The sequence below is a fragment of the Nycticebus coucang genome, chromosome 2 (genome assembly GCF_027406575.1).
Source record: "Nycticebus coucang isolate mNycCou1 chromosome 2, mNycCou1.pri, whole genome shotgun sequence".
NCBI classification, from domain to species: Eukaryota; Metazoa; Chordata; class Mammalia; order Primates; family Lorisidae; genus Nycticebus; species Nycticebus coucang.
In genome coordinates, this window is record NC_069781.1 from 154,360,160 (window position 1) to 154,431,408 (window position 71,249).

The 71,249-nt window shown below is 47.8% G+C and overlaps 1 protein-coding gene and 1 pseudogene across 1 annotated transcript; one reads left to right on the forward strand and one right to left on the reverse strand.

The window, feature by feature from the left end:
- Positions 1 to 3,106: 3,106 nt before the first annotated feature.
- On the forward strand, positions 3,107 to 53,421 carry SLC6A2 (solute carrier family 6 member 2). Its single transcript, XM_053554052.1, has 14 exons — positions 3,107 to 3,595; positions 15,798 to 15,929; positions 17,769 to 18,006; positions 28,398 to 28,536; positions 43,381 to 43,515; positions 45,197 to 45,300; positions 46,436 to 46,560; positions 47,320 to 47,432; positions 48,670 to 48,798; positions 49,277 to 49,376; positions 50,305 to 50,405; positions 50,793 to 50,960; positions 52,548 to 52,622; positions 53,185 to 53,421. Exons 1-14 carry the CDS (start codon positions 3,322 to 3,324, stop codon positions 53,419 to 53,421), a joined length of 2,070 nt encoding a protein of 689 aa, XP_053410027.1. The 5' UTR covers positions 3,107 to 3,321.
- On the reverse strand, positions 51,235 to 51,317 carry LOC128579936 (uncharacterized; annotated as a pseudogene).
- Positions 53,422 to 71,249: the final 17,828 nt, after the last annotated feature.

Here is a 71,249-nt window from a genome sequence, read left to right on the forward strand (position 1 = left end):
CAAGCAAGAGGGAGACCCTGTCTCTACAACCCCTCCCCAAAATTAGTGACCTGGTGGCAGGCACTTGTAGTCTCAGCTATTTTGGAGGCTGAGGCAGGAGGATCACTAGAGTCCAGGAATTTGAGTTCACAGTAAGCTGTTATCTCACCACTGCACTGTAGCTTGGTCAATAAAGACCATATCTCAAAAAAAAAAAAAAATTGTGAGTTAACTTTTTCTGGTTGTGTAAGTATTAAATATGCTCACTGAAGAAAAGTTGGCAGACATGGAGAAGTATAAACAAGAAAAGAAAATTATCTCTTATCTCTTATCCAGGGTTAAGTTGCATTGATGTGTTCACATATCTCAGAGGAGTTTTAGGCAGAAGGGGTCAGTCTTGAGTTTTAGAAAGAGCTCTGGCAGCTGGTTACCATAATAAGGCTAGAAAGAAAGACCATGGCATGGGATGACAGCTAGGAGGCTGCTGCAATTGAAAAGGTGATGGGGACCTCCTACGGGGCTGCTGTGGAAGCAGGATGGTGGGGCTTCTCTGGGTGTTTAGGAGGAGGGATGCTGAGAGCTTGATAACCAGTTGGATGGATGTGGATAGCAGACAGGACGGGAACACAATGCTAGAGAGATTCTGAGTCTCCATCCAAAAGTTGGTGGAGGGGGCAGAGGCAGAGAGCCAGGAGACCTGGGTTCTCATTTCATTTCTATCACTTCCAATCCATAGAAAGGCCACTTGAACCCTCAGAGCCATAGTTTTCTGATTTGCTAAGGAAAGTAGATTTTGTCCCTGCTTTCTTCAAAGGCTTGTCATGATGGCCCATAGCTCAAAGGGGACAAACACTCCCAATGTGTGGGCACCTGCAGTTCCAGGCTCTTCTGAAACCTCTGCTTAGTCCTTTCTCTGACCTTCTGCCTCCTGTCCTCAGCATCCCAAGGGCCAGGGATAAGACACCACTCCTCCAGTTTCTCTTTTCCCTCTGCGTCCTTCTCAGAGGATATTTGTCATGCTGTTTTCTCTGGTGCAAATGCTCTGATCACATCCACGCACCACCCCCAATTCATTTGCTCCACTTGCCAATTGCCCTAGTTGTACAGGACAGATAAGATCCCTGCCCTGATGGAGCTCATGGGCCACCCAAGGGGAGACATAAAACAAACACATAAATAGGATAAACTCAAATAGTAATGTAATGAAGGGAATAAATCAGGTGATATGATGGAGAGTGAGAGTATATTTTAGATTTGAGTGGCTGGGAAAGGACTTTTGGACTAAGTCCTGAACAGCTCTGGCAGAGGAAACAGCATGTGTAAAAGTCCTGGGGTGGGTTAGGGCCTGGAAGTTTTAAAGAATGGGAAGGCCAGTGTGGGTGGGCTGATCCAAATTCCCACCCATCCTACTTAAGTGTGGTAGCCTCTCTGAGGCTTCCTTGCCTCAACACCCATCCCTTTTTTGAAGATTCAGCTCCACCCAACTTCCACACCTTCATGGTGACTCCCAGTCCTACCACATTGGATCGTGATCAACTATTTATACGCTGGACTGGGAGCTTTGGGAAGACGAGTCTCCTCCCTAGCCAGCACTGCTCAGGCAGGCAGCAGGTGGTGAGCAATGAGTGTTGTTTGATGAATAAATAAATTAATCTAAAGATGAATGAATGAGGGAGAGAATGAATGACTCTAAGGTCCAAATGGCTCTGTGCTTTACTTAACTGTCACAGTCCCCTTATTTTAAACTGCACCCCATAACCCCATTGCCTTATTTAGGGTATGTCACTGTTTCGCCTACCACACAGCAGGCTTATTTATTATGTTTCCTGTTTCCCCCTAGCTCCCAGGGCAGAACATAATTCCATGGTGTCAGGAATCTCTGAGTGGGTGTCCACTAAGGTACCCCAAGCGCCCAGATCAGTGCCCGGCACACAGCAGGTACAGGTAAGAATGACTGAGTGAGGGGATGAATGGGTAACTAAATGAGTGAACAGCACTTCGGGGTCACAAATCTCAAATGCCCCGCTACGCTGCCCACAACCAACCGAGATGTTGGAGTAAGTGCTGGGCTGTGACTTGTCAAAAGTCTAAACCGGCCCGACAAAACCGCCCAATAGCCGGTACCAGTTTGCAGTCCCGGGTACTGAGCAGAAGGTTCCCATTTTGTTGATGGAGAAACTGTCCAGGTAGTTTAAGTGGCCTGCTGCAGATGACAGAGCTGGTGCTGTATCCGTGCTTGTCTGCTCCACGCCCTCCTCCCCAGTCCCTTCCCGGTCGGTCCCCACTCGGAGGTAACTCAGACCCCAGTGCTGGGAGTCTGTCCTTCTCCTCCCGCGGTGGGAGGGCAGAACCTAGTGTACTTGGGAGTAGCGTGCCCTGCCCTGTCGCGGGATGCAAAGGGAGTGCGCTCCTGGGTCCCCGAGTCCCCGGGAGCCCGGCTCCCGCCGCCCCTGGGCCCGCGCCGCGCTCCCGCCCCTGCCCCCCACAGCCGCGCTGTCAGTCTCCATTAGCGCTAACAGGCTCCAGGCCGAGCGGGCCGGGCGCTGGGTTAATGCAATCGGCGCGTTACCTGGGGCGCAGGCTACATTACCAGTCCGGCCCCCGCTCGGCGAGGCCAGAACCAGCCAGCCCGCGCCCCGCCGGCCGTCCTGCGCCTCCAGCGCTTCCCCAGCCGCGCCCGAGCGCCACGCGGCGGAGCCCAACCCCAGGCCGCGCCCCAGAGCCCGCCGAGGCGCGGCGGGTCGGGGGCAGGCAGGGCGCGCGGCACCCGGGACCCCCCTCCTCCGGACATGTGAGTGCACCCTGCGCGTGGGACCAGGCTAAGTGTGACCGGGCGAGGGAGGCCCGGGCCGGGACACGCGAGCGGGAGTGCCCGCGAGTTTGTAGTGCACAGGTGTAAGTGTCCGGGAAAGCTCCGGGGTTGTTGAAGTGGCCAAGTCCCGAGCGGGGATGCGGGCGGCCTGTCACTCGACCCGGGGATACCTCTGCCTCGGTGTGTCCAAACTCGGCCGTTTGGGGGAGCGAGAGAGCTGCGGGGAGACTGCTGCGGGGTCTTCGGCGGGACCCATAGGGCCGTCAAAGGTGGTTGGTCTCCAACTCTGAGTTCGGTCTCAGCCGGGTGCACAACCTGTGTTTCCAAACATTTTTCCATAAATGCGCGCCCTTTTCTGGGAACCTTGTGTCCACTCAGCGCATGCTGGTCCTATAGTCTTTAGCGTTCCTGGGGATCCCAGGAGGCGCAAGCAGAGAGGAACAGTCGGGTGACCACCTCCTTGTCGTTTATTCCAGCAGAGGCTCGGTGTGCCCTCGGGACCACTGAAGTCGCTCTAGCCAGCCGCACCCATGCTCCTGGCGCGGATGAACCCGCAGGTGCAGCCGGAGAACAGCGGGGAGGACCCGGGGCCGGAGCAGCCCCTGCGGGCGCGCAAAGCCGCGGAGCTGCTGGTGGTGAAGGAGCGCAACGGCGTCCAGTGCCTCTTGGCGCCCCGCGGCGGCGACGCGCCGCCCAGGGAGACCTGGGGCAAGAAGATCGACTTCCTGCTGTCCGTGGTCGGCTTCGCGGTGGACCTGGCCAACGTGTGGCGCTTCCCTTACCTCTGCTACAAGAATGGTGGCGGTGAGCGCCCGGAGGGGCTGGGGGCTCTGAACTGTGGGGGCTTGGATAGGAGCTGGGATGCACATAGGCGACAAGGAGACACGGGGCGAGTCTGGGGTGTGGGAAGGGACTGGACACGGCTTGCAGAAAAGGAAGACTGGGGTCCCCAGTGGAAGAGTGAAATCAAGGCATGACCGTGGACAGTGATAGACCCAGGGGTGGACAGACAAAATCGGGGGCACCAGGTTGGGGGAGAAACCTTGACCTTCTGATGGCCCTGAGGAAGGGAATGGAGATTTAGGGAGCTGTTGAAGGAGCACTGTGAGTCTGGAGGATGTGCCAAGGAGGAAGGACAGGGTGACCCTGTATCCAGCACTCTGAACCTTGAGACAGGAACTTCTGGGCCAGGAAGGGATAGAAGACCTGGGTTCCCTGAAGGCACCTGGGGAGGCCCTGCACTCCACTCCTGGGGATAGAGACTCTGAGAAGCCAGTATCAGGAAGAATGCCACTCTCAGCTTGATGGTGGTTTTGCTGGAGGGGTCAGATGACAAGAACTGGTCTGGCCCTTGAAGCAGGAGGCCTGGGCCATTGGGATGAAGCCTCCGCCTCCTCAGGTCCTGGCCACATTGCAGGGTGTAGGGGGAGCAGCCAGGCTGCTGGTCAGATTGTCCACCTGCCCTGGAGTGGGCACCTGGTGATCTGATCACCTGAGGTCAGTCAGGAGGTGGACAAGGAGGAGCCCTGGGGGAGCAGCTTTGTTCCCCTTTATTCCCAGAGTGTCCAAACCACCCTGGTCCTGCCACTTTGGCTGAGATGAGCTCAAAGGTGCTCTGCAGAAAGTCTGGGGAAATGACCTTCTGGAGGAAGAAACTGTGGAGAAGGGGCTGGAGCTCTGGAAACCCCTCTCCTTCCACTGGACCACTCTGTCAGTGGCTGTGACTTGGGACTTGAGGGAGGTCAGAGAAAGCGGGGATGAGAATTTGGAGCAAGGTAAAGCGAAAGCGTATGACTTTGTTCCACAGGGTCTGGGACTCAGCTCTTTGACTGTGTATTCTGGACACTTGCTTTGGGTTAGTCAAAGAAGTTGTGGGGGTTACCATAGGGAGCAGAGGATGCTGCCTAAGCAGGCATTTGCCTCTTCCCATGAGGATGTTAACTCAAGGTTGCAACAGATGAGGGTGATTTTCTTGGGCCCCTCCTGAGACGAGTCTATCAATGTCAGATACTCTGGGGACAAGATAGCCAGGACGGCAGTCCTGAGCTTCAGGAGTATCTGAGGTCTGGGGCTTGATCCCTGGGCACACTTGCTACTCTGCAGGGTCAGTGCTTGGTTCTGGCCCCAGGATGGTACCAGGCAGAGAAAGGATGAGCAAGGGGAAACTTCTCCACGTCTGCCCGCTGCAGCTTCTCAAATGTTTCTGGATAGGTTTCAGCATTCTGGCCTTTTGGACCTAAGAAGAACAAAAATGCAGATTTTATATATTTTTAGCAGCCAGCGAGATGATGAATGACAGACAGATTGAGAGACCTTAGGACACCCTATCCCACATGTCCTCAGTGACCATCGGAGACTGCTTGTCCCTAGACAACAAAGGCTCTATCATTAATCAGCGTGATCTGGCTGGTTCCTCTCACTGTGAGGGACAGTGCTGGGCCCTTCAGGGGCCACCTAGGTGCATTGAACACTCTCCTGCCTGCCAGGAGCTGTCACCACCTCTGGTCTTACTGCCACACTGCTACAAGGTCTTTCCATTGTCAAAAGGCACCCCATATGGCCAATGTGGCAGGTCAGCTAGGTGGATATCCTAGGGCTTTCATTGACACTGCATACTTTCTTGGTCATGACCACCAACTCAGTTAAAGAGCACTTGTTGTATGCAAGGTGATATACCAGATTCCTAGGGTACAAGATGGAGCAAATCTGTCACTGGTCCCAATCTTTAGGTGGAGTTGGCTGGAAGCTCCTCTTGGGCTTGCCAGGCCTACACATGGCCCATCTCAAGTTGTTGGGTAATTTGTGTCTTTGTGGGTCTACCTCCCAAATAGACTGGGGAACGTGGAGGGCAGAGACTGTGGCTTATTTTATACTTGTGTTTCTAATTCCCATGATAAGGCCTAGACCCTAGGAATGTGGTAGAAGGTACCCAACAAACCTCCAAGCCCCCAGAGACCTGCTGCCACATCCAGAAACAATAACAGAAACATATAGTGATGACTGTAACAGCCTACACATCAGGAAGGAGTCTTAGCTGTGGAGTCCTGGGTTCCAGTTCCTACCTGTGTGGCTTTGGCAACTCATAAAGCCTCAGTTTCCCCATGTGTCAAATGCTCATAATGCTGTGCAGCTCAGAGCATTATTGTGAGGACTAATTGCAATAACACCCATGGAGAGCCCAGCCTGAAGTCCAGCCTTAGGAAAGGGGGCTGTTGCTGCCACACATTGTGATGATATAGACATCGGTGAAGAGGTGACAAGCATTCCAAATGCCCAAAGAGGGGCTGCATGGGAACACTCAGAGGGGGTGAGTTGTGGTTGGAAGCCAGTTGCTCTGGAGGGGGTGGGGAACAGCCAAGCCGTGGAGAGGGAGGAGGTATTCCAGCTGTGCCCCCGGGGCGGGAACATCAGTGGAATCATTTCTGAGCAAAGGAGAGATAAGGGTGGAGAGGCAAGTTAGGGCTGGGCTGCGGGGGCCTTGAATGCCAGGCTAAGGGGCGGGGATGTCATACTAGTGAATTTCCATTACTGGTTAGGATGTCCACGGTTGGTGTCGGGGAGCAGTGCAGCCCCCCAATGCAGAATATGAGGCAGATCCTTTTTCACCTACCCCTCACCCCTCCAGATCTACTCACCTATTCCACTCTGGCTTTTATCTCCTGAGACCTTGTGGCTGTTCCTTGTGGGTCACTTCTCATCCAGTAATTCTGAAGTTAGCCTCAGAGACAGGCAAGCAGGCAGGAAGGTGGGTCTCCTTCAATTGTAGAAGCAGCCAGAAGACCCACATTTGAACCCCACCCCTGCTACTCACTGTGTGGCCTCAGCCATGACACAGCCACTCTTTGAGTCTCCATTTTGCTGTTATAGCAGGACATGAGCTTAGATGCCCCCTTAGTCCACCCCTTTAACACATACACATGTACACACGCACACACACAAAAGATTCATCCCTTACCAATGCCCTGGCCCAGGGCTAAACCAAAGTCAGGACTCACTTACCCTATTATTTAATAGCCGTCAGTCTGTGAGCAATTCTGGTGTCAGTATTAACACAGTAACCTCTGCAATTCTGACTATTCATTCTGACTATTCATGCTGCCCAGATTGGAGGATGTTTTGAAATGATGAGGGTGCCAATAGTTTAAGCCCCTGGCTAATATTTTCTGAATGAATTACTGGGGAAGATCAGCCTGTCTGAACATCTTCCCAAAGGCCGGCTGCTGGGAAGCATGGCGCACCAAGAGTTTTCCGGAGGGGAAAGCTGCTTTTGTTCAGAACCTTCTCAAACAGCAGGTTGGAAGAAGGCAGTCTTCTCTGTGTCTAGGGCTGTGTCTAGGGTTCTAGATTTTTCCCTCCACACCTGTGATCTTGGTGCATCATGATCCCTAGAGAGGCCCAGGGAGATTGACTGGGTGCCCAGGTCTGCCCCCCTTCCGGGGAAGAGGCCACGGTGAATGAATTACCCTTGGAACGTGGCTGTTTCATTTGAGACGTGTCCCGAGGACAGCTCTGAGCTCTGCATTGTAGAGCAACTACGACCTTCAGGTTCAAACAGGTTTGGGTTTGAATCTGAGTCTAACATTTGCTAGAAATGTAGCCTTGGTCAAGTCACTCATCTTCTCTAATCTGAGTCCCAGTTTCCTTATGTAGAAAAGGAGAAGAATCACAGCACTTTCTCAGAGTGGGGGAGTAGGATGACATCAGAGATAATGTGTGTAAGCCACTTGAAAGGGTGCCGTGTAATAGAAGCTCAATAAATGTAATTGTTAACACTTTTGTTATTGGGCAATGATATTGACTGCACGCTAGCCACAGAAAGGCCCCCAGGATCCTGATTTTGGAGGGAGCAGAATTCATCCTAAGAGGAAAGTGATAGAGGGAAAGAAAACTGCAAAGTAGTCCCACCTGGGCGTGGGGTCCTACAAGGAAAACAGACTTAGGGGACAGCCTGATCTTATCTCACCATAGACCCCTTACCTGGGGAGTGGGGATTAACATTCCTGCATGGGGTCTTTCAAGGGTTCCATGAGATACTGCAATTCTGAGTCTTCTGCCGACTTCCCTTCCTTCCCCAAATAAGCTCAGTGTGTCAGGGACCCACAGCCCTTTTGGGAACCCTCTTGGCCAAAATATCTGGGATTCTTGAAACCAGCTAGGAGGTAAAGGCTGGTACAGAGGCCAGGGGGGTCCAAAGTCAGGACACTTACATCTGGCCTGGCTGCAGAGGGGCTGGCTCCACCCTGAGCTTTCTGAGCCAGAAACTGACTATTCAGCTTGGGTGCACAATGAGCCAGCCAGCTGGTGTGGCGCTCCAGCTGACAAGTACACACACCCTTTGGCAGGAATGAGGGGCTCATCTGGGACCTTGATCTGGGGTCACCAGCGAGATTTGGCCCATTACTCCAAGCTTGCCAAAAGTATCTGCAGAGACTGTTTCCAACAAGATGTGCTTTAATAAGGATAAATGTTACATCCTGCCCTGTAGTCCCCAACCCTACTGCCTAAGTAAGGATTAGATCACAGCACAAGTAGAGAAAGGCCCCCAGGCTTTCTTTCATTAGCTGCATGTGAGTCACTGCTGAGATCCATTTATTTAACAAAAAAATAATTTACTAAATGCCCACCATATGCCAGGAATATAGGGACAAGCAAAAGATAACCCCTGCCTTTAGGGAGCTCATAGTCTTGTCCTGATAGCCTAATCATTAATGCCATTTTGGATTATATTATTGAAGGTATTATTTCCCAAATGAGGGAGGTGAGGTCCTACTCTGTTCTTTGTGGGCCATATTTCCCTCTGCAATGTGTTCAGAGCATCCCAAACACTCTCTAATTTGTTTCTTTTAAAGAGATCTGGTTGGAGGACATAGGAGACCAGAATCTTCACAGAGCTTTTAATAGAACCACAGCTTTCTTAGTAAAAATAAAATCCAGATTCTTCAAAATTAACAGCAGATTACCACATATGGAGGGGCAGCCTAGGTCTCAAGGTCTGTAGAAAAAATACAAGCTGTGTTTTTACTATTGTCTCACTCAACCACAGCAATCAACACAGAAAACTTCTGTGACCAAAATGTGTGAGTTTTGGTGTGTGAGTTTCTCCCCAGCAGCAAGCGAGCAATCAGCTCTGTAGGGAACACCAGCTGGGTGTCCTCCAATTCACTTCTGACACTGTCTGTCTGGAGATGGCGTCAGGTCCCACAGGTGGGGGGCCCAGTCCCCAAGACTGCCCCCACTTCAGATGCCAATCACAATCCCTAAACTGCTTCCCCTGTGCTTCTGGCTTTAACGTGTTCCCATGACTCCCTTTCGGTGTGATCAATTTGCCAGAGTGGCTCACAGAACTTGGAGAAACATGTTTTTTGGTTTATTCTAAAGGATATTACAAAGCATATGGACAAAGAAATACATAGGGCGAGGTATGTGCTCTCCCTGGGCACATCACCCTCCAGGAACCCCCTCATGTTTTTGGCTTTCTGAAAGCTCCCCGTACTCTATCCTCTTGGGCCTTCTGTAGACCTTCATTGGCTAGGCATGATTGGCAGCTGCAGAGAAATGTGATTGGACAAAAAGGGTGTGAGCTAATGCCAACAGGCTGAATGAAATGTGATTGGACAAAAAGGGTGTGAGCTAATGCCAACAGGCTGAATGAAATGTGATTGGACATCCCCCCTTTCTCTGACCTTGCTCTCAAGTCCTAGTGCCAACAGGCTGAGGGGGAAAACCCAACAAGGCCCTGCCAGAACCTTCTTGGCCTCTCTGTGTGGCAGGCCTTTCTCTAGGGCATGGGGTACAGGATCCCTTTTGAAATGGAGGTCTTCTGACCCACAATCAGAAAAGTGGGCCAGAGAATTTCTTTACGGTCCCAAGATAGAAAGGCTGGGGAAAAAAGAGCAGGTGAGGAGGGCAGGAGAAGGTTAGGAAGGGCGTCTGTTTTCTGAGGTCTCCTTCTGAGGCCTGAAGTGTCTCAATACTATGACAAGTGCATCTGGAGTGATGAACCCGGAGCCACACACGAACACTCATCTAGTGTCACACAGGGCGATGGCAGGAGGTCAGCGCAGGGAGCAGAGGTGAAGGTGAGGGAGGGTCTTAGTCCATTTAGTGTTGCTAAACAGAATTCCTGAGATTAGTAAATGTTTTTTATATCCTTGCTTATTTTTTATTTTTATTTCTTGGCTTTGTGGTGGTGGTTGTTGTTGAGACAGAGTCCCACCCTATGCCCTGAGCAGGGTGCAGTGGCGTCATAGCTCACTACAACCTCAGACTCAGGCTGTGGGCATCCCGCTGCCTCGGCCTCCGGAAGCCACTAGGATTACAGGTGCTCGCCTCGGTGCCTGGCTGGGTTTTTCATTTTCAGGGTTTCACTCGCACTCAGGCAAGTCTTGAACTCCTGAGCTCAAGCAATTCTCCCTCCTCAGCCTCCCACAGTGCTGGACAGCTGCGTGAGGCGAGGGTCCCAGGCTGGTTCCACTCATGGTGGAAAGCAGAATGGGAGCTGGGGTGTGGGAAGTCATGGGAGGAAACAAGAGAGTGGAGCAAGAAGCCACCTTCCAAGGAGGGCATCAATCTATTCGTGAGGGATTTCTCCCCTATGCCTCAATCACTTGCCACTGGGCCCCACCCCCAACACCACCACACTGGGTATCAAATTTCAACATGAGTTTTGGTGGGGACAGACAAACCACATCCAAACCCTAGTGGGAAGTAACTCCTTTGGGAGCCACAAAAGGCCAATTCTCATCGTTTTACATAGAATTCCCTCTTACAACACCAGGAACTTATTGAGCAAAGGCTTATGTAGGTGGTCCTGGCAGGTCTCAGTGAAGTGCTGGGAAAGGAACTAAAGGTGCAAGACCCACCTGCGCTGAGGTCACAGTACCCCGCGGCCCGGCAGGGGTGTGAGGGCCCCCTGGAGATCAGGCTTGGAGAGGAGGAGGCACGAGTTGGCCGCCCCGGCTCTGCCACTGTCCAACCAGCAGACGGTCTCTGTGTATTGCCATCTAGAATGATCTGGACTTGGTTGATTATAGGAATGGAGTGTTTTCCTACAGAAATGGCCAAGGAAGCCAGCTGCTTGACTGGAAAAGACTGAGGGGGATCATCCGTCTGATACTAAATGCACAAAGAATTGCTTCAGGGTCTTCAGGCGCCAGAGGGGTGTGAAGGGTGGTATGAGGCAGTGGATAGGGGCCACTGGGTGGGTGGGTGGGGTGTTAATTAAGGAAAGAAAACAGCACTGGCTAGAAAGGGTGGGCTACTGCTAGGGCATCTCAGCAATGTCTCAGTTGACCCCAGTGGATGGCCCCTTAGACCTGTCCCGAGATAGCCCCATAGCGAGGGTGCTGGGACTCCAGGCCCCAGGATTGATCGGTCATTGGCCTTGAGCAAGGCAGCTTTCTTCAGCGGAGGCCCTTCCCAAAGGACTGGCAGCGGAGGGCTGGGGAACAGGATTTTCATTCCTTGGGGTGGGGGCCGATATGGGAGTCATTTTGGGTAATGGAGTGGGTGGTGGCCTACAGACATCATTGGTCCTGGATTTGCTCATGGTCACTTTTGGATACAAGGGGAAGTAGGCAGCCCCTCCTGGGACAGGGCCACGAGAAGCAGGGGAGCGTCAGAGTCCTGTCTGGTGAGCCTCAGCTGGCATTTGTGCTGCTCCCGGAGGCCCTGGCCACCCTCCAGCACACGGGTGAGCCTGTACTTGTGGCTTCCAGTTGACAAGGGTGCTTTCCATCTGTTCTCCAGTGCAATGATGGGCCATGATTCCCATTTACTGAGTACCCACTGAGTGCCCAGCACTTCATCTTGTGGTCACCACACCAAACCAGTGACGCAGGTATCATCATCCACACTTATGAGGGGGAGCTGAGGTTCAGAAAAGGTACATTTACCCAGGGTCCCAATAGCAGTGCTGAGGGGCCAGGATTATCCTCAGAGGCAGGCAAGGGGGCTGTCCTGGGTCCACGTGCCCCTTTCTGTGCCTGCGTGGGTCTCTTTCTGGGCTCCTGCTCCTGTGTTATGGGCTGTGTTGCAGGACCACAGCCCCAGGCCCAGGGGAGGCTGTGACCGTGATCTGCAGGGTCTATGGACAGAGCTCACACATGTGGGTGGGAGAGTCCGTCCACATGTGTGTGCAAACTGTCACGTGGCTGAATGGAACAGAAGGGGGACAGGAGGGGTGGGGCAAGAAGATCACCCTGTGCCTCCCGCTGCCCACCCAGGGCCCCCGGAACTGAGGATTCCAAGCTTAAACTTGATAATAAAACCCTTGGAAAGGTCTGTTTGTCCAAGAAGGTTTCATGTAACAGTTGTGACTTGATTTGTCATCTTTAACTATGTAGACAGGGTGAGAGCAGGCTGTCTCTTGACTGAAGTTCTCACCCTTTTTTGTACCCCGCTGTCAATTCAGCTATCAGGGTGCCCTTGGAGTGTTGGGCATGGAGGGACAAACCTGGCCTCCTTAGGCATGACCAGGATTTTCTTGGGACTCTGGTGAAAGCTGCAGAGAGTCACAACCTGTATCTGCTCTGCAGACACTAAGGGAATAATTCTGTGGCTTTTCCCTTCTTAGATATTTCAGGATGTGGCCAGAATTCCCAGTTTGAGGAATCCTGCCCTCCACAGAACTGGGCAGCTGGTCCTGCTAATTGTCGGGGGACCCTACAGCACATTCTTAGGTCTCCTCCCTGCCGTCCCCTCTGTGACCACGCTCCCCTCCCAAGTTCCCCAGCTGGCCGGGGACAGCCCACCCCTCACTGAGCCCCCTACTGTGGTCCTCCTCACTGCCAGGGGGCTGCGCCCCAGCCCATCCCCCTCTGAACTTAATGAGCCCTGAGCTTCTCTTTCTGAGGACCTGGCGTTTGCACAGAGGATTCCAGACTCCCTCTGTGACCCGCAGAGTTTCTCCCTGGTGGTAGGATGGCAGGCAACGTGAGCTGGGCTAGAGGTGATGGGACAAACCCTTTCCTTGCTAAATTCACCCAAAGGCCACTAGTCATTGTCTTTTTCACAGTGTGGTTGTGTGAGTGTGTCAGAGTGCACAAGTATGTGTGTACCTTTGCACGAGTATGTACCGGCGTGCCTTTGAGCACATGCATATGTGTTTGGAGACCTCCAGCTGCTGAGACGCTCACAAGGTATGTCCTGCCTGTGTTTTTCCGGGTCATCTGGGCGTCTGCACAGCCAGAGCATTGCGAGCCAAAATAGGATTCTGGGCGCATGGGCCCCGAGACCCTCAGGCCCTGTGTGAGGAGGCTGGCTGTACCTGGTACCACGACACAGGGAGGTGTAGCAGGACCCTAAGAATGTGGCACTTACAAGCCTTGCAGGGCAGTAACTTCTAAGAGGTTTGCAACCAGCCTCAGTTTCCAAGGAGCTACTGCAGGGCTGTTTATAACAGAGCCATCCACAGCTGACTTCGTCACCGCTTAAGCCCCTTTCTGACCCTTCACCCCTGCCCTGGTTTCCCTCTGCAAGTGGCCTTGCTCGAGCTGGCTATCCTATTACAGCATAGGGCCCGTGCCACCAGGCAGCTGGCTGTTCTTCATTCACATGCAGCCATTTCCCCAGCCCTGAGTCTTCTTGATCTGTTTTCGCCCAAGTGAATTGGCTGGCCCACATCTCACACACGCATAGACAAGCGCCTGGACGCCTTTCCTTCCTTGCCCTGCTTGCTGTGACACCCAGCCAGCAGCAGAGATGAAAGCCAAGTGGGCAGTTCACCCCCCGCACTGGCAGTCCCACCCAGAGGTTCTGCGGTGAGGAAACTGGCCAAAGTGAGATGCTGGGTGGATCGGCTGATGTGGCTCTCTCCCTTCCTTGGCTGTGCAGAAATGAAAGTTGAGTCACCAGCGGCCTCCATGGGGTCCAGACCTGAGCTGCGACTCCCTGCTATTCTTTTGACATGTTCCCTTGCGCCACTGACTTCAGACATCTTCCAGCCCCTCCCCACCCAAGTCCCCAAGGGGAATAGCAGTTGGCCCCAGGCAGAGTGGGGCTCCCACAGATGCAGGTTTGAAGCCAAGCTGCTTACTTACAAGTTTAGACAAGCAACTCGACCTTTTGAAGCCTTAGTTTCCTGATCTGTAAAGTGGAATTAGTGGTAATTCTCTTTCAGGGGTGGTATTAGTGAATATTTGTGTAGACACTTATGTATGGCTTGGTATTCAACAGGTGCTCAATGAACCGTATACTTGTCACTCCCACCACTCTCCCCTGCACCGACAGCCACAGCACCATTCCTGTTGGTGGCGTGGACAGGTGTGAGTTCCCGTGCCAGGTCAGTCCTCTTTATGTGGGAGGAGAGAAGAGCAGAGAATGAGATGAGGAACCAGAGGAACTGAGGCCTGGGGGGAAATGGCACGTGGTCGCTTCTAGACGTCCATCCTGGAGCATGAGATGGGGCCTTGAACCAGTCTGTGAGAACAGACTGGGTGGCTTACCTGGTCCCAGATCTCCAGTCTCAGAACAACCATCCACTGATCCTATTCAGACTCATGTTCTTCATGTAGACTAGAATGTTCCAGGATCTACAGGGTGTGCTGGGAATAGCTCTGAAACTCAGGAGCCAGGAAGCCCTGGGCCCAAATCCACTGGCCCATCTTGTGCTCTGAAGGGTCCGAGTCTCCCAACATTGGGACCAACACTTCATTCTTTATCCTCAAGAGCCCTAAGTTTCCTGAGAAGTCCTGAGAAGAAGGTAGAGACTGATATCTGAGTAGCTGAGTGACTTTGCCATGGTTCTTTGAGTTCCAGAAGAACGTGGAGCCCCAGTTTCCACATCAATAAAATGGAGACAGCAATAATCTTTGTAATTTAGGGTTATGAAGATTGAATGAGATGTTGCGTGAAAAGTGTCTGATGTGTGAGCTGGTGGTACCTGTTGTGAACATGGCTAATGTTACCATTGTTCAATAATTCCCACTTTCTTAGTATGGCTCAGAGAGTATTTGGTTTCCAAAGTGACAGCATCTCAGCCAAAAACTGATGCCAGGAGGAGTCTGGCTCTGGCCTGGCCACCTCCAGCTGCATCTAGAAGGAAGCTAGCACTTTGCATTGGTCTCACTTGCAGTCTGGGTTGACATAGCAGGTGTCCCAGTGAGTCAACTCTTGGTGTCAGAATTGGAGGGCACCCTTAGAATGGTCTCTGGAACTCAGATGCATCTAGTTCTGGCAGGAATTGTCCCCAGGATCAGTTGCTGCCTGTGGTCCCGGAGCCCCCTCAAGTTCCTGCGATCTCTGGGTAGACATCTTCCCTGGTCAGAGTCCTGAGCGTCCAGCCTCTTTGTTTGTTTATCTTCAGCCATGTGGGTGAAGAGACCTGGGTGCCAATCCTGCTTCTGTCATCTATCAGCAGCGCACACAGGGACAGTTGAACTCCCTTTCCACCCCTCTTCTTCCCCCCAACTTCTTATTGTGAGACTCTAAGAAGAATCTAGTGAGATCATGTTTGGGAAAGCCACACGTGACCTCAAAATGATATCAATATGAGCAAAATTAGAAACTCAGTCATATGTAACTTTAGGCACTGTCTCTCCCTCTCTGCTTTCAATTTTCTTGCCTGTAAAAGGAAGGGTTGGGGTTAGATTGGCATCCCCAGAGTGATGACTCACGGAAGGAAAGGTTCTGTGTTTAAATAAATTTCATGAAAGTTACACTGTTATCCTCCTTTTGGTGTGTCATAGCGTGCACTTGTGGATCTAAGGCTAGAGAAGGCTGCAAGACTTAAACCTGTTCAGCTTTGCTCAACCCAGATGCTACTGTGCTGTGAATTTGACCACAGACCAATATTAATAGTCATTATTATGACTATTACTATTAGTAGTACTATTGCAAGGACTATTTCTGTTACTTGCAATAATTGCTCTGTGTAACTATGTTCACTTGACACAAAATACTCCTTGGGTAATGGCCAGGTGGACAAATGAGTCAGAGTGGACACAGAGCCGAGTGCTCTGAGGGGCAGGGGGTCACACAGGTCACACTCTCCCTCTGTGTCCTCCAGGTGCCTTCCTGATCCCCTACACCCTGTTCCTCATCATCGCAGGGATGCCCCTGTTCTACATGGAGCTGGCTCTGGGACAGTACAACCGGGAAGGGGCAGCCACTGTGTGGAAGATCTGCCCCTTCTTCAAAGGTAAACAAGGGACCAGGGGAAGTCAATGGTTGTTCCAAAAGGCTTCCTTGTTGCTCCTGGGGAATCAGCTCCAAAGGTGAGGACCAAGGTAGACCTCCTCTCTATGAGATTGACAGGTCTCAACAAGGTCAAGAGTGTTCACCATTCAAGGTTACATGGAGAACATTTGGTGTGCCAGGAATAGTGTAAGCATAAAATGCCTGGGGACCTGGATTTCAGTCCAGGCTACGTGTACCAGCTTAATGACCAAAGAGTCTGTTCGGGAAATTCTTAGAGAAGTATCAGAAGTACCCAGCACATAGGCCACTATTCTACCTTCTTGCTTTTGTGACAGACACGATAAATTGATTATGGATCTTTTTGGCCTTAGCCAGAAAAAAGCCTCACAATCCTTATTACATCAGCCGCAACTCATCAATTGCAGCTGGGATATAAGGTGAAGGCTACTTGTATTCTGGGCTAAAAGCACATCTGCAGAGAATAGCCATAACAAATACCATTTCTTGGCCCTTACAGAGCTGGGAGAAGGGTATGCAGTAAAAGGTAGTCTGTCTCTGGCATTGGTGAGACAACCGGGCCTAGATGGCAATGAGGGTCAGTGTGACTCTCCTGAGCCTCTCCTCAGCTGGTATGAGTATCCTGAGTACCTCCTGTGTACTCAGTCCTGTGGGAGAGGCAGGCTGGTATAAAAGCCTTAGAAGACATCTTAGTTAAGATTTTCTTTTGTTTAATTGCCAAAACTCAATTCAAAATGGTAAGGGGATTCATTGGGTTACATTATGGTAAAGTTCAGGGACTTTAGCTTCAGGTATAGCTAGATTCAGATGCCAAAATAGTGTGGTCTGGAATCTATCGCTCTGCGTCTCAAGTCTGTGTTAGTGTCATTCTGTGGTAGTTACATTCTTCTCAATTGCTTGCAAAGATGGCCATCGACAACTGTAGCTTAAATTCTACCAAGTTTAACAGTGACCAAAAGCAAAAGTGAAACTGAATAGACAAACAAATAATAGCAAAAGTGAAATAAATAAATATATTTATTGCTTCGTTAAAGACTCTTAATGGTTTGGCTTGAGTCATATATCCCTTTATTAACCAATCACCGTGGCTATGGGGAACCAGTGCTCTGATTGGCCAGGCCTGCATCATGTGCTCAAGGAAGAGGGGGGTGTGAGCCTCACCCAAACCTCACAGACTAAGAATTGCTTAAGGTTAATTCCTTAAAGCAATACTTGGCAAGCAAAACAAAAAAAAAATATATATATACACGTGTGTGTATGTATCTGTGTCTGCTCTAGGCTAAAACCATAGATTAGCCCTAAAGGAGCTTCAGCAGCATCCATGAACATGACATTGACACAGGTGGATGAGAGCAGGGCCCAGCAAACGCATTGGGCTGAATCTGATAGGAAAGTGCCCAGTTGGGGTTCTCTGGGAACCAGGTACTGGTACGAGAATTTGAGTGCCAGGAATTTTGGGGTAGGTGATCCCAGAAAGTGATAGGGAGGAGGAGGCAGCCAAGAGAAGGTAGGTTATAAAGTCAGTTCCACCAGGGACAAGGAGCTCAATCGCACTGGCTGAGAGGGTGAAACACCAGCAGGGTTATCCTGCTGGAAGGAGGAGGGAGCTGCAATATTTACACCCTGACTCCCCAACATAGCTGCCCCCCTGGGAACACTAGGTCACCTTCCTAATGAGTGGGCAGAGGGGCCTCCAATGAGAAGAGAGAGCCCTCAGGCAAGGAGTGGCGGGTGCCTAGGGAATGGGTGTGGGGTTCTGACAATCTGCCCAAGAAAAAGAGAGGCTGAGGGGAAGCCCTGCTGACCTGTCTCTCCTGCCCAGGAGTCGGCTATGCGGTGATCCTGATTGCCCTCTATGTGGGCTTCTACTACAACGTCATCATCGCATGGTCACTCTACTACCTCTTCTCCTCGTTCACCCTCAACCTGCCCTGGACTAACTGTGGCCACGCCTGGAACAGCCCCAATTGCACCGACCCCAAGCTCCTCAACGCCTCAGTGCTGGGCAACCACACCAAGTACTCCAAGTACAAGTTCACACCTGCGGCAGAGTTTTACGAGTAAGTCATGGACCCCACCGCCTGGACCGGTTGGGACCTGGGCTGGGTGTGACCTGAGCTAACCACTAAGGAAAGCCACAAGGGAGGGAGGGGACAAATGCCAGTCAGCATGCTAATGTTTGCTGAGCATGGAGCTGGGAGCTGAGGACACAGCCCTGGACAGGGTGGTTGGAGCAACCCGTGTTTGGGGCAGGAGAGGAGAGGCTGGGGAGATAACACACAAGGAAAACAAGTACAGAAGCCAGAAGATTTCAGAGTGTGTGTTCCCTGCAGGAAACACAATGCATTCGGGAGAGTGTAACTGCTCATAAGGAACTAAAATCAGGTATGCAGGGGAAATTGTGAAGGGAAAGGAACTTGGTCTCAGTGGTTAGGGGAGGCCTCACTGAGGAGGTGACATAGGAGCTAATGAAGTTGGTGAAGGGGACATCTTGAGGGTCTGCAGCAATTGAATAGCTGCAGTTTGAACCAAATCAATCTGATCCTGAAGTTGTACCCTGGGCCACTGTGTCTCTGGGGTTTCCCAGGGAGAAAGTAGGCAGAGCTTATGAGCGAACTTCAACAGGTGGGCCAGCTACATGCAGCTCTGGGAAACGAGTTGGGCCACGTGTGCTTGAGAGGCACGGACTGGTGGTAGAAGGTAGGTATTAAAGAAAAAAAAGAAAAAAGAAATTTTTATGTAGAAATAATTTTATACATAGAGTTGTAAAAATATTACATATACCTGTCACCCAACTTCACCTTCTGTAACCATGGCAGAACTGTGAAACCAGAAAATTAGCACTGATGTGCGACTAGTAGCTGATTTCCTAACCTCCTGCAGATCTTACCTGAATTTCTCCAGGTTTCTCACTGATGTTTTTCTCTTATATTTAGCTGTGTCTCTCCCTTGTCTTTGCCAATCTATGAGAAGTCTCTGGGCTTTCTGTGAGTTTCTTTGGCATTTCCTTGACAACTTTGGAGATGATTATTGGCCAGTTTTTCTGTGAAACATCTCCTCCTTGGGGTTTGTTTGTTGTTTTCTCACGATTAAATTGAGGTTCTGCATTTTTGGTAAGAATATCACAGAAATGATGCTCTCGGGGCCACAATCTCAATCTGACTTAATACTTTTAATGTTAACTTTGAACAGTTGGCTAAGGTGGAGTCTGCAACCTTCCTCCAGTTCAGAGAAAGTATTTTTTCTTTTGCAACAAATAATCTTTGGGGGAGACATTTTGAAGTTGTATACATGTCTTGATTCTTATTATACTTTTGCCCACATGCCTTAACACCCGTTGATGCGTCCTGCAAATATTATTAGTACAGTGTTTGCCTAATTGTAACTTTCTATTTTCAACATTTCTTCTAAATTAATTGATCAAACTTCTTCCATAAGAAAGTTGTCCCTTCCCGCATTTATTTATTCAATTATTTATTTATATCAGGATGGGCTCATGGATATAATATTTTATCCCCTGTTCTTCATCCATAACCATTGTTATTTAATTTGTTGCTCCCCTGAATCTTCTCATCCTTTTATGCCCTTGATCAGTTGGTGGCAGACTTGTTTTTAGCCTTCTGATTTAAAATGTTTGTATGATACTGTCTTTACCCCTCAGGCATGGGTGAGTTCCATTGTAGTGATTCCCTACACAAGTATTAGCAGTTAACACACAGTACTTGTGACAAGCTGCGGGGCAAGACAGCTGATCCCACCTGAACCCTACCCTCAAGATACACAGGATCTAGGGCAGAGACCCCCATGTTTCTCTATAAAAGATCAGACGGGAAATATTTTGGGCCTTGCAGGCCACATATGTCCCTATTGCCTATTCTTCTTTGTTTTATTTTACCCACGAAAAGGCAAAAATGATTTTTAGTCCACCGTCATTCCTAAATAGGCCATAGCTCAGAATTGTCCCAGGAGCCATGATTCACTAATTTCTGGTCTAGAGCAAAAGATTCCCAGTGAAACTTCCTGCAATGGGCAGCACTCGTAGCTCAGTGGGTAGGGCACCGGCCACATACACCGAAGCTGGTGGGTTGGAACCCGGCCAGGGCCTGCTAAAACAATGACAAATGCAACAACAAAAAAATAGCCGGGCATTGTGGCGGGTTCCTGTAGTCCCAGCTACTTGGAAGGCTGAGGCAAGAGAATTGCTTAAGCCTAAGAGTTGGAGGTTGCTGTGAGCCGTGATGCCACAGCACTCTACCGAGCACAACATAGTGAAGAGTTTAAGGTTGAGGTTGCTGTGAGCTGTGACGCCACAGCACTCTGTCGAGGGCAACATAGTGAGACTCTGTCTCAAAAAAAAAAAAAAGCAAACAAATAAACAAATTTCCTGCGATGGTAAAAATGTTCTACATCTGTGTGGTCCAGCACAGTAACCACTCCCCATGTGTGGCTAACCAAGCAGTTGACAAATGACCAGTGTGATAGAGAATGTAAAGGTTTAATTTTATTTAATTTAAATTTATTTACCTTTAAATAGCTACACATGGTCAGTGCACATCTAGGGTGTGAGAAAAGACAAACTCACAAACAGCAAAACTTTAGGGTTACTCTCCTTCAGTCCTCTGGATTCCCTGAGCTAAGGATCTGGAAATGAGCCCTGACTATCCGGAGATGCAGGTTAGGAGACCATTTCCATCCCTGCCATCTTGGTATAGTGGGGTCAAGGAGATTTGAGTTTGGTTAAAAATGACCTTTGGAAAGTCTGTCCCTCCTGGGGCTTAGAGGAGTCAGTGTTCTCAAGGCCCAGAAACTAACCTCAATAGACCAGCACAGAACACGTGTGCAGAGTCCTGTAGCTGCATCCACCTGCCTGCGTACGTGATCCCATGCACTTCCAGCAGGCATGGGCCAAATCACGTGTTTGAGAAATTTTCTGGGAGAAGGTTCATAGTTGTCATCAATTCTCAACTACCTCTGCAGACCCTCACAGTATCTGAGACATTGCTATTTAAAGCGAGCACCTGCTGTAAGTAGCAGCGCCGTCCCTGTCTTCACTGTCACATGAACAGCTACCTGCTTACTGTGGGTATGCGGCTTTCTGCTAACTTCCTCGTACATATTATCTCAGGCTAAGCCTCGCACCAAACTAATGAGATTTCTGTAACTCTTTCTGTAACTCTTATCCTCATCGCACACGTGAGGAGGCTTCATTTCACAGATGAGAGAGCAAAACCCACAACTAGGCAACTAGTACTATGTAGATCCAGGCACCTTTCTGTCAGTGGCTGTCCACTGTCCCATCTGGTTCTCCACTTGTCGGGCTGGGACTGGCCAGGTCTCTGGCCCGGCTTATCTATTGTCCAGAACGCTATGCTATCTTGCTCAGAAACAATTACTCTTTAGGTGCCTGAGGGCTATTCGCCTTAGCAGAAGGGAGAGAGAGAGAAACAGTCTTAGTAAGAAAGTATATCTTACAGTCTTCTTAGAAGGCCTTGGGCAGAGGCCCTGTGAGCAGGAGAAGCGAAAGAGTCAGAGTGATGGAGTCTGTGAAAGAATAGCATGCACATGGGTGGTGCCTGTGGCTCGAAGGAGTGGAGCGCCGGCCCCATATACCGGAGGTGGCGGGTTCAAACCCAGCCTCAGCCAAAAAAAAAAAAAAAAACTGCAAAAAAAGAATAGCATGCCTGCTCCCTGACTGCCTTCTCCTGCAGCTTCTTATAGATGTGATCCTGTGACTGCTTGCACCAGAGTTGTAGAGACTACCAATCTCCAGTGTTCTTGTCTCGCACACCCTTGTGTTATGGAGAGCTGAATCCCTTCCCCATGCCCTTATCCCCAAGGTATTATATTACCGAGATATTACCAGTGTTTCTTATAATTACAGAGTGTTCCGAGCTTAACTCTCGCTTCTCCTTCCCATGAGCTGTATGGTCTGCTACACCTTTCACTTGCAAGACCCTGAGAGTAAGCCCCTCTGTACATTTTGCATCCCAGGAGCATAACTGTCCTCACTCTGACCCCAGCCTTGCCTGGTAGGGACACCACAGAGCCTGCACCATAAAACTTTGTGTTCTATTGGACACTAGCCATTCTTCGTGACTATTGTCCTTCAAAAATATCATTATAGGCACGACTCACATTTGCCCAGCTTAGATTGTGTCCCTGCCATTGTGCGAAATGCCTTTTCAATACTGTCTTTTAATCCTCTCCCTGGTGGTCTAAAATTATTGTTTTATGAGTAAGAAAATAGGCCCCAAGCATTAAGTGACTTGTCCAAGGTCATCAAAAGAAGTGGCATTTAAAGAAGGTTTGGACACAGGCCGTCTGGCTCTAAGATCCAAGCTCCTAGCTCAGTGGCTCTAAACCTTGGCTACACATTAGAATCTCCTGGAAAGATTTCACACCACTGATGCCTAGATCCCACGACCAGGAATTCTTACGTTGTTTGTCTAGGTGCAGCCAGAGTGCAGAGATTTTCCTTAACAGGACTTTCTGCAATTCTAATATCCAGGCAATTTTGAGAGCTCCTGTTTTAGCCACTGCACTTTCCTGTCTCAGAACAAGATTGCTGCCAAGGTCAGACTGACATCTTTATAGTCTCGTGCCATGAAAATCTAGGGCCGCCTTCACTCTCCTCCCTAGGAGCATGGCCTGAATGAATCCGAGAGCTGGTAGAGACCCCGAAGCCAGAGGTTTTAGGCCTTCCTATCTGGGGGGTGTGGTTTGGAGGGGACAGAGGGCTTATTCCCGAGCAAGATAGCACAGCGGTCCATGTCCAGACATGTAATTGGGTGCCTGTACTTTCTTATCCTCTCATGGAGAAAAATCCTAATTTTTCTTTTGCTCTTGGCAACCCTTGTTCTTATAAACTAAGATGGAAAAGAACAACTTCATCTCCAATCTCGTTAGTATTTGATTTCTCTTCTGACATCTTAATGACCAACACGTCTGCTCCAGCAGGAGTGAGAGGTGAGATGGGTTTGGAGACCCTGTTTACCTTAATTACAGCCCCAAACTTCTTCCAGGCCCAGCTGTGAACAGAATTTGCTAGAAGATGACATTCTTGTGCATGAGACTGAGGGGGTCTGGGGATGGAACAGAATGAAGGCCTAATTCCAGCAGTCCCCTCTCCACCCCTCCCTGCAAACCTTCATGGCTACCATGAGCCAAGCACTGAGTATCTCTTCACTTCTAAATCTCGTTTAATCTTCTCAGGTTGTGGAGTAGAAATGCTGCTCATTTTACAGAGAGGAAAGTGGAGGCTTCTTAGGTTGTAAGTAATTGGCAGAGCTGGGATCTGAACCCAGGTTACCTGATTCAAGACTTTCCTCCTGTGTCCTGTTGCAGTCTCCAGTGGGGGTGTTTTCAGGGGTCTCTGCAGACAGATAGGGGTCCTTCTCCTGTATGCACTTCTCACCTTGCAGCATTAAGTCATGGGCTGCCTTTGGATTCTTTTTTTTATGATATGTAGCCCTTTTGTCTAAAATGTGTCTGCTTTAAAACGGTTACCCCAACTCAGTCTGGGGACCCAGTAGATGACACTTTCAGTGCCAGCCCTAAGGAGATTAGATAATTTTTTCTTTTTCTTCCAAACCTCCAGGCCAAATTTGTTACCATCTTGTACTCATTAAAGCTGATGGACTGAGCATATTGTTTAAGGGAACAAACGTGCTATTCTCCCCAGGCCTGAAGCCAAGCAGCCTCACAGCCTAAGAAACTCTGAAGCCCTTGTGACTTTGTCTGTAAAAGGGCACCTCTGGTGGACATGTGCCTGGCAAGAGAAGACGTCCGCCCCCTGCCAGTTTCTGGTGAGGAGCAGAACTCCCCCTCCACCCGATACCAACCGTCTGTGTTTAAATGTCAAGTGAGAAACTGAGCCTTTTTGGCCCGTAGACTTTTGAAAGCCTGGACAGTAGACTTCACAATGATTCATTTTTATTAAACTGCTGGAAAACTCAAACAAACCCAAGTTACTTGTTCTAACCCCCAAGGCGTGGGCCTGCTGGGGAGAAGGGGATGAATTCTCATTCCTTTTCTTGGGACTAAGCACAGCAGTCCAGCTCTTCTCACTGAGGAAAAGACAGCCCTGCAACCCTGAACGTGGGGTCAGCTGAGCCCGTTAGGGGACCTGTTGGCCATCTGATCGGGCACTAGAGGCATTTCAGCAACTTTCAGGGCAAGCACAGTTGGTTCAGTGCCTTTTAAAAAAATGACTTTAATAGTCAAATCAGCCAATTCACCATTCAATACTTAGCTCATAAATCTATGGGAAGAAGTAGAATTAAGCATCAGGTGGGGTTGGTACCTGACCTTTTATCTATCTTTTGAGATGTACCAGGCCCTGCCGCCCTCTCCTCCCTTCCCTTCCCTTCCTTCTCTCTCTTTCTCTCTCTTTCTTTCTCTCTCCCTCTCTCTCTGCCTCTCTCTCCTTCCCCTTCAGCATAGGAGACGGGTATAAGTCAGGGGATCATTTTTGAGTTGGGATTAGCAGGATGAAGAGAAGCTTTCTAAGAAAATGAATGGGGCTGGAAAATGTTTTCTTGGCTGAAGGAACAAAAGGTCCCAAAGCCCATGCAGCCAGCCTGTGACTGGGGAATGAGACTCCTTGCTGTAGCCCAGAGCAAGATGCAAGGGTTCTGGAGGCAAGGGCTGAACTTGGCATGGGATGGACTGCGGAAGGTCTTGGATTTTGAAAGTCTTGTGTTTCTACCCTCTGGGCAGGATTTTAGCTTGGATGCTTCTGGCATTCTGGGTTGGCTAATTCTGTGCTGAGGGGTGAGGAGTGGGCACTGTCTGGGGCATTTGGGATATTTAGTGGCAGCCCTGGCCTCTACCCTCTAGATACCAGCAGCATCCCTCCTCCCCTCCAGTTATGGGGGGGGAGGAAAAGCAGAAAGAGGGATGAAGGGAAGGGGGTGGGGCCTTGGTGTGTGTCACACTTTATGGGGGCAAGACATGATTGCAAGAGGGACTTTACCTAACAATTGCAATCAGTGTAACCTGGCTTATTGTACCCTCAATGAATCCCCAACAATAAAAAAAAAAAAAAAAAAGAAATACATCTTTGCAATTTCCACCCCCCCCAAAAAAAAGATCTAAAAATGCCTCCAGATACTGCCAAATGTATCAAGAGGCAGGTGCAAAATTGCCTCTGGTGAGAACAATGGCTCCAGGTGGTGAGGAACCTCTGAGGACGCAGAGGCCAGAATCCGGCAAGGTCAGAACAGAGGTTTAGGTAGATGGTTGTGCAGAAGCACAGAAATGGATAAAGGTAGTCACCAGGAGACAGAAAGGCCAGGGTTGGGGTGCACCCCCAATAGTCCTGGAGGGAGGGAAGTGTGTCTTGTCTGAGACAGGGCCAGTGAGGGTGGGGGTCTAGGGAGCAGACCAAGAGTAGAATTAGGAGGGGCCACATATGGCCCCTGATTCCCTGGGGAAGACGAGGCAAGGTTATAGTTTAAGGCCTCGATAGCTGGCCTGGGAGCTGCAGGGATGGGGCTGCCTGGAGAAGGAGCATGGGTCTCTGTGGGCCTTGATCCCACACGGCTCTGCTCATCCATTCACACAGGCCCACATCCCCTCTCCCCAGCTTCCCTCTACCACACCTGTGCATGTTCTGTCTCCCACCCCCTGGACAGCTGAGAAAGCACTTAGCTCCTCAGGGGAGCCCGCCCAGCTGACTCCCTCTGCTGAGTTTTCCAGGCACTTCCTTGCCGACATCTGCTGCTCTTGGAGACTCGATCATATTGAGCTTGATTGCCATTTGCTGAGTGTTTCCCAGGTTCAGGGTCTCACATTCTATAACTTAATCCTCATAAGAGAGATTTTATTGAAGAGGAAAAAAGCTCAGCGATGAGGAATGCTTACACTAATAATTATCCTCTTGCTTGTGAGCTCCTGTGAGCTGGAGCCATCACTGGCATGGCCACAGCCATGTCACCAGCCTCTGACACACTGTCTGGCTCAGAGCAGAGGTTCAGAAGAAGTTTGTAGAATCAGTGAAAACATTCAGGTCATGCAAGATCTGGAGGCAGGTTGGGAGCCCAATTATGTCTTACCCCAGAACCTGGGCAATTTCTGTGCCACATTTTTTCCTTTATATTTTTTTCCTTCCTTTATGTTCTTTTTTTTTTTTTTCAGCTGTAAGAGAATATATTCTCTAATTTTTTTTATTGTTATTCTTAAATCATAGCTGTGTACATTAATGCGATCATGGGGCACCATACACTGGTTTTATAGACCGTTTGACACATTTTCATCACACTGGTGAATATAGCCTTCTTGGCATTTTCTTAGTTATTGTGTTAAGACATTTATATTCTACATTTTCTAAGTTTCACATGTACCCTTGCAAGATGCACCGCAGGTGTAATCCCACCAATCACCCTCCCTCGGCCCATCCTTCCCCCTCCCTCCCCTCCCTCTTCCCCTTCCCCATATTCTTAGGTTATAACTGGGTTATAGCTTTCATGTGAAAGCTATAAATTAGTTTCATGGTAGGGCTGAGTACACTGGATACTTTTCCTTCCTTTATATTCTTGTCAATAATAGATATGTATTTTCAATGAATAGATGGATGAAACAGCATCAGTGGTATCTTCCAGTCTTTCTTTCATCTGCCCAGAAACAATTTTTGATTTCTACCCAGAGAGAAGCTCAATGAGTTTTCAGACTTGGAGCAAACCTGCAAGCCTGGACTCTTACCCTGTCTTTCTCATGACTTTCACCTCAGGCTGTTTCTGGCCTCTGGCAGACAGGTGATCAACTATCTTATCCATTGCAGGAATATGTATAAAATTTTGTCAACAATATGTGCTTTGGGATTAAAGTCACTCCACAGGGAAGGACAATATATTAAGCTACTGTTTGCCTATAACACTTTAGTATGAATTTATTAATCAGCTGACTTCTGAATGGATTCCCTACTGAGAGCAACTGTCCTAGCATGAGACACAGGCAAGTTGGGGAAAGGTGTGGCTGTTCTGGCAGTGCGAAAGAAAAGGAGGAAATGGTTAGGAATTTGCTGCAAGTAGTGGAAGGAGAAGTGGGAGTGTGTGGGAGAATAGGCCACTTTCCTTTCTAGTTCTCCTTGGGGTGGTCCTAGGATCTCATTTTCTACGGAAAATGGATCATCATATTTAGCAAAAAAGGCTGGTTCCTATTCCAATAATCTAGGAGCTAATAGGACCAGCTGCTGGTCCTGAGCCTGGCACTGGGGACCCAGGAATGGTCGATCCATCTCATTCCCGGGAAGCCTTATATACCATCAGGCCTGATGTCACAGGAGCAGCATCTGCTGGCTAATGAGCCAGGAGTCACAGGAACTGAAAGGATTGAAGGATTCCTACTGGGGGTGATCAGTGGGCCCTCCCAGGGGAAGTGGAATTGGAACTGGGATTCTAAGGATGTTGGGCAATTTGCTACCACCTATTAAGTGTATTTTGCAGTTTCAGGTTATTGTGGGTAGTTATGCCACGAACATTCTAGAACATGCATACAAATTTCTATGGGCAAATACCCAGGAAATGTCCAGCTTAGTAGATATACTCCAGTAGGAGAACTGTTTACTTATGTTTCAGACTCTAGACCAGGGATTCTCTACTTCAGCAAAACGAATGTTGCAGACAGGATAACTTTTTTTATGATTAGAGACTGTCCTGTGCATTGTAGGGTGGTTATCAGCACATGGTCTCTATCCTCTAGACACTGGTAGAGGATATATCCCCACAAGTCATGACAATAAAAAAAAATTTCAGACATTGCCAAATAACTTCTGGGGAGCAAAATTACCACCCCCTAGAATGTGAGCTCTATAAGGCAGGGACCTTCCCTATTTATACCTGGGGCCAGATGTGCGGTAGATGCTTAAAAGATGTTTTTTCCTTTCTTTTCTTTTCCTTTTTTTTTGAGACAATTATCTCACTCTGTTGTCTAGGTTGGAGTGCAGTTGTGCAAACTAAGTTCACTGCAATCTTGAACTCCTGGCCTCAAATGATCTTCTCACTTTAACCTCCCTTGGCTGGGACTAGACTACAGGCATGAACCACCATGCCGGGCTAATATTTAAATTCTTTGTAGAGACAGGATCTAGCTGTGTTGCCCAGGCTAGTCTCGAACTCTTGGCCTCAAGCAATCCTCCTGCCTCAGCCTTTCAAAGTGCTGAGATTAGAGGTGTGAGCCACCCAGCCTGGCCTAATTTTTGTCTTTTAAAAGTAGCTTTGAGCTTGAAATCTCCTCAGAAGATTTGCCTTACCGCCAGAGCAGTCCTGGGCACAGGCCCAGGCTGGGCAGGGCAGGCCCACGTGATGCACAGCAGTGGTCAGAACTCCAGCATTGCGGGAGAGTCCAAGTCTTGTCTCCATCAGTGCACTTGTGGGGACCAGCCAGAGACCATGACCTTGGCCATCCTCCCTGACGCTGTCTTCCCTGGTCCCCGCCCCTCTCCTCTGGGCAGGCGTGGTGTCTTGCATCTCCATGAGAGCAATGGGATTCACGACATTGGCCTGCCCCAGTGGCAGCTCCTGCTATGTCTGATGGTCGTCATCATCGTCTTGTACTTCAGCCTCTGGAAAGGAGTGAAGACATCAGGAAAGGTAACTGCTCTTTGTTTCTCTTTCAGTTGGGAGGCTGGCCTTGACCAAAAGGTATTTTTCTAGTATTTTTCATGTAGTTGGTAAAAAGAAAAGGTGGAACTACAGGTGCAAAGCTTGCATTCAAGCCCCAGTTCTGTCACTGACTTGGACAAATCCTTTCTCCTTCCCAAGCCACTGGAGGGTGAGGGCACACAGTAGATCAGAGTTCCCTGTATGCCCCTGCTAGAACGTCCCCTAGTAGCAGAGGCCAGGAACTGGGAACACCCCACCCCCCAAGCCTTTTTTTAAAAATTAATTAATTAATATTTTTATTGATAAATCATAGCTGTGTACATTAGTGCAATCAAGGGGTACAATGTGCTCGTTTCATATACAATCTGAAATATTCTCATCAAACTGTTCAACGTAGCCTTCATGGCATTTTCTTAGTTATTGTATGCAGACATTTGTATTCTGCCTTTGGTAAGTTTCGCCTGTACCCATTCTAAGATGCACCATAAGTGTGGCCCCACCCATTACCCCCCCTCCAGTCTAACCTCCTCCCTCCCTTCCCCTTCCTTGGCCCTTTCCTCATAGTCTTGTGCTATAGTTGGGTTATAGTCTTCATGTGAAAGCTATAATTTAGCTTCATAGTAGGGCTGAGTACATTGGATACTTTTTCTTCCATTCCTGAGATACTTTGCTAAGAAGACTATGTTCCAGCTCCATCCATGTAAACATGAAAGAGGTAAAGTCTCCATCTTTCTGTAAAGCTGCATAATATTCCATGGTATACATGTACCACAATTTGCTAGTCCATTCGTGGGTCGATGGTCATTTGGGCTTCTTCCATGACTTAGCAATTATGAATTGGGCTGCAATAAACATTCTGGTACAGACGTCTTTGTTATATTGTGATTTTTGGTCTTCTGGGTGTAAACCTAGTAAAGGAATTATAGGATCGAATGGCAGGTCTATTTTTAGGTCTCTAAGTATTCTCCAAACATCCTTCCAGAAGGAATGTATTAGTGTGCATTCCTACCAGCAGTGTAGAAGTGTTCCCTTTTCTCCACATCCATGCCAACATCTCTGGTTTGGGGATTTTGTTATGTGGGCTACTCTTACTGGGGTTAGATGATATCTCAAAGTAGTTTTGATTTGCATTCCTCTGATGATTAAGGATGATGAGCTGTTTTTCATGTGTCTGTAGATCGTGCATCTATCTTCTTTAGAGAAGTTTCTCTTCAAATCCCTTGCCCACCCTGAGCTGGGATCAGGTGTTCTTTTCTTGCTAATACGTTTGAGTTCTCTGTGGATTCTGGTTATTAGACCTTTATTGGAGGTATAACCTACAAATATTTTCTCCCATTCTGAGGGCTGTCTGCTTGCTTTACTTACTATGTTCTTGGCTGTACAGAAGCTTTTTAGTTTAATCAGGTCCCAGTAGGGTGTTTTTGATACTGCTTCAATTGCCTGGGGAGTCCTCCTCATAAAATATTCACCCAGGCCGATTCCTTCAAGAGTTTTCCCTACACTTTCTTCAAGTATTTTTATAGTTTCACGTCTTAAGTTTAAATCTTTTATCCAGTGAGAGTCTACCTTAGTTAATGGTGAAAGGTGTGGGTCCAGTTTCAATCTTCTACAGGTTGCCAGCCAGTTGACCCAGCACTATTTGTTAAATAGGGAATCTTTTCCTCACTGAATGTTTTTAATTGGCTTGTCAAAGATCAAATAATGGTAGGTAGCTGGATTCATCTCTTGGTTCTCTATTCTGTTCCAGACATCTACTTCTCGTTTTTGTACCAATACCATGCTGTTTTGATCACTATCGATTTATAGTACAGTCTCAGGTCTGGTAGCGTGATTCCTCCTGCTGTGTTTTTATTGCTGAGTAATGTTTTGGCTATTTGAGGTTTTTTCTTATTCCATATAAAACGAAGTATTGTTTTTTCAAGATCTTTAAAATATAACAATGGAGCTTTAATAGAAATTGCAGGGGCGGCGCCTGTGGCTCAGTCGGTAAGGCGCCGGCCCCATATACCGAGGGTGGCAGGTTCAAACCCGGCCCAGGCCAAATTGCAACCAAAAAATAGCAGGGCATTGTGGCGGGTGCCTGTAGTCCCAGCTGCTCAGGAGGCTGAGGCAAGAGAATCGCTTAAGCCCCAAGAGTTGGACGTTGCTGTGAGCTGTGTGAGGCCACAGCACTCTACCAAGGGTCATAAAGTGAGACTCTGTCTCTACAAAAAAAAAAAAAAGAAATTGCATTAAAATTATATATTTCTTTGGGTAGTATAGACATTTTAACAATGTTGATTCTTCCCAGCCATGAGCATGGTATGTTTTTACATTTGTTAACATCTTCAGCTATTTCTTTTCTTAAAGTTTCATAGTTCTCTTTGTAGAGATCTTTCATGTCCTTTGTTAGATATACTCCCAAATATTTCATCTTCTTTGGCACTATTGTGAAAGGAATAGAGTCCTTGACTGTTTTTCAGCTTAGTTATTGTTGGTATACATAAAGGCTACAGATTTATGGGTGTTGATTTTGTAGCCTGAGACACTGCTGTGTTCCTTGATCACTTCTAAAAGTTTTGTAGTAGAATCTCTCGTGTTTTCCAGATATACGATCATGTCATCTCTGAAGAGTGAAAGTTTGATCTCTTCTGACCCTATGTGGATACCCTTGATCGCCTTTTCTTCTCTAATTGCAATGGCTAAAACTTCCATTACAATGTTAAAGAGCAATGGAGACAATGGGCAACCTTGCCTGATTCCTGATCTAAGTGGAAATGATTTCAATTTAACTCCATTCAGTATGATATTGGCTGTGGGTTTGCTGTAGATGGTCTCTATTAGTTTAATAAATGTCCCTTCTATACCAATTTTCTTAAGTGTTCTGATCATGAAGGGATGCTGGATATTATCAAAAGCTTTTTCTACATCAATTGAAAGAATCATATGGTCCTTATTTTTTAGTTTGTTTATGTGCTGAATTACATTTATAGATTTACGTATATTGAACCAGCCTTGAGACCCTGGGATAAATCCCACTTGGTCATGATGTATAATTTTTTTGATGTGTTGTTGGATTCTGTTTGTTAGGATCTTATTGAGTATTTTAGCATCAATATTCATTAGTGATATTGGTCTATAATTTTCTTTTCTTGTGGGGTCTTTCCCTGGTTTGGGGATCAAGGTGATGTTTGCTTCATAGTATGTCTTGGGTAATTTTCCTTCTTTTTCTATATTTTGGAAGAAGTTTAGTAGTATAGGTACTAGTTCTTCTTTAAAGGTTTGGTAGAATTCTGATGTAAAGCCATCTGGTCCTGGGCTTTTCTTTTTAGGGAGATTTTGTATAGTTGATGTTATTTCAGAACTTGATATAGGCCTGTTCAACATTTCCACTTCACTCTGGCTAAGTCTTGGTAGGTGGCGTACTTCCAGGTATTGGTCAATTTCTTTCATATTTTCATATTTCTGAGATTAGAGTTTCTTGTAGTATTCGTTACGGATTTTTTGAATTTCTGAGGGGTCTGTTGTTATTTCATCTTTACCATTTCTGATCGATAAAATTAGAGATTTTACTCTTTTTTTCCTGGTTAGATTGGCCAAAGGTTTATCTATTTTATTGATCTTTTCAACAAACCAACTTTTGGATTTATTGATCTGTTGTATAATTCTTTGTTTTCAATTTCATTTAATTCTGCTCTGATTTTGGTTATTTCTTTTCTTCTGCTGGATTTGGGGTTGGAATGTTCTTCCTTCTCCAGTTGCTTGAGATGTCCCATTAAGTTGTTAACTTCCTCTCTTTCTGTTTTCTTCAGGAAGGCTTGCAGTGCTATAAATTTCCCTCTTAGGACTGCCTTTGCAGTATCCCAGAGGTTCTGGTAATTCGTGTCTTGATTGTTGTTTTGTTCCAAAAATTTGGTGATTTCCTTCTTAATCTCGTCTATAACCCATCTATCCTTCAGCATAAGGTTGTTTAGCTTCCATGTTTTTGTATGAGTATGCAGGTTCCTGTTGTTATTGAGTTCAACTTTTATTCCATGATGGTCTGAGAAGATGCAAAGAATAATTTCTATTTTTTTAAATTTGCTGAGGTTAGATTTGTGGCCTAGGATGTGGTCTATTTTGGAGTATGTTCCATGGGCTGATGAGAAGAATGTGTATTCAGTTTTGTTGGGATGAAATGTTCTGTAGATGTCTATTAAGACCAGATGTTGAGTGGTTAAGTTTACAACTAAAATTTCTTTGCTTAGCTTCTTTTTGGAGGATCTATCCAGCACTGCTAAAGGGGTGTTAAAATCTCCAACTACTATGGAAGTGGAGGAAATCAAGTTGCTCATGTCTGTTAGAGTCTCTCTTATAAATTGAGGTGTGTTCTGGTTGAATGCATAAATATTAATAATTGAAATCTCATCATATTGAGTATTACCTATAACAAATATGAAGTGTCCATCCTTATCCTTCCTTATTTCGGTTGGTTAAAGCCTATTGCATCTGTGAATAGGATTGCAACACCTGCTTTTTTTTGCTTTCCATTTACCTAGAGTATAGATGACCATCCCTTCACCTTGAGTCTATATTTGTCTTTAAATGTAAGATGTGATTCTTGTATGCAGCAGATATCTGACTTGAGTTTTTGTATCCAGTCAGCCAACCTGTGCCTCTTTAGAGGACAATTTAAACCATTCACATTAATTGAGCATATTGATAAGCCTTTTGAGAGTCCAGTGGACATTTTTAATCCTTTTGTGGAAGTTGGAATTTGATCAAAATTTTCTGGGTGGGTTTACTTTTGTGGTGGAGGGTTATGCTGGTCTTTATGGAGGATAGGTCTGAGAATATCCTGGAGAGCTGGTTTAGTTATGGCACATTTCTTCAACATGTGAATGTCATTGAAGTATTTAATTTCTCCGTCATAAATGAAACTGAGTTTAGCTGGGTACAGGATCCTGGGTTGAAAGTTATTTTGTTTTTGGAGATTAAAAGTAAATGACCATCCTCTTCTAGCTTGAAAGGTTTCAGCAGAGAGATCTGCAGTTATTCTAATATTCTTGCCCTTGTAGGTGATGGTTTTCTTTCATCTGGCTGCTTTCAGAATTTTCTCCTTCATATCAACTTTAGTAAAATTGATTATGATGTGTCTGGGGGATGTCTTATTCAGGTTGAGTCATGCTGGAGTTCTGAAACTGTCTGCTATGTGAATTTCAGAATCTCTTGGCATGTCTGGAAAGTTCTCTTTCATAATCTCATGGAGAAGAGACTCTGTGCCTTGTGAAGCCACTTCATCACTTTCCGGGATCCCTATAAGACGAACATTGGTTTTCTTCGAATTATCCCAGAGCTCTCTGAGAGAGTGATCTGTTTTTGCCCTCCATTTCTCTTCCTCTTTGAGAGTTTGGGAGCGTTTGAGAGCTTTGTCTTCAATGTCAGAAATCCTTTGTTCTGCTTGCTCCATTCTGTTACTGAGGGACTCTACTGTGTTTCTGACATCTTTGAGGGCTGCAACTTCTTGTCTCAATGTGTCAAAATCTTTGGTCATTTGGTCTTTGAATTCGTTGAATTCTTGAGATATCTTTTGGGTTACTATTTGGAATTCTAATTCGATCTTATTTGCTATCCAGATTCTGAATTCAATTTCTGATATCTCAGCTATTTGTTTGTGCATGGGATCTTGTGCTGTGTCTGCCCCATTGATCCTTGGGGGAGTTGATCTACTCTGATTATTCATACTGCCAGAGTTTTTCTGTTGATTTTGCCTCACGATGGTTTTTCACCATTGTCTCTGGCCATCCTCAGCGTTGGGAAAGTGTCTGTCCAAGATTAGACCCCAATGGGATCACTCTACTGTTGCTGGATCTTTGTGGGGAGTGACCCTGTGTAGTTCCTCTGGGGCTGCCCCAGCCAGGGAGTTCTGGTTGTGGAAGCAGCTCTGGAGTGTGACACACCCCAATCCAGCAACAGGGCGGGAGGTGGTGCGCATTTTTCTGGGAGTGCCTGGTGCCTAATGACTTTGGCACAGAGAGCCCAAGGCGCCAGCAGTCTCTGGCCAGGAGAAGGGCTCTGCACAGAGGCAGGGAGGGCTCCGGAGGGCATGCGGCTACCAGAGTCCCTGGCCAGATGAGTGGGCCCGTGTTGAGGGAGGGAGTGTACAGGAGGGAGGATGCAGGGTTGTGCGGCTCCTGCATTTCCCGGTCAGGGCATGTGGAGGCCCAGCGGACGCAGGTCGCGGGTCAGGGGTCGTGGCACAGCTCTTATGGAGGTCCAGATGGCACCAAGCCCAGGAGTTTGAGGTTGGTATGAGCTATGACGCCACGGCACTCTACCCAGGGCAATAGCCCGAGGCTCCAGCGTGCCAAAACCAGTCTCACTCTGCCCCTGAGGGTTAAGGCTGTAAGGCAGCTCAGTCCCCGCCTTTAGCCTGTTCAGTCACTAGGTTACTAGCTCCCACCCGATCCTTGCTCTGTGACCCTGAGGGTGGAGCTTGCCTGGGCAGTTCTCTCACAATGGCTCCCTGTGGCCCACAGCCGAATACTATTAGCTCGGCCTGTCTCAGTGTCTCAGTCTGGGGCCCTAGACAAGGCCCAAAGTTCTCTGCACTCCTGCTCAAGCTCTCCCCAAGGCAGTTCAACTGAGTGCCAAGTCCAAAAACAGCAAAACAGTTCACAGGTAGGGCATTTCCAGTTTGTAGTCTCACTGCTGCTTGTACTTACGGCTGCCGGCGGGATTAGGTCGATCAAGCACACACAACCACTTGCCAGTTTTCCACTGTTTTTGTCCTCCTCTTGGGGTCCAGAAGTCCCTTGCTGACTCCCTGTATCCTCAAAGGGATGATTATAGGCAGATCCCACCAGCCAGAGATGCCTGGAGTCTTATCTCCCCAGACTCACCGTGCCCTGTTGCAGGGAGGCCCTGTTTGCAGATGGCCACCATCTTGGATTGTTCCACCAGCAAAAGGCTTATTAGCAAAGTGGGGCAACTCCCCTAGAGGGTGGGCTCCCCCCAAAGCCTTTTGACAAAGCCGAAAGCAACCACTGAATTCCAACCTAAAATTTCTTTCAAATATTAAATTTGCTTTATTATAAAATCAATTATAAATCAAATTTGCTTCACTATAAATCAACACCCCCCCGGAGTTTTTGAGTAGTAAAAGCATACTTGAATCTAGAAGATATCCAGATGTATGCTGGGCTTTGGGTTTCCTCTCACTCTGTGCTGAGGGCCCCAAGGGTCTAGGTGTTTTGAAGAGAAGAGCACAGAATTAGGTAACCAATGAGGGCAGTTTGGAGTTGGTATTCTGAATGTGGGTGACACTGTAGTCAGCCTCTTAGGGGTGGGGTATACTCAGGAAATGGCTCATGTTCATTTTTCGCCTGAGGAACGTAATAGGAGTAACAATTTGAGGATCCTTAATAGTCTGAGGACCCTACGGATGTAGCAGAGGTGTCCAGCCTGTGGCCCATGGGACACTTCCTGCTTTTGGGAGGGCTTTTTTTGCTTATCTGTTGTATAAGACATCACAAAAAATATGCATTTTTTTTGCTAATCAGCTTTTTTAGTGTTTGTGTATTTAATGTGTGGCCTAAGAAAACTCTATTCTTCCAATGTGCAGCAGAGGAAAAAAAAAAAAAAAGGCTGGATACCCGTGAATTGTAGAGCATCACTATTAAAGAAGATGTAGCTGGGAAATGCCCTTTCTAGTGTTTTAGTTAGCATGGCTATGCAACAAACTGCCCCCCTATTTAGTGACTTAAAATAGCAACCTTTTTTTTTTTTTTGTAGAGACCGAGTTTCACTTTATGGCCCTAGGTAGAGTGCTATGGCATCACACAGCTCACAGCAACCTCCAGCTCCTGGGCTTAAGTGATTCTCTTGCCTCAGCCTCCCGAGTAGCTGGGACTACAGGCACCCGCCACAACGCCCAGCTATTTTTTGGTTGCAGTTCAGCCGGGGCCGGGTTTGAACCTGCCACCCTCAGTATATGGGGCCGGCGCCTTACCGACTGAGCCACAGGCGCCGCCCAAAATAGCAACCATTTTATTTTTTTTTTTTTTTAATTTGGCCGGGGCTGGGTTTGAACCCGCCACCTCTGGCATATGGGACCGGCGCCCTACCCGCTGAGCCACAGGCGCCGCCCGCAACCATTTTATTATCTCTCAAGATTCTATGGATTGACTGGGATCAGCAGAGTGGTTCTTCTGTTCCGTGTGATATTCTCTGGGCTACATATTTGGGTCTCGACTGGGCTGGAACATCCTTAATGGTGCATTCACTTCTCTGGCAGTTGGTGCTGGCTGGGATATAAACTGGAGCTGTCCACCAGAACACCTTGGTACATTTCTATGTTGCTTGGGCTTCTCACAGAATGGTGATTGAGTTCAAAGAGTAGGTTCCAAGTAGACAAGCCTCAATGTGCAAGTTGCTCTTCCAGTCTCTGCTTGCATCATGCTCGCTATTGTCCCAAAGCCCCTAACAAGACTTGTAGTAAATCCCAGAGTCCATGTGGGAGGGAAGTACACACAGGTCTGAGTTCACTGGGTCACAAGACAATAGTTTACCATAATCAGGCAGTCATGAATCTGTGAGAAGCTTCATTATGCAGCTGAGTTTGGAAAGAGGGGTGCAACAGGGTTCTTTCTGATACTACTAGAGTTCTTGGTAATGCCATCAAGAGAAAAGATGGTGGCAAGGGACAAGCAACCAATGGAGCTAAAGTTTGTCAAGAACTAGAAATGGAACTTCCCATCTTCCTACTGGGGACACGGTGTCTTCCCTAGGACTCAAAATATGCAGATGAGGGCTGGGAGGAATTCTGGGGTTGAGCAAAACAGACTAGGACCACTATCATCTGGATGCCTAGCACATAATAGGTCTTTGGTAAATATTTATTGAAGGATTGAAGGGTGGGCAAGTAAATAAGTTTAGGAAGCTTCACTAAGGGTTTTTTTTAATTCAGTAAAAAATTATTAAGTATTTTTGGACATCTACTAGATACCAGACTTGATGATAGTATTAGTGTTGCAAGAATAAATAAGGCAGATTCCTTCTTTAATTGCTTATGTGTATTACAGATAGGTGGTAGGACAATGAATGTCACTAGTTATTTGGGTCTCTATCCAGAAACATGTATGTCTGTCTTCCTTTAAATAAACACCAGTGGTCATGAACTTCACAAGCTTTTATATATTTTACTTTTTTGTTAACTTAACTTTACACAGTAGATAATTTCACAACCAGTAGTCAGGTTATATACTTTAGTAGAAATACAAACTGTGGGTTTTTTAAACTGTCATTAAATCAATTTAGTGTGTCATCACAATTTTAAAAAATGAAATAGGCCATCTAATGAGTACATGACACATAGAAAAATAAGCTGTCTCTTGCAGCACTCTTTATGTTTATGAATAGTTTGTCTTGATAAAGAAGAAAGTTCTTACCATGGGTCATGGTCAGAAAGTTTGAGATGCTACATTAGTGGAGGCAACAAGTTCTTTAAACAGCAAGGATCAGAAAAGACCCTGGGGAAGGTGACATTTGAGTTGTAAAGGCAGGACGGGTAGGGCGGGGAAAGGGTAAGGTGGAAGGAACTGTATGAGCAAAGCCATAGAGGTGTTGATGGCCTGGGCCACCTGTGTCTAGCACTCTTTGTGCCTTTTCCTGGTACCAGGAGCAGGGCTCTCCTGGCCTCAAGCCCACCTCTGTGAACCTTAGAAGATGTATTAACTTTACTACCACTACTGTCCTGTGGGGGTGGGAGACAGGCACCACAGGCTTCTATCACTGCATGTTAAGATTAAGTTCCCCACAGCCATCGCCAAAGGGGTAGAGCCTACCCTACCTAGCTGACCACCTGGCCAGAGCAGAGCTTACACTGTCTGCAGGCAGAGCTGATGCTCGAGGAAGACCAAGACCAGTGGAGCTGAGTATGCCCAGTTCCTTTGTTTGTTTTTTTGTTTTTGTCCAGGGCTGGGTTTGAACCTGCCACCTCTTGCATATGGGGCCAGCATCCTACCCCCTTGAGCCACAGGCGCCACCACTCCCCGTTCCTCTTTTTAAGTGCACCTGCAGAAGAGTAGTATAATGAAGGATGGGACAGGAGTGTTACACTAAAAGTCACCCACATGGAAACATGATGAGTGAGGAATATGAGTCACCCTTGTGTGTTAACTGAAGCCACAGCCCACGTTTAGTGTAAGCCTCTCTGTGTTCTGGCTGAGCATACAAGTGCCCTGGGTAATCCATTGGGAGGGGATTTCTAGAATGGAGAGCTTCTCTCAAGATATTCCCAGGCCCCACCTTTAATTGTGTTTATAAACTGGCTCACGAAAAAACCAAGAGTGTTGCTTATTTCTTCCCCAACTGCATCTGGAATGGAACACCAGGCTTTCCTTAGAAGCTTTCTGTAAGCCACAGAGCCAGCCTGAAACAAATCACAGATGTTCATACTTCCTGTCTTGTCAAGTGAAGGCTGTGCTTGGGAAGATGTATGACTCTAACGCCACTGGGATGGTGGGAGACCGGGCACTGTCTGAACCAGGGCAAAGTGTTACCCCAGACTATACACTATGTGACAACTCTGTTGGCCCATAGACCACCTCTAGGTAGAGGGTGGAGGTTTGAGTGAGGCATTAGCTCCCAGAGATCCTGGCAAGTGTGTGCACACTGCTGCTTGCCATTCTGGAGTCCAATCTGCCTCTTCAATCTCATGAGTTCTTGGCCAAAGTGGCATTTAGCAACTACAAGCCCAGTAACCCAACCTGTCAATGCTGAAAGATACTTCAAGGCTAGCTATTTGAACCTCCTTGTATGAATGAGGAAATAAGGGCCTAGAGAGGGAAAAGGTTTCACAGCAATCTTTAGTACAGCTGGAACTTGAAACCTGGTGTCCACTATAGAGTATAGTGAGTGATTAAGAACATGGGCTTTGTGGCCAGACCACCTGTGACCTCAGGGTTAATGATCCTCCATAAGCTTCAGTTCTCTCACCTGTAAATTGAGGGTGATGAGAGAATGTGACTCCCTCCAAGGCTACTGGGAGGATGAAGTGGGAGGTCTTCCATGCAGGGCTGGCAGGTGGGAATTGCTCAATAAATGATCCCTGTCTGTGTCCCTGTCATCAGCACTCCCACCCTGCTCTGCCCCCACCTCAGTGACTTTCACATACTGCATTGCTAAGTCACTGTGGGGCTGGAAAGAAGCCTGGGCCCAGGCCCCCACCAGCCCTGTTTACATATTGGACTAAACTTTTGGAAACTTCATATTCTTCTTTAGTTGGAGATAGATAAGCCAGGGTCAATCACCAACCACTCCGCCTTCCTACCTACCAGCCTTTGGGTTGTTTGGGGGCATGGGAACAGGTGAAGAATCTCCTGAGTTCTGGTAAAGGTGGTGGGACTGTGGAGAGAGAAAGCCAGACCAATTCAAACAAAACTTGAGTCTGAAAATATTTAAATAGAAAGGGAGTTCTGTTACTTTCACATTCAAGTCATAATTCTACCCAAGTCTTCTCATGAATGTGTCAATATAGACTGGTCCTGGCTTGCTTCAGTGACTTGATGGGATCCAATTACAATGAACAGCATTATTTGGCATATTAGCAATGCATATGCTGAAATATTTTAGCTTGGTGTTTTCTTAAGTAACATCAGTACTTAATCCATACCCTACAAAAGTGTTTTTGTTTTTGTTTTTGTTTTTTTTGATGTAGTGAAAATGTCCCTAAAACTCAGTTCAGGGGATCACAAATTCTAAATCAGTAAAGGTTAAATCAATGGCTGATTTCTATTGATAAAACTCAGACATTTATGGCCTCTATGTTATTATGACCTTACAGCAGATCCCAGGCAGTGCTTCCCAAACTAATGCATGTAAGAATCACCCAAAGAGCATGTTAAAACTCATATTCCTGGGTCCCTACTTGGAAGAGAGTCTGATTTAGAGGCAGAGGTGGGGTGGTGGCTGCAGTGGTGAGACTTTGCATTTCTGAAAGCTTCTAGATGGTTCTGATGCTAATCTAGGCAATCCTTTGCCTGAGGCCTGACTTATAGCCAGGCTTAATGACAGCGACCTCACACCTCCCTGGCCAGCTCATTCCCTTTAGAGAGCTTTCTCCATTTGAAGGCTCTTCCTTATACGGAGTCAAGATCTTCTTCATTTTGATTGTCAGCCATTGGATTGAGTTTGGTACCCTGGGACCATACAAATTGTTCACAGAAACACCAGGCAGGTAAGAATTTGAGCTTAAGTTGTTAAAAAGCAGTGACCTTCCTTGGGGACTGAGGGTACTTGCCAAAACCAATGGGCTGTTCATTGCTTCCCCGATCCTGTGCTCAAAGTTGGACTAAGTCTGGCTTCTCATGGCCAGAGATGCATTAGACATTGAGAGTTTAGAGGCCTGGGGTGGAGATGACAAAGCCCATGTGTCCCTTCTCTTTTCCCAGTGTGCATACAGAGCATAAGTGAACATGAGTGAGTGGTTGGCCAAGGATCCAGGAGCCTCTCATTTGACACAAGGTCTCAGACAGTTGAACTCAAATTTGCCATCAATTCTGAAACTTTCAACAAGACTCAGATGGTTTAGTGTTGAACACATGTGCATGGACAAAACAAGCCCTCCCTGTCTCGATGCTAGACTGTAGTCAGACTCAGCTCACTCATGTCCTGATGTATTCCTTGGGGAAACTGAATCTACATTGGGACCTCAGGCATGGCCAACGCAGGCCACCTCCAGGCTCCATGGCAGATTCCCTGGAGTAAGAACTCAGGACGTTGGTTTTTGGATCAGGAAGTGTAGACTTGCTTATTCTGATGCGCTGGGACAACTATTGATACAAGTTGTAGAAGACTATGGCAATTAGGATGCACCACAACATCACAATAATGTGTGAGGGCTCTTCCTTGTACCTGGAGCCAAGAACTTAGACTCATTCTGGGAGAATGAATACAAAATCAGTGTAAGGCCATCCAGATGCAACAGCTTCAGTTTCCTGGGCATGCTTCTCTCTTCATTTATTATGTAATTTGTTCCTGTCCCCCCAAAGAAAACAGAAGTCAAAAGCCCACATTCACAAAACCTTGACAGAATAAGCGAGTGAAGGAGAAACAACCAAATGGCATGAACAGAGGAGCTTTCTCTGATTGCCTCTGATCCCAGAAGACACGACCACCACTGATGTGTTTACTCCCATTTGACTCATTTGTTCATTCATTGACTTGCTTGTGCTTTCATGCATTCTTTGACTAACTCAGTCATCCACTAGCCCTCTGATTTATCACTCGCCCACTCATCCACTTATCCATTTATCCATTCATCCACTCAACCATCCACACACCTAATCATCCATCCATCCATTTAACCATTTGCCCAACTATACATCCAACTATCCATCTACCTAATAATCTGGGCACTCATCTATGCAACTGTCAGATCATTATCCAATAAGCATTTTTTTAAGTACCAATGTATGCCAGGTACTCAGGATACAAGCTTGAAAAATACAGGATTTTGCTTCTAAGGGGCTCATGGTCTAGGAGGAAAAACAAGCAAAAAAGAAAGGTAAATCCCAGTCCTTAGACATAGGTATGAAAAATATGACTTTATTTTCTATATCTCCATTTTTGTTTTGAGTGCATGTCTTTTTAGACTGGCAAAGAACTTTCCCCTCAGTCATGATTCAAGGATTCCATTTTCTTCCTTGAATCATGGGCATATGTGAAGATTCTTGGGGCTGTGTAGTGCCAGGGCTTTGCAGTGAGGATCGATGTGGCACTTACATTATATTTCTGCTCGTGTTTCAGCTGAACCTTTCTTGGGTCTGACCACCCTGACCTGATTTTCTGTGTGGGGCATGGTCTTCTCTCTGCAAGACTGCCCAAGGTTGCCCATGGCTGCATCTCCCTGAAGCAGTGATTTCTCATCTTGGCTCCCTAAGGCCTCTTAAAAAACACGGAAGTGTAAGACCCACCCCAGACCAATTAAATTAGAAATGATAAGAACAGGATCTGAGCTTCCACATTTTTATCTATGCAGTATAACTTGCCCACAATGTCCTAACATGTAGCCGAGGGCGAGAAGGAAGCACAAGGAATCCCACACAGCCCTCTCCTTCCTCTGCCCCTACTTTTCTTCTCCATTCCTCCAACTCAGGCAAGGGGTCAGGGTGTCTTTCTTTAGTCTGGGGATAATCTCTTTCCTTTTGTGTTTCGGACGAAGATACTTCTTCTGTGTCCCAAATTTGTTCCTACTAAAATAAAGAATGGCCAGAGATTTTGCTTTCTGTCCAGACATATTCCTTCTTGGGCAGTGCATTTAGGGACAGATGCTTGAATGAGGATGAAGAAAAAGAGGGTGAGGCAAAGGACAGGGAGAGAAGGGGGAGAGGGAGAGAAAGAGATTGACTTCGAAACATCCTGCCAGTCAGATGGGTGCAGCCACCAGCAGCAGCGATGTGGATGCAGGACTGGCAGGGAAAGGGGAGGGCACGAAGCTGGGTGTGCTTAGTCCTGCATGAGGCAGCTTTAAGGAGTCGGGGGAGGTGACTTTGTAAAGGAGGAGGCATCCAGTTCTATGAGCAACTGATTCTGTGTCCCTGATGCCATTAGCTTCCACTGTGCACTAGCCCCGGGGCAGCTGATTCTCTCTCAGGCTCTGAGCTTCTCCAGGATGAGGCCAATGTCCAGTCATTGTTCTGTCCCTAGAGCCTGGCTCAGGGCTTGCTCCAGAGATGGCACTTGTAGAACATACCTGGGTAAGGGACGGTGGGGAGGGCGTGGTTGGCTCCCAGGCAGAGGGCCCTGTGCCCCACTAGTTCTCCACTGGGTTGAGGCAGAGCATGGCTCTCACATGAGCTGTCTGTTGCCCAGGTGGTGTGGATCACAGCCACGCTGCCTTACCTGGTGCTGTTCGTGCTCCTGGTTCACGGCATCACGCTGCCTGGCGCCTCCAACGGCATCAACGCCTACCTGCACATCGACTTCTACCGCCTAAAAGAGGCCACGGTCAGTGCCCAGTGACTGCCCAGCCTTGGGCCTGCCTTGGGTGAGGGTTCTCAGGGGCAGAGGGGCATGGAAAGTTGCAGAGGGGTATGGAAAATTGGGTGCCAGCTCTGCCACAAACTTGCAGCATGGCCTAGGACAGGATCCTTCTCTGTCTGAGTGTTAGTTTCCTCATCTGACTGATGCTGATTTACACCTGACAGTCCCCACCAGCCCATACAGACTGATGGCCTGGGATAAGGTGGTCCCATTTGGTGGCCTTCACTGACTGCTCTTTGCAAGAAGAGAAGCACCCTGTGAAGGGGATTCGGTGTCCTGAGTCCTCACTCCTGTCCTGTGCCCACAGCTCCCTAGCCCTACTTCTGCTTTCTGGTTTCCAACCTGACCTTTGCCCCCATCCCATGGTGTTGCATAGGGGTGACCTCAGCCGCCAGGGAGACCTGGACCTGCTGACCTGCCCCCAACAGCCTCTTCTAGCTGCTGTCCTGCCCAGAGGCCTAAATTACTATTAAAATGGGGGCTAATTTGGTAGTGAAGTCCCGTGTAGAGCCATAAGGGTGGGAGCAGAGACAATCTCGGAGATACCCAAGGGCCTCAAGCATCTTCACTAATGCCTGAGATAAACTCAGCCTCCTCCTGCAGGGCTTGCTCCCTGAGGACGTTTTCCCACAAGTCTCAAGGGATCCTTCACACTTTATTTGGACCCGGAGTAATCCTGGCAGGAAGAAGCAGCACAGCCTTAGGAAGGAGGCACCCCAACATCTTCCCCACATGCTTATGACGCCATGGCACACTACAGTGCTGTAGACCAGCAACCTGTAGCAAACCTGTGTGCTCAGGAGGTGTCAGAAAGATAACAGAGCATAGGACATGTTGCAAATTGCAAAAGAAATCAGACTTGTATTTGTTCCCCAACTGTTTGCCTATCCCAGTACTTTCAGATATGTACAAATTAAGCCCTCAAAGAACAGAGCTATCTTGTTGCTAAGCCCTCTGCTTGGAAAGTTGGGGAAGCCTAGAAAAATACCGGTAGGGAGAAGGCAGACATCTTTCAACTCTGAACTGCAGCTGGTAGTCTGAGAGGGCTGGGCATGATTACCCCACCATACAGAAGAGGACATTAAGACACAGAGAGGTGAAACTGACCAGAGCTAGACCACAGGGTAAAGAGGCTGGAGAAGGGCTCAGATATTTAGGCCTCCATCCATGTGCTTTTGTTAACCAAAAGATGGAATAAGTAAACCCCAAAGGCTCCCAAGAAGTTACTGCTGTCTGTGAGCTGGTAGAAGCTGCTAGGAATCATTATCCATCTCTGAAGATGTCTTCTCCATAACTCCTGAGATGGTCAAGACCCTCTGTACTCTTGCCCTGTCCACAATCTAGCCTAGGACCTTTAATTTATTTACTTTCTTTGAAAATCAAAATATGAAATTGAATCGTGAGTTCCTCCAGGGTGAGGAACTACCCATGGCTGGGAGACGCTAGGGAGGCCCCAGCCTTTCTCCATGGTTGTTTTGTACAGGCTGCAGGGGAGGCAGTGCCTAGGGCTTCCCATCTCTGGTTCAGACCACATCTCCTGAGGTCTCAGAGCATCTCCAGGGGTTCCCAGCCCTTGCAGAGCATCCAGAAGGTCGTACGATGCTGTAGGAAGCAGAGGGTGATGGCTTCTGTCTGCTGGTTGCAGGTGTGGATCGATGCTGCAACTCAGATATTTTTTTCCTTGGGGGCTGGATTTGGAGTCTTGATTGCATTTGCCAGTTACAACAAATTTGACAACAATTGTTACAGGTAAGGTCTTTTCTACAGCTCTTGGAAGTTACAAATTCTGGAGGTCAACCCCTGGAAGGGTAGGAGAGAGAGCACTGTTCTGGGAGCCAACTCTCCTTGGACAAGCCAAATTTCTCCTGTGGCCCATCCTGGGCACTCTATGAAGTCTGACATGCTCTCTGGGGGTCCTGACTAACACATTTAATTTCAAGAGGCCTCTTGTGCAGATGAAAAGTGTAGAGTGGGGAGGATCGAGGCTGCTGGCACTGGGGGGTCATGAGGAGGGGTGGCTGAGGCAGAGGAGAACTGTGTGGCTATCTAAGCAGACAGCACTGCCTGACTCTGTCTGTCTGATGCCCAGAGGGGCCAGGGTCGAATGCCCAAGCTGGTGAGGGCCTGGCGGGGTCAGAGGTAAGACTGCAGGGCATCTGGGAATCAGACCATGCCCTAGCTCAGTTCAGTAGCATTGAATGCTACTTTCTGCAGACTTCAGACAAGGGCACACATTTGGGTCAACCTTCCTCACCCTCTCTAGGCCAATTAAGGCTTAAAGCAGGGTCACAGTATTTCAGTAAGAGACAGTATCATGATTGTGTGCCAGTGGGATGAGTCACTACCTGGGAGGTAGGGGAATGGGGTGATAGGAGAGTTTGAGGTGCACCTGGGAGGACAGTTAGGATTGCTGGGCAGGTGCAGAGTAGACAGTGTGCATGGTGGGCCAGCATGGACAGAGGCAGGAAGAGGTGTGTTTGTGGACCAGCAAGTTGGCTGGTTTGATTTGTTCAAAGAGTGATGTTGAGGGTCATGGAAGATAAGTCTAGAAGGAAGGCTGGGTCCTCTTAGCAAAGCTCTTGTATATCAGGGTAAGGAGTTGGGAGGCACCGTAGAGACACAGAAAATTTGTTGAAGGAGGCTGGTGGCTTAATTCTGTAATGAGAATTTTCCAGAAGACTCTGATATCAGATTCCAGCCGTAATCAGTTGGCCACTCTCTGCACCAGTGATGATGGGTTTGGGGGCCACGTGGCATTGCAGCAACTGAAGGGAGCACGGCATTCAGGTTGGGTCTGGTCTGCAGGCTCCACAGATGGTCTGCTGGCCCATAGGCAGGATTGGGGGAAATCAGGGGACTTGAACTGACAGCTCCTCTTCCCCAGGGACGCCTTGCTGACCAGCAGCATCAACTGTATCACCAGCTTTGTCTCTGGGTTCGCCATCTTCTCCATCCTTGGTTACATGGCCCATGAGCACAAGGTCAACATTGAGGATGTGGCCACTGAAGGTGAGTGTGCAGACAACCTTGACCCCCCCACCCTTGGCTCACAGCCCCTCCATACCTGTAGACCGCCAGGCTCTCTGTGGAGGTCTCCAAACTGTCTATTGGATGGACTTTCCCTTGAGGATGGTCTATGGAAATTCCAGGCAGTCCTGGGCCCAGAGCTCATAGCAGAACCTTCCCTGAGCCAGGCTTAGGGTGAGTCCACTCTGTCCCAGCCTCTGGGCTAAGCATTTGGCATCTCTCTGGTTCTCACAAGACTGCCAGGAAAGTGTCTATGGACTCATATAACACTTTGAAAGATGATCAAACTGACACTCAGGTTAAATAAGTTATCCAGCGTCACCCAGGCAGTGAGTGATGCGTTCAAACCCCAGTCAGCCCGATGCTGGAGCCTGTGCCCTTCCCCTCATTCTTATGGACACAAAGCAGCTGAGACCTGGGGAGGGGCTGTCTCTCATGTGCTCTGAGGACTGCAAGCTTTTGAGAATGAAAGCAGATTCCTCAGAGCATGGGAGGTGGGGTCCACTCCTGGAGCCTTCTGCTGTCCAGGCGAGTCATTGGTCCCTAGCCTGGCTCTCTAAGGCCACCCTCCTTGATGTGCAGGTGAACTGTAAGTCTGTGCTGGCTTTGTCTGTCACCTGCAGATGGATCAAATGTCATAGGGCTGGGTTGGAGCTGATTGGGCCTCAAAATGCTTCCCTGCCATCTGTGGTTCAGGCCAATCGCCTCAGCCATTGATAAGGTCCTTGATGTTTCTTTCAGGAGCTGGCTTAGTGTTCATCCTGTATCCAGAAGCCATTTCTACCCTGTCCGGATCTACATTCTGGGCTGTCGTGTTTTTCATCATGCTCCTGGCCCTGGGCCTTGACAGCTCAGTGAGTGACACTGCTCAGAATACCTGCCCCCACCTCACGGGGCCTGAATCACCTGCACCCCACAATGTGTACATGCACAATACTCAGCCTGAAGTTCCCAGCTTCAAACCCCTGATTAGTAGTTGTTTCCAGAAGCCCCGATGTAAAATGCAAACAAAGATAGGAGTCCAGGCTCAAAAAAGTAATACTCAGGCCAAAGGCTAGAACCACAGGAACCCCATCAGCATCACGGAAATTCAAATCGGAAGACTTCAGATAAGCCTGCCCAACCTACCCCTCTTGCACACTGGGAATCTGGACTCAGAGGGCACATGGGTAGAATCTTAATCTCTAAGCAAGCACTTTCTTACTATATTTCATCATTAACAACCAGCAAAAACATATCGAACCTCAGGAATTTCTTCCATCCTCTTATTTTTGCCCATACATAACACTAAATTGACTGCTATCCTTTTAAATCTGTGTCCACCACCCTTAGATCATCATGGCTGGAAGCCTGCACACAGTCTTAGGGGAGGACTAACCACCAGGGTTCCTCTCACTGCCTTGTCCTCTCCATTGGCAGATCTGCCAGGAACAGTGTGTTGAGAAGGATTCTGAGGTTGATTCCGGGTGCATAGGGAAGAAAACTGGTTTTGATTAACAGTGTCAGCCAAGAGGAGAGGACAGGAGCATGGTGGCCTGTGCGTGTCTTGTCAGCCCTGGCAGTGGCCTCATGAGGAAGGGACCTACCCATGGCAGCAGGATGTGAGACCCTTCCAGACTGAGTCTAGAGTTTGAGGTGACCACTTTGCTTGATAATTAGAAAGGCAGCCAAAACTCCTCATCAAAAGCTGCTGCCCGAGATCCCACCCTAGAAGGTCTTCTGCGGTAGCCAACTCCAGAGGGGGTTACTGACAGGCAGCTGTGTCACACGGTGCTGTGGAGTCATGTGTCTTCCATACCCCATCAGCTTCCCTGCCTCCACTCAGGCTGAATGCATGGTCAGGAGACAGGTGACTGGGGGAGATGGGGGCTAACCTAACCCTCTACTCTTCCCTGCGTAGTTTCTCAGTTCTGAATTTGCTTGAGAACAGGACAGAAATGGGACAGAGGATGGGCAGGAAGGCAGAACCTAACACATTTCTCCAGGGAACGAGGCAGCAGGTTGGGTGAGTGAGTCCCAGGCTGCAGGAGGCCTGAGGTACCTCCAGGGAGACCCTCATTCCTGTACCCCCCCCCACCTGCTTCCCCCCAGATGGGAGGCATGGAGGCTGTCATCACGGGCCTGGCGGACGACTTCCAGGTCCTCAAGCGACACCGGAAACTCTTCACCTTTGCCGTCACCTTTGGCACCTTCCTCCTGGCCCTGTTTTGCATAACCAAGGTGAGGAAGGGCCGGCCCTGGGTGAACTGGAGCTTCCTGGGCTGTGTGTCAGTGACAACAGACATTCCCAGCCCTGGAAATGGGGGAGAATAGGGCTGGGCTGAGCTCAGAGGAACAATGCCCGAACTTGTGGACCTGGAACCCTCTACTCCAGGGCCTGATCTCCTACGGCTGCGCCCTGGTTATCTCCTTCCACCCCTGAGCCTGAGACTGTCCAGGCAACCCTATTAACTGCTTATCAATTTGACAGGCAGCAAAAGTCCCTTTAAAACTATCTCACTCTTTGCTGGTTGGAACACCCACCTTGGACCCAGTAACTCCCATAGTATCAATACAACAGCTCCCTCAGTCCTGTCACCGTGTTCTCAAACAGGGTCCTGGGCAAGTGGGACAGATGACAGGTAAGAGCTGACAGGTGCAGCAGTTGACGTCCATTGCTACCTGACAAGGCCTCAGGCTTTTTCTCTGCATGTCCCAGGGTGGAATTTACGTGCTGACTCTACTGGACACCTTTGCAGCAGGCACCTCCATCCTGTTCGCTGTCCTCATGGAAGCCATTGGTGTCTCCTGGTTTTATGGTACGTGCGTACGTGGGAAAGCCGCCCAGTCCTCCTGGAGCTCCTTTACCTGGAGATGTGAAGGAGATTTCCACTTCCAGGACAGCCGCCTGCTGTTCCAGAACTGAGCAAGCCGCTTGTTAGGATAAGAGCTTTGCTCCTCAATCCTCAGCTCCTGGGAGGATGAACTCCCAAAGGCATCCAGTGTCAGAAGGCCCCCAAATCTGAAGCTGCTCACCCCCAAATCAAGTAATTCATTCCAACTCAGGGTTGCCAGATTTAGAAAACAAAACACAGGACTCCCAGCTAAACTTGAATTTCAGATACACAGTGAATAATTATTAATTATTAGTACCTCCTAAATACTGCGTGGGGCATACTTACATTATTTTTTTTTCATTATGTATCTGAAATTCGAACTTAACTGGGTGTCCTGTATTTTTTCTGGCAGCTGTTATTCTAGAACAAAACTGAGAGAATATTTTTCAAAGTCAAATGTGCTGTAATAGTATGTTTTGTCTCCCAGTGTCACACGAAAGTGTTAATCCTGTTTTCTCTTTGATCACTCAGAAAGAGATTTTAGCTCTGAGTCTGAGCTCCTCTGTCAGGCTGAAGTCAGGGAAATACTGTGTAAGGCACAGTCACTGTTATTGTCACAGTAAGAACGAGCAAGAGGCAAGACCAAGGCCTCTTGCTGGGTCAGGCCCGCTGGCTCTGTGATCTAGGGCAAGTCCCCTAACTTCTTTGAGCCCTGGCTTCCCTCTGACAAATGAATTGAGGTGGCCCATGAAAGGCGAGACTGTCTGAGAGTTCCCCATCTGCAAAGTGCCTGTCCCCAGGTCACCAAAGTCCTAGGGTGTAGAGCCTGGCCCTGCTGCCCTGCTCTCCACCCAGGGCCAGGGCCTTGAGGGAGGGGCCGCTGTGACGGGCCCCTCCTGCATGTGCACAGGTGTGGACAGGTTCAGCAATGACATCCAGGAGATGATGGGGTTCAAGCCCGGCCTGTACTGGAGACTGTGCTGGAAGTTTGTCAGCCCTGCTTTCCTCCTGGTGAGTAACATGTGGCCGGGGGGGCCCTGCAGGGACAGACAGATTAGCTTCTTAGGGGAGGAGTCCTGAGGCCATTGTTACACAGTTCAAGACAATCTGGAGACTCAGCCCTGTTGATACCACGGTGGCTTCCACTTCAGTGGGGGTCCTGAGCTGGGCCAAGGTCCACAGGCAGGCGTGGGCATTGCACCAGCTCCAAAGTCACCTTTCGGCTCCCCCCTTCTCACTCCCTGTCACCTTTGCCTCCTGGTTATCATGAGCCTCTTGATTTCTTGCTCCTTTCTTTGTCCCCCCTCCTTATTTTCTTGTTTCCCTGTAACCTGTCTCACTCCTACTCCCCACTTCTCTCCCATCTTTCTCCCTCCATCCCCCCCTCATCTCCCACAGTTCGTGGTGGTGGTCAGCATCGTCAACTTCAAGCCGCTCACCTATGATGACTACATCTTCCCCCTCTGGGCCAACTGGGTCGGGTGGGGCATCGCCCTGTCCTCCATGGTTCTGGTTCCTGTCTACGTCATCTACAAGTTCATCAGCACAAGAGGCTCCCTTTGGGAGGTGAGTTCTGGGCTGGCCGTGGGGGACAGGGTGGGGTTGGCCTTCTGAGTCACCCCTGTTGGATGATACAGGGGAGACAGAGGACACAGAGGACACAGAAGCTAGGGTCAGACAGACCTACCTCATTGGCCAAGTTCTTTACCCCATTGGAGCCTTGGTTTCCATATTCGTGGCTTGAGGATAAATCTATGTGCCTTGAAAGAAAAAAGGAGCACCGAGCACTGTGCCTGCCACGTGGGAGGCATTTGGTGCCATCCCCCACTACTCTTACTATTATTTATGTGAAAAGTTTTCAATTAGCAATAATCGCGCCTCGGATAAATCTCATTGGCTACGATACTGCCACTGCGCAAAGCTTCCTACTATTATTTATGTGAGAAGGAACACTCAGCCTGGAGTTCACTGAGAATTGATTAGACAGACTGCCGGAAGTGGGCTCACTCCTGTTTCCCCTTTCAAAGTTTGTCACATCCGCAGGTGACCCAGCTCTCCCTGTCAAAGCCCACTGTGATCTGGTCATCCTGGTGTTGACCTGCTTCCTTCTGGAACTTAATGATCTGATCGGCCTAAAACCAAGAAATTTCTGAAATGCATTTCTTCTTTTACATATATGCATTACATCCGTGTATATGTGTGTACATACATATATGTAAGTATTTATACATATTTTGGAAATGGTGCCCTTTATTCTGAAGTCATGTCATTCCGGATACTTGGTTGTTAAAACACCCTTTCTTTTATAAGCTAATGGCCACAGTTGTTTCTTCATTTTTACTTTGCATTCCTTCATTCCTTTATCCACCCACTTGCCAGACACTAACTGAGAATCTGATGTGTGCAGGCAGGGTTCTGGGCACTAGACAGAAGTCTCTGCCTTTAAGGGGCTCACAGTCAAATCCAGAGTCAGGTAAACAAAATGAGAGGGTAAGAAGATACGGCCATGAGGGGGCTTAAGGAAGAGAGCCCCAGACAGACAGTCCCCTACGCACAGTCTTTGATGTTTCCTGTCTGTGATGTCTCAAAGCCTGGGGGCCTCTGTCTTGGGTCCCTGGGAGGGCCAGTGTTCAGGGAACTCATCCTGGACATGGGAACAAGGACCTAAGCTTTCTATTCTTCTCCCTTCAGGAGTGGGGACACTTCCCACTACCTAGTGATCAGCCATTGGTTCAGAGTGCACACCCCGAGTCCCTGCCCGTGCCTACACCCACGGGGTCTTTCCTGGTTCCCCATGGGCCCAGGTGCCTCCTTCCACAATCTCACTGTGCACTTATTGAAATGACCTTTGTGTGTGTTTGCTCAACACCAGTCCCTTACAAGGGCTGTACCCGGAGATGGCGTGGGTCTTCCAAAGCTCTGGCTCTGCAGAGCCTAGCCTGGTGTCTGACCTCAGTAGGTGACTCAAGAAATATTCGCCAGATGAATGACTCAATGTGAACCAACCTGCCCCGCCAACAGAGGTGGGGTTGTGGACCGTGCATGCTGTCCAAATGCAGGTGTCCCTCATCTGGGGCCGTCAGCCCCGTGGGTCTCTGGGAGGGTGTCCCTGGGCCAAGCTGAGGCCTCCTCCCCATATCCACCCTCCCACAGAGACTGGCTTATGGCATCACCCCAGAGAATGAGCACCACCTAGTGGCACAGAGGAGGGACGTCAGGCAGTTCCAGGTAGGCACAGCCTGGCCTGCTGAAAGGGGGGCTGTTGGGGTGAGTCCTGGCTACTCCCCTCTATGTACTGCCCAGGTAGGACCACCAGCCAGAAAACCCAGAAGGATGTGGGCTATAGCTCAGGGGGTTTAGTGTGGGATTGGGGGTGGGGAGGGCCAGCCCCTCTGCTCCTTGGTCCTGGGATGCTGAACGCCTAAACTTTCCTCCAACCCTGTTCTACCTCTATGAGTGGTCACACAAGCGCCACCTAATGCCCCTGCAGCTGCTCCTTCAGGAATATTCCCCTCTGGGCCGGGTGGGGCATCGCCCTGTCCTCCATGGAGGACATGGAATATCCTGAAGGAGCAGCTGCAGGGACATTGGCACCACCCTTTTCCCTGCAAACATGGGGATGGGGGACAGGCAAGCCCAGCATGTCATTCAGACTGGCTGGGTCACTTTGGGAAGGCTCCTTTGCTCTTTCTGGGCCTCAGTGACAGCAAGGGAATCGTTCTGCATGTCTGCTGTGGTAGTGGAGGGAGAACGTATTTCCTGTCCCTCGCTTTGCCCCTTGTCCACTCAGCTGGCCCTTGCTCCTCCTGTCCCTACCTTCCTGGGCCCTATCGTGAAGGCCTGTGTCTTTCTCTGCAGCTGCAGCACTGGTTGGCCATCTGAACTTGGCCTGAGGAGGAGGAACCCACCTGCCGACGTCCAGGTCAAAGGCATCTGCTTTGCTCCCACCCCGGATGGACGCTGTCTCAGGATTCCTCTCCTGGGAGCTGTCTTTTCCCACGCCTCCTTCCTCTTTTCCCAGTTATGAATGATTTAGTGACTCTGGTTTTTGTTCACCTTCTGTTCATCTGGCCTGAGGGCTGTAAGCTTGGAGGATTGCCTCGAGGGAGAGGAGAGGACAGGAGAGCTGATTTCTGCTGAGTCCCCTCTGCTCTGGGGGACATCTCGCCCACTCTGGGAGCCTGCCCAAGCTGAGGTCCACGGCTCGGGCAAAATTCCCCATCACATTTGCTTGTACTTTAGACCACAGAAGAAATCCTCACTCCTCCTGATCAGAGAGAGGATGGGTCAGACATCAAAAAAACAACAAGTCCAGCTGAGTTTAGTGGGAGGTGTAGTTCACCCCAGTCAGAGCTCTGGTGTCTGAACCTCGGTCTGGGAGTTTGGGTTTATTTGTCCCTAAAATGAACTCAGTGGATAGATGCTTTGGGGGGAGGGTCTTGAGCAGAAACCCTCATAGTTACATTTTCACTCTGGTTAATTTAAGTTTGATTTGTGTGTGTTCTGGAACATTCTTTTGGCATCCAGTGGTCAGATGGTCCAGACCCATAGGTGTCAAGGGGAAGAGTGTAAATGGACCACAGTGAAGTTCTATGGAGGTACCTATGTCAGAGTGAGCCCAGACAAGCTGGAAGAGCCCACTAGGGGACCAAGGAGCCTTGGTCTGTCAGCCTGTCAGGAGTGAGCCCAGAAGCCCATCCATGGTTCCTGAGACCTTCCCAGGGGAATGATGAGACCAGATGTGACCAGGGGATTTTCTGCTGTCCTCATGAGGCCAGGTGGGTGCCAGTGGGCACCCTAACAGGCTGTCATATTTATTTATGGTTCACAGACACCTGCAAAGCCTTTGCCTGGGAATCCTACCCAGCACGGACCAGGGTCTTGAGCAATGGAGAATTGGCTCTGAAAACTCCCTTAGTCTCTCCTCACCAACTATCCTGGGCACTTTTAAGAGCAGGGTGGAACCAAGCAACCCAGTCAACTTATGTTGAGGGGAGAACAATCTGGGATGATGGAACAGGTTGTTGGTTGGTTTTGCAGAATGTCCAGGTTTACTTCTGATGTAAACTTGCACGTGGTGCCCTCTGGTGGTGGCAGATGTTAGTTTTGATTCAGAAAGAGAAATGATTCCTAGTTTGCTAAGTTGGCATCTTGGAGTTTCTGGTTTGAGTATGTTATGCTGTAATGGAAAGGACACTTATTCTGACTACGGGATTCCCTGTTGCAGAATCTTGAGCTAAAATAAGAGAGGCCACTGCTCTGACACTTGGAGTGTAGGGAAACTCATCTGGAAGGTGCTTTGCCTAAAACTAGGACGTTGCTGAGCCTGAGCTGTCCTGCAGGAAGAAAGTGATGTGGGGCCAGCTGTGGGCAGGGAAATGGTTTTGTCTCTGATAGGGCTGAGATTACCTTATGAAATCAGGGTCTTCAGGTTATTCTTTAGAGAAAAGAAGGAAAATGAGGAGACTTCGGATCTTTCCCTATAAAAATGCCAGCTCAAGGCCTAAGCCAGTCCAAGTGGCAGAGTCTTGGAGCCCTGGGACAGGTGAGGACTGAGCACCCACTTACATGAAGGTCTGGGCCCTGTTAATGACTTTGAATCCTCCCATGAAACATGATTCCTCACTCAATGTTACAATTCATTTTTTATTTTTTGCAAAGCACTTTTACCCATAGTCCTTCCCATCTTCCCAGTGAGGACTTACGGGGTTAGCATCTGTTCCCCATTTCCCCAGTGAGAAAACCAAGGTCAGAATGTTAGTTACTCTTGCACAAGGTTTCTCAGCTCCTAAGGGCCATCCAGTCAGACCCCTGACTCTCAGCCATGAGCATTTTCAAATTCTCTGTGCAATATGGTTCCCCTGGGCCTGTCATTAAAAAAAAATCCATCTAAGTGGCAAAGGAGTGTTTCTTAGCAAAAGAACAGTATGTTGGAAGAAGTGAGGTGACTGGAGAGTGTTATTTATTCTTCTCTAGCTGGCTTCTGGGGAGGAAATGATTTAGCTGCTTTGGAATAATTGGACAGTGATAGCTGAGTCTTGGCTGCAATGTGAGCAAATAGAAAGCTTTCATGTACTAGGACAGGGGCACGCTTCAGAGACAGCCAGCCTGCAGTTTTCTCTTTGCCATTTGCATGTGGCCCTTCTGCCTCCAGACATTTGTCCCAGGGGCAAATTGGAGCTTTGGTGCTAGCTGAACCAACTCCAAACCAACTCAATGGAGCTGCCTTGCGGCGGGAGTTGGCTCCTAAGGCTGAGTTTGGCCAGACGAACTGGCTTCAAACCCAGGGCCCCTGGATGAGTGCAGGTACCCGGAAAGCCCTTGAAGGTTCTTGGGGGAGGTTCTGGGAGACCACTGGGTCCACCTTTCCTTCCACGTTTAACGGAGGATTATGTGCTTTATCACAACTAATGTTTTGTGGCCTTTATTCTTCTTGTTTTTAATAGTAGAGGTCACCCAGGATGTGGCTGATCCTGTGTACTGTATATGACACTTGACACTTTTGATATTTTTAGCAGGGTTTTCAAGAATTATTATTTTCTGTGAAATGTAAAATGTCAATTTAAGACCGTCACATTCACATCTACTCAAGGTCTAGTTCCTGAGCCCCCACCTGCGAGCCTTCATTCCAGATGCAAATGAGACAAATGAGAAGGGAAGTGCCAGCTCTTGCCAAGCATCCTGCCCAGTAACAGTCCCCGGTGCTGCCTTAATCCCCAGGGGGAGCTTCCACCCAAGTGGGGGCCGGCGTCTGCCACACGATCTGTTTTCCAGCCCTGCTAATGTGAGACTAAAGCATATTTACCAAAGAAGTCGTTTGTTAGTAAAAAAGCCAATTGAAGTCATTCCATTTGTTGGCTTTTCCTTTCCTTTTTGAAAGCCGCAGAATGGAGAAGAACAGAGAGGGTGTGTGGTGTGGTGGAAACAGCACAGCACTGAGAGTTGCACAGACCTGGGCCTGCAGCTGACTAGCTGGGTGGCTGGAGAAAAGTGGCTTCATCTTTTTGAGCTTCAAGGTTCTTTGTCTGTAAAATCAAGGATTGGATCATATAATCAAAGTTCCCATATAGTTAAAACAGAAATCAAAAAACCAACCAAACAAACAAACAACAACAACAAAACACTGCCTGTCTCCATAACAAGGTTCTCGTGATAACTTTATCTGAAGGCAACATATCACTTCACTATGGGACTTACCAAAGTGATCTGGTCACCCACAACCTATTGAGCAGAGAAATGTCAGATTTCTGGCCTCCAGAACTTTGCTTTTTCTGTGCCATTCAGTAGTTCCTCTTTCTCAAATATTTCTTCAGCTGATTCCAGAAACACTTGGCACTTAAAAAAAAATTCCAATCCTTTTGTTTTTTGGCTTGATTTAAGGAAATGGTAACACACGGTCACGCCCTTGTAAGTCCCAGGGTCCACAGCTCTGCAGGGAGGCTGCAGAGCCGTTTCTGTGATCACCAAAGCATTGGTGAATGTGAAGTCACTTTTGGGGTACTTCCCTTGTCCCTCTGTCTCTCCGCTTCTGTGTACATAAGGACGGTTCCAGTGGTGTCCTCTCTGTGTCATGGACTGTTCCAGTGTCATGCCAATTTCTATGTTTTGTTAGATTTCTTTTAAAAGTGGTTCTCTTCATGGAAAAGTCAATGTACAGAATAATAAAGGACATTTCCTGTGCCATATATCTGGTGATGGGGCTGTGACTGTTTTCTGCCATGAGGGTAAAATGCTACAAAATATGTAAGGCAAGGGGGTTTGTTTTCGATCAGCTTCCAGCTAGTGAAAAAGAGCTTATGCTTTGTGTTGTGTGTGGCCGTCTAACTAAACCGCCCACCAGCCTAGCTCAGGTTTGTAGGACCAGATCCTGAGCTGGGTACTGTACGGGGTGCTGGCCCCTCTTCTCTACTTCCTTATGTGATATCCTCTCTTGCAACATGTATCTTAGGACCCTTAATAATGATTTGACCATTTTCCATTCCCTCACTAGATCTTTACAAGCCCCTTCATGGTATGGTCATGTCCTATTCATTTCCTGTAAAGGACTCTGCACAAAGGAAGCACCCAATAGATACTGATTTTCTACTCCCATCAAGTAAAGGGAGCCTTGCATAGATGGCTTAGGTTCAGAACCCTGGCTCTGCTATTATAGCTTTGTGATCCTGGGCAAATGATCAGCCTCTTTATAGTCGCGTTGTCCTTTTTATAATAAAGACAATAATAATGGTATTTATTTCAGATGGCTAGTGTGGAAACTAAATGAGTTAACATTTAGAAGTATTTAGAACAGTACCAAGTAAAAAAAAGAAAGAAAGAAAAAGAGCTTCTGGTTGCAGTGGCCAAGCTTTCAACTAAATAATGGTTTTTAAAATCTGTAGAATAGGAGACTGGAGGGGTTAAATCCTATCTCTGAGATTGACACGTTTTTATTGAAATAAAAAGTGGGTACAAAGTGAACTGGTATAGTTTAGATTTCATTTTTAAGGCTGAGTTCAAGGGTATCGGAGCCTCCAGCTGGATTGAATTAAATGAAAAATTCAGGGCATGTGTGATTTTTTCTGGGACACTTAGACATTTAGAGCTGAGTATTGTCCTTGTTCAGGACAAAAACTTACATGCAATTATTTTTAGTGCAAATCAGCAGGCAGACAGTGATACCAATATAAATGAGGTGTTATACCATTCAGACAATGATTTCAAAGATGGAAAGGCTCTCAGAGTAGATGATGGGCCCAAGTGCTGAGCTGAGGCAATGGTAGGAAATCCAGGGAGACAGCTTGCCTGAAGATAAGACCTGAACAATAGAAAAAAATGTATCCAAGGTAATCAATACTATTATGAAACCAATATATCGTCACCTACACACTTCATATGAATGATAAAACACAACTGTAGTCCAGAAAGGAGGATGGGAAAGGAGAGAGAGGGGAGGAGAGAGGGGTATTTTGTGGGACCTCACCTATTGTGCATAAGGCAACGGTACATTTCAAAACTACTAAGAGAATAGGACAAATGTCTTAGCACAACAAATAAGTAAGTAAGATGTTGGCTAAACAGTTTAATATCAGCATTCCACATTGCATGTCAAATCAGCACATTGTACCCCATAATTGTACACAGTTATGATTTAAAAAAAAGAAGATTAGACCTGAACAGTGAATGAGCTGTTGCTGGACGTGTTAAGCTCCCAGCTCTAGAAAATGCAAGCAGATAGCAGATCTCCTGCGGAGGTGGGAGTAGGACCACAGGGTCAGGTGGGACTGCGGGAGGGAGGCTGTGTAATCTCTGAGGTTTCTTCCATTTGGAGCTTCTGGGATTTGTTTTGAGCAATCATAGCCCAGCATTGCATAGCACAGTTTAGAGACACAAATACATTTGTGACAGGATTCTGCGGTGGGGAGTGGTTTGCCCTGTCAAATTGGAGTTGGGCAGACATCCCAGAGAGGTTATTATCATCATTTTGTTTCAACCCCAAATTGGAGCAGTTTATTATAGTGAATTAGACAGAAAGCAGCTGCGACCCCAGCATTCCCTCGTGAGGGCTGACATTTCGTGACTTAGTGGCCCTGTGGGAATAGGGGCGGGAGGCTGGGCCAGAAAGGCAGCTCTTTGGGAGGCGATGGGGGATCTGGCAACCCAGCCTGCTGCCCCATCCCCTATGCCCACAATGTGGTAGGAGGAGCCAGAAAAACCCAGATGAGTCCTTTTAGGCATTTGGTGGGCTTTTCAATATCCCCAAATTTAATTGCACCCCGCCTTACTTTTGGAGATTGGATAACTTCATTTTTATCTCCTTCCAGAAGGTTCAGTCTCTCTCTTGGCCTCAATTGGTTCTTCTGTATAGCAGATCATGAAAAACTTAGTCTTCATGGATGGGTCCAAAATATTTCAGAACCTTCTGAAACTCAATGCCAAGTTTTGTTTGGATGAATTCACGTCCAAGTTTCTAGAGAGAGGTTCCCTACATTTATCAGGCTCTTAAATGTTTAATACCCATAGCTCTATGTTACTTTGAAAAGATCTCTCTATTCTGATGATATACGGCACTAGTCTCTGCCCTTCTCCCCAAACTAAATGAGGATGACAAGAGAGCTGATTGCTGAATCTTCATCACCCTGCAATATATTGACCGACTTCCTTCCCTCCTTCCTTCCTTCCTTCCTTCCTTCCTTCCTTCCTTCCTTCCTTCCTTCCTTCCTTCTTTCCTTCCTTCCTTCTTTTCTAAGACAGGATCTCTCTATTTTGCCCAGGTTGGCCTCTAACTCCTGGGCTCAAGTGATCCTCCCACTTCAGCCTCCTGAGTAGCTGTGATTATGTGAGCACATCACCACGCCTGGTTTGACTTTTCATAGAAATCCATCCCATAGCAAAGGCCTCATTCATTTTCCTGGCAGTGACCCTGGGAGGTAGATAGCAACAGGACTGGCGTGCCCACCAGACAGGTAAGACAACTGAGGAAGTTTAGAAGTGACTTCTTGAGGTCACACAGCTACTGAAGGACAAAGTCTGGTCCCCCTATGCCCGAGCCAATGGTCTTCTCATTATTTTTGGTATTCTTTGAGAATAAGGTGGGAGTAGGGACCAGACAAGTCCTGACAGGTGGCCTAGAGCTATGGGGAAGGAAAGCAGAGATGAGGACTTGGTCTTCTGGTTACAGGGGACCTGGGAATGTCACTTTGTCACACAGTCCCAAACTGGAAAGTCCAAGAAGGCCTGGATGGATCAGTATTATTGGGGAAGAAAGCTATGGAAAAGTTTTGGTGTTAAGATTGAGTCACACCGAACAAGTTGTTACTATGCCTTGGCATTGTCATATGTAAAATGAGCATTGGATTAGGTGATTCTCTAACATCCTTTCTGGTTTTAACCCTATGATATACACTCAGGGATCCAGCACAGAGCTGATGGACTAATTTATACTAAGATGTGAACAACTACTTTGTCATGCAGAGATTGGCAACAGAGAAGGCAATTGCAGCTTTATCTTTGTTTATCCTTTAGCTTTAGTCAGAGGTCAGCAAATTGTTCTGTAACAATCACAACTTCTCAATTCTGCTATTGTAAAATGAAAGCAATTTTACTTATCTGAGAAGTGATGGGCTGGATTTGGCCAATAGTCTGGTTTGCAGACCTCTGGTTTAATTGACAGAATGAAAGGTGTGGAGTTAAACTAGACCTGGATGTGAACCCCAGGTCTAATGCTTACTGCTGTGAAATCTTGGACAAGTTATGCAAAACTTCTGAGGCTTTCTTGTTTCTCTAGAGTAGCAATAAGTTTTCCGTGAAAGAGTTTTCAGAAAGATGAACTAAGATGATGGAAACTTAAGAGATGCCTCTCTGGAGCTGCTGTGTCAGGGTCTACACCCTGGTTCCATCACTCCAGAGTGGGAACCCACGGGAAGACGCCTAACGTCCTGGCCCCAGTTTGTCATCTGCTATTGGGAGTGGCGATAGTGACCACCTGATAGGGACGTGGGAGGATTAACTGTTACTGTTGTGTTCAGAATAGTGCCTGCCACACAGCTCGTCATGAGATTTGGTTTATGGCAGCTGTGTGATGAATGTTTATTTCCTCTCCCTCTTACCCTCTTCCGCTCATTTCAAAGGCTCCATTCCTTAGGCCCGCAATGTGGTAGGACATGGTCCCTTGTCCCTTTGGCTCGCCCCTCCCTTAGGGTGGTTCCCTCATTAGGGCGGTAGCCTTGAATTCAGATCTGGGAGGCCAAATCTGAGTTTTCCTGGGCTTGAGTGCAAGCCACCACTTGGGCAGGAAGTTCAAGCTTCGGGAAGCACCAGTCTCCATGGGCCTCGCGCCTGGCTGCTCTGTAAGCCCTTGTCTATCAGCCCCCATTAGACCTCTGACAAGGGAGATGCTCCTCAAGGCTGGCCCGGATGCAGAAGGGAAGGACACGGAGGCATGATGGGCAGAGACTCTTAACACTGCTGGAGACTGACTGGGTCTTGCTTATCAGCTCCCTGCTCTATTGGCCTCAGGCCAGACAAGCAGGGTATGAGGTTAAGAATTAGGCTGCAGGGGCGGCGCCTGTGGCTCAGTCGGTAAGGCGCCGGCCCCATATACCGAGGGTGGTGGGTTCAAACCCGGCCCCGGCTAAACTGCAACCAAAAAATAGCCGGGTGTTGTGGCCTATAGTCCCAGCTACTCGGGAGGCTGAGGCAAGAGAATCGCTTAAGCCCAAGAGTTGGAGGTTGCTGTGAGCTGTGTGAGGCCACAGCACTCTACTGGGGGTGGTACAGTGAGACTCTGTCTCTACAAAAAAAAAAAATAATAATAAAAAAAGAATTAGGCTGCAGGAAATCAAAGAAGGCCACCCCTGTCCCCAGTGAAGGCCCTCCTACAATTGGGCATACCAAGGAACCCCAGAACCACTGCCTCTGCAGCAGAGGACAGCTGTCAGAAGGGGAGTCTTCCCTCAGCATCCCGAAGGCCAGACCCCCAGACCCCAGCCCAGGACAGCTGATGCGGAGTGGGAAGAGGGGAGGCCTAAAGCAGTCAGCCCAGCAGGAGGGCACCTGCCTGTCACCCATCTCAAGACACTTCCCAGGACCCTGCTGAATCTTCCTTCTTGCACCACAGCCCTTGAACTCCCCATTGTAGTTGCCTTTGATCCCTAACCCACAACCCAGTTGCTTGACAGTAGCAATCCCCTATCACTGGAGAGGAGGAACAAAGGTGGGTCACAGATAAGAAAGCACATTGAAGCTCTGGCATGTCCTGTGAGCTGGAGAGCCAGGCCAGGGAGTATCAAAGACAAGATTAGGGACCTGGGCTTCACAGTCACATTTATGGAAGGCCTGCTCTTGAATTTTGGAACTGGAAGGGCAGCAAAGCACAAGGAGTGCTTGGCTTCATTAAACACTCAGTTGAAAGAATGGGCCATATCTCAGTCATGTAAGAGGCTGAGGCCCTGGGAGCATCAGCACCTTGGACAAGGCAAATTGTCTTGGCTGGTGCTGAATTAGCAAACCGACTGGCTTATCCTTTACTGTTCTTAGTACTTTACAAAAATCAACTCACTGAATCCCCCTGATAACCCCACAATGGTGGTAGCATGATTACCACCATTTACAAGTGGGGGAGATTGAGCCACAAAAAGTTGAAAGTACATGCTGGGATTTGAACCCGCAAGGCTGGTTCCAGTCTGTGCCCTTAACCACTCTGATCTGTACTCTTTCCTGGTTCCCAAGCACATGGGCACAACATGGCTAAGCGGGTATGGACATGGGTCCTTCTCTACTCCCAACACTCTCTTAAATTACACATACATAAACTCGGTGGAATGAGGCCAGTGTCACCCTGATACCAAAGCCAGACATGAACACAAAAAAGAAAACGATAGATCAATATTCCTGAAGAACATAGATGCAAAAGTCCCCAACCAAATACTAGATGATGAAATTCAGATGACTTCCCATGCTCACGGATCAGAAGAATTATCATTGGAGTTACCATATGGCTCAAAGCAATCTATAGATTCAAAGAAACCCCCATTTAAGTACTAATGCCATTTTTTTATGGAAAAAACAATTCTAAAGGTCATATGGAATAAAAAAATACCCTAAATAGCCAATACATCTTCAGCAAAAAGAACAAAGCTGGAGATATCAAATTGCTTAACTTCAAATTATATTCTAAGGCTCTTGGCATAAAAATAGACAGATCAATGGGACAGCATAGAGTACCCAGAATAAAGGCACATGCTCGCGGCCAACTGATCTTTGACAAAGTTCACAGGAACATACCCACGAGGAATAAATAAATAAATGGTCCTGGGAAAATGGGATCGCCATATGCAGAAGAATGAAGCCAGCCTCCTATCTTTCACCATGTACAAAAATCAGCTCAAGATGGATTCAAGACTTAAATATTATACTAAAAATAAAAAAACTTGGGGACTACTCTTTTGGACATGAGTCAAGGCAAAGAATTCATGAATAAGACCTTGAAAGCAAATGCAACATAAACAAAAACAGACAAATAGGACTTAATTAAACTACCAAGTTTCTGCACGGCAAAAGAATTAATCAACAGGGTAAACAGACAACGTACAGAATGGGAGAAAATATTTACACATTATATATCCAACAGAAGACTCCAATCTAGAATTTAAAAGGAACTCAAACAACTCAACATTAAAAAATGCCACAAATAACCCCATTAAAGAGGGGGCTAAGAACATGAATAGACATTTTACAAAAGTCAAAACATATAAAAAAATGTTCAGCATCATTAATTATCATAGAAATGCAAATAAAAACCAAAATGAGATAACATCTTACGCTAATCAGAATGGCTATCACTGAAAAAAAATGCAAAATCCCAAGAGATGATGCAAAACATATTATGCACTGTTGATAAGAATGTAATTTACTGCAAATCTATGAAAAACAGTACAGATTTATCAAAGAACAGAACTACCATAACATCCAGCAATCCCACTACTGGGCTGCTACCCAAGGAATATAAATCAATATATCATTGATTATTTATCAATGTACCTGTGTGTTTATCACAGCACCATTCATCACAGCAAAGGTATGGAATCAACATAGGTGTCCATCAGGAAGGGTTAGATTCTTAAAAAAAAAATGTGGTATAGATACACAAGGAATATTCCTCATCCATAAGGAAATAAATTCATTCCTTTTTCAGCAACATGGATGGAACTGGAGGCTATAAGATAGTACGTATTACATACATATATAATTATATATACATGTACATGAAAGTTGTACGCATATATGTAATTTACACACATACATGATATGTGTGTGTATATATACATATTTTCATAAAAAATATATAAAGGTGTATGTATTAAAGTGCCTAAAATGTGCTAGGAAGTGAACGACTTGAGCTAGGTCACCTTGTAAGAGAGAGGTCAGCGTCGACAGAGGCCTCTTGCTTCCCAGAGGGAAATAGACATGTCTTTTTCCAAGTATTTCCCAATCACATGCTGTTTCTTTAAGCCAGATACAGGTTCTCTGTTGGCTCACTGTGAAAAAGTAAAAGGATTACACATACATGTTATGTATGTAACAGAAATGTGACGTGGTTGCCTAATGAATGGGTTTTCTCATTCTCTTGAAACACAGAATGCATCAGGGAGAGGGTGCAGAAAGAAGGGGGAGAAGCATCCTTGGTCCCCGAGAAGGGCTTTAGGAGGGTCTCTGCCTGGGCATGCCCAGATGCCTGAGATGGCTCTGGAGCTGCTCGACAAAGTCACCAAAGAATACTCGGACACTGTCTAGCTTCTTGTTTCCACATCCACGATGCGTGGTTCTCATCCTCATGCAGGAAAGATGGCTGAGCCACCTGCAGACAACTTGCCCCCTGGTCAGTCAGGAAGAAGCGGATGAGAAGTGGGGAAAGACAGAGGCCAGCTGAGCCTGTCCGTTGTTACTTGGGGAGGAGTGGCCTCCCTGCAGCCCCGCAGACGTCTGCCCACGTCCCATTGCCCACATCCGTGCACCCTGGCAAGCCCTGCCTATAAGAGAGTCTGGAGAGCTAGGAATGTTTGACTGGGCACTTTGCTGCCCTGCACAGAACCGGGTTCTCTCAGGAAGAGGATGAGAAGGGTGTTGGAAGGACGCAAGTATTTGCCTCCTTCTCTGTGGCTTCCTCCCACTGTTCTCATCACCCTCTGAGAACAAGCGAGACCCCGTGGAAAGCACCACGGACTGAGAGGCCACAGATCAGGGTTTCTGTGACCTGTGGTCTGAAAGTTACAGGGACCCAGGATTCAGGTTTTGGAAGAGCTGGGGTTGGCATTCACAGAGGCACCTTTGCCATGACAGGTGGATATGTCCGCTGAGCAGAGAGGTTCTGCCCACTCCAGGTTCCCTCTCCCCTTCTTGGGCTTGACAGGGCACCTTCCCAATGAGGATGATTTCTAATTTAGAACATGAGCCCCGTGGCCACCAGGTGGCACCAACACACACTTCTGCTGCTAAGCGAAGGCAGCAGAAGTGCAGAGGCCTGTGGGGTGTTGCACACTTGACCGTCAACCTTTTCCTGAACCCTGAACTTGGGGAGTGCAAAGCGGTTCTTGCACATATGAAAAGATCCATTTGGCTTGGTATGATTATGTCTTGGGTGGATTCCTTCACTCATTCATTGATAAGAATGTTACATACTAAGGCCAAACTAGGCCATGGAAAGAATTGCCCTGCACTGAAGGAACTCTCTGTCTGAGGGGGAGACAGATATGGAAACATGTATGGGGCACCTACTGCATATGTTTAAAGCCCTCTAGTGGCTCCCCATTGTCTCAAGGTAAATTCAAGTCCTCAGCCTCCCTCTCCTCCTCTTCCCCCACCTCTCAGCCCTAATCATCCTATATGAGCTGTAAGTGTACCCGGTCCTCCTGGGCCTCACCTCTGAGCTTTTCTCTGGCTCTCTGGTACTGGGTCCAAGATACTCTCAAGATATCACCCCCTACAAATGCCTGCAGTTGTCACATTTATTGACCAGCAACTTTTGGAATACGAGGCAGCGAACACTTATATATATATATTTTTATATGTCCAATGCCTAGATGTGTATCTGGCACCCGGTAGGCCTTGAGTGGATGGTTGGTCTATAGCAATGAATGAGACAAGGATGCCTCACAACCTGGCAGAGAAATCACGCACAGGACCCCATCTGGGGAGATCAGAGCAGGCCCCATCACAGATGGCACTAGAATTATGTCTTGAAGGAAATTCCCGGAGAGGAGAATAGCAGAAGTGCCAGCGCAGAGGTGTGAAGCAGTAGCAGGGACAGCAAAGCTCTGCAAAGTGTCCAGTGGAGGGGCTGCAGCAGAGAGTGAAAGCCAGGGAAGGAGGGACGCGGAGGTAAGAAGAGGGAACTTTCACCAGCGGGCAACCCAGGTTTTAGCTTGGTGGGGCCATGCAGTCACACTTGGGAGTTAGCCAGTGTATTCGTGAGCTGTTGCTCTGTAGCAAAGCACCACAAAACTTGAAAAGACTACCACGTACTGAACTCATGAATCTGTGGGCCACCTGGGTGTTCTGCTGATCTGGGCAAGGCTCAGATAATCTTCTATTTCTAAATATTTTATTTTTAAGGAGTATAGGTATATTACAGTTATATATATATGTATAGGGTACTGTGATGTTTTGATAGAGGCATGTGTAATGATCAAATCAGGGTCATTGGGGTATCCATCGCCTCAAATATTTACCATTTCCTTGGGTTGGGGACATTCCGAGCCACTCTTCTAATTATTTTAAAGTATGCTATAACTTATTGTTGACCATAGTCACTTTGTTGCACTATCTAACTACATGTCCACACCCATCAACGATTCTCACTTTATCACCCCCTCCCCCCCTATACTTTCCAGCCTCTGTTGACAATCATTTTATTCTGTCCCCTGAGACCAGTCATTTCAACATTTGGCTCCCACGTACGAGTGAGAACACATGAGATCTGTCTTTCCTGTGCTTGGCCTATTTCTCTTAACAGAATATTCTGTAGTTCTAGCCCTGCTGTTGCAGATGACAGATTCCATTCTTGTTTATGCCTGAATAATGTTCCTTTGGATGTGAAAGTAGGTGGCACCAATGTCCATCAGAAGGACCTCTTCCAGATGTGGAAGGTGACCGGTGTCCACAAGCAGATGTCCCCATGTGCTCACTTTAGGAGGCCACCTGGCCCCATGAAGGGGGTAGACACAGGGCATTGCAGTGGTGCAGGGATGGCTGACTCTAGATGGGATCCCCCTAAGCCCTCTGAGGCACAAAATGCCTATGAACTCTGCTCTGTCTGCCAGCAAAGGACACAGAGACTGCCAAGGGCTACATGGCAGGTTTCCTGGGGGGAAGGCCTTAAAAACAGCTGGCAGGTGAGACTGATGCGGGTAGCCCCGGGGGAGGACACATGGGTCTGGGCAGGAATAGACACTGGGCTTTGCTAACCTGGTGGAACATGCAAACGCCCCAATATGGAACAGAAGATGCCCCACCAATGTGCACGGCTGAGTCGCATCTCCTCACACCAGGGACACACATGACGCCAACGATGGCCAGAAAGAGAGAGATGCCTTCCTCACGGTGACAGTTTGATAGAAATTGCAACAAGCAGCGGAAACATCAGTTGTCTCAAACGGGGGAAGGTCAAGGTCTGAAGGGCTGGCGTGCATGCAATCACAGGGAGTGCTCAGACTCAGCTGGTGAAGGAGTTTCCCCAGAGAGAGTTCCCTGATTCTTAAGGGACTGGGGAAGGTGTGGGGAGGTTGCTGCTGCACCATGCAATTCCTGTCATGGGAGAAATAGGCTGATATGTTGACTACGCTTTCTTTCCCACATTACATCATCCTCGTTTTTTCTTTTTCCTACCTGATGCAAGGGTCACAGGGCCATGGCTGCAGTGGCAAGTGCTGGAAACAGGGATGACTTCTAAGGAGATATTGTAAACCTTCATGCCAGAATTTCTGAGGGCCTGGGGGGACAGGTTGGACCCTCACCCCATCAGTCAGAATTGGAGTTCAGGGCGCATGCACCTATATTTTACCTGGTGGTCAAAACAGCCCACTAGTTCTGCAGCTGGGTAAGCTCACCCTGTCTGAATGGGAGTGGACTTGGGGGTGGGGGTGCTGCCGGAACAGCAGTCTGGACAGCACAACAGCCAAACCTAATGTCCCTTCTGAGGAAGGAAGATTTTGGGCGTGATTGGAGGAAAAGAGGAAGAGCAGTGGAAGGTGCGGGAGCAAGTAAGTGGGTTGTGTAATGGAGGAATCCAGTGTACAGTATCTGGATGTACAGAGGCTGGGAGCAGGAGACGTTATTGTCCATTAGCATAAGCCTATCAGATGCCTGAGTGCAGAGCTATTTGAGTGCAGACGCCATTCCTGTTTTGGAACCTATCTACATCCCCAGTAGAAGCCTGCGAACCTGGGTGGTCTTGTTCTGGAAGAAATTTTCATGCCATATGGTGAAGGATTGGACTGATTGCTACTGACAGAATGGGCTTCTAATAATGCGCCAGCATCTTTTGAGTTGTATTATTTATGATCAGGGATCTATAGCTAGAGTGACACAAAGGGGTGGACAGTGACTTCATAAGAAGTATATATCTGGTCTCTGCCCCCTCCACCCATTTCCTGTCACACAGCTCCCCAAACCCTTGAAATTGCTGCAGTGCTGGGTCACTTTGTGTGCTAATGAGGTGACAGGTGGCCAGGAGCTCTTGGACAGTCCCTGGGTGCTGGGGCTTGTTGTCAATAATGTGATCAGGGAATTGGGACTTTAGCACCATGCAGCTGGACCTCTGGAGAGGGGAGAGGGCCTGCAAGTGGAGGTGATCACCTGTGGCCAATAATTCAATCAATCGTAGAAAACTTCCATAGAAACACAGAAAAACAGGGTTTGGAGGTTCCAGGTTGCTGAGTAAATGGCGTGCTGGGAAGGGCGTGTGCCCCAGGGAGGGAGTCAAACTCTGGGCCCCACCCCCATTCCTTGTTCTATGCATACTCACCATCTGGCTATTAATCTGTATCTTTGGCATACTTTTAAAAATAAACTGGCAAAAATATCTATTTTCTTGAGTTCTGTGAGCTATTCTAGAAAATGGACACATCCTAAAGAGATTACCATAGGAACCGAACCCTCGAATTACAGCCAATTGGTCAGAGGTATAGATTATTACAGCTCTCCCCCCTTCTCCCTTGTATCCCAAGAATAACAATAGAATTTGCTAGAAATGCCACACCTTAAGATGAGGGTGATTGGTCATAGCAGCTCATGCTCTGTCCCACTCCACCCCAGAAACACGGTGTCCTTCAGCACTTCAGCCCCGAGAGTCATGTTCGTCCCCCACTCCAGGGCGGGCAGCTTTCCTGAGCCTTGAGGGACCAGGGAAGCCTGGGCTCCTGTTGTCCTTTGCCGTCTATTAAGTAAGTAATAAACTCACTTCCTGTTGCTTGTGCGGGGGGCTTGTTTTGTGCATCTGTCTCACCAGACTCAGGCCAGCAGGTTGGTTACCTGTGCACAGTGAGTTGGCTTCACAGTTACCACCTGGGACTTGCCACTGGCATCTGAGTCTGTCTTGTGGGACAGACCCTTTAACCTGTGGGATCTGACACCGTCTCTACGTAGATAGTGTCAGAACTGAATTAAATTGTGGGACACTAAGTTTCAATGATGTCCCTGGATGTGTCAGCCCAGGCACAGTCACCACTGTTTGGGGACTTTGCTGGGAGCCTTGGCCTTGGCTTGTGGTCCTGGCTCCGTCCCTGAAGTTGGTGCGGCTATATGAATGCTGCCCACCAGGGGGCAGCAGAGAATCATCACCCAAATGGATGCTCTTGGCCAGTGAGGCCAGGAAATCAGAGCCCAGGTCAGACTCCAACAGGATGTTTAAACAGATCCCTTTGCAAATAAGTACGCACACTTTAGACCCAGACTGTCCAAGTTCATATCTCAGCTCTGTCACTAGAGCTGGTATCATAGACATTGGACCCTGTTCTCAGTAAGGTTTCACATTATTTTAATCCTGTGCCATTGCTGTCTTAAACTCCTTTATTTTTAAAATAAGTGTCCTGCATTTTTATTTCGTATAGCAACTTAGGAATTAGCTTCTGTCCGTCTTGTACTAGCTGAGTTTTCTTGGGCCTTGTGTTGAATTTCATAGGAAGTATTCACTTCAGAGGGTTTCTGTGAAGGTTATTTGACTTAATGCAAGTACTTTATAATGAAAACAAAATAGATATTTAAGAACTTTTAGTTATAATTATGATCAAAGAGTTCAAAGTTTTAATCAATAAATCACCAAAGATTGATGTCCACATCTGTGTGTAAAGATGCATCTGGGAGGCCATCTCTTAGTCGACCCATCTAGACTCATTACCAAGCAATTGTTGGGAAACGACAGAAATAGATCTGGCCTTGGTCCAGACCCTAAGGAGCTCACAGTGTCACAGGAAAGCTTCTGGTCATTAGCTAACTTACCTTCATTTTTATTCCTGGAGCCAATGTGCTGATGAGTACAAATGATCTGGGGCCAAATGGCTCCCACCCCCAGGGTCTGAAATCAGAGACCTGGGCCTGAGTTTCTGCATGATTGCCCTGAATGCTGCCACCAGGGGGCAGCAGAGAATCATCACCCAAGTGGGTGTTCACCAGGGGTAGCAGAGAATCATTTTTGTATGACCTTAGGCAGGGCCTTCTTCCCCTTGAGGTTCAGCCCAATAAAGATTAACTACCCTGGGCGACGCCTGTGGCTCAGTGAGTAGGGCACTGGCCCCATATACCAAGGGTGGTGGGTTCAAACCCAGCCCTGGCCAAACTGCAACAACAAAAAAATAGCTGGGCGTTGTGGCAAGCGCTTGTAGTCCCAGCTACTCGGGAGGCTGAGGCAAGAGAATCGCCTAAACCCAGGAGTTGGAGGTTGCTGTAAGCTGTGATGGCACAGCACTCTACCGAGGGTGATAAAGTGAGACTCTGTTTCTACAAAAAAAAAAAAAGAAAAAAAAATAGAGAACTATCTTATTGATTGAAGGTTGTCTGAAAATAAACAGGAGATGTTCTACATGAACACACTGCATCCATTATCAAGAAGCCATGTGTGTGATGGTTAGGACCAGATCGGGATCTCTGGAAGGCAGCCCTTCTTCCACTGCCCTAGTCACTCTCCACTGTCTCCAGTGATGGAAGGAAACCGGGCTGAGGCTCTTTCTTGGCACCCAGGGCTTTCAATACAGGTGTGGCACCATTGTGGAATATTAATTGGGAATTACTGTTTCTTTTCTACCCCTCCTTCCCACACTTCACTGTGTTCCTGAAAATCTCCTATCAGTCATCTAGAGTGTTTCCCAGTTACCTCTTTAGAAAAGA

Bases quoted from the DNA above. Each gene is read 5' to 3' on its own strand.
- SLC6A2 (XM_053554052.1), top strand. From the start codon at position 3,322: ATGCTCCTGGCGCGGATGAACCCGCAGGTGCAGCCGGAGAACAGCGGG. The intron at 47,433-48,669 runs GTGAGTGACACT...GCTTCCCCCCAG, and splicing joins CCCTGGGCCTTGACAGCTCA to ATGGGAGGCATGGAGGCTGT. The intron at 49,377-50,304 runs GTACGTGCGTAC...GCATGTGCACAG, and splicing joins TGGTGTCTCCTGGTTTTATG to GTGTGGACAGGTTCAGCAAT.